The sequence below is a fragment of the Poecile atricapillus genome, chromosome 1, assembly GCF_030490865.1.
Source record: "Poecile atricapillus isolate bPoeAtr1 chromosome 1, bPoeAtr1.hap1, whole genome shotgun sequence".
In the NCBI taxonomy this organism is placed as follows: domain Eukaryota; kingdom Metazoa; phylum Chordata; class Aves; order Passeriformes; family Paridae; genus Poecile; species Poecile atricapillus.
The window spans coordinates 86,948,399-87,018,696 of record NC_081249.1 but is presented as its reverse complement, the minus strand read 5'-3'; the positions used below and the strand labels follow the sequence as shown (position 1 = coordinate 87,018,696).

Below are 70,298 nucleotides of genomic sequence, written 5' to 3'. Positions count from 1 at the left end.
AAGAAAACCATGAGAACTGGGACGTTTTTCCCCTCCTCAATTGCTGCTATTTTCTTCTTTTCACCCACATGCTCACCCATTCTGCCAGGCTTGCCAGCATTAAGCAAATCTGATATGGGTGATCTGCCATACTGGAAAGCACCTGGCACTTGCAAAAATAATCTCATCTTCCCTGCCACAAACATCAGGAGAACAGAGAAGAGCTGGCAATATTTTTACTTTTCTCACGTAAAATTGCGGTTTGGGGTTAACATACTTATGCACACAGTGACCATTATGTATTTGAACCTAATTACTATTTTTGTAGTGAGTTGAAGTGACCCGCTAAACAAGTCCCCAGCCCTTTGAGTCTACTCTGTGTGCGTGTGTATGGTGTAACACTGGAATTTAGCAAGCTTACCAAAAAGCAATCTTGCTTTTTCCTATCCAGTGTGCACTTTTTTTAGCCTCAGGAAAAAGGGGACCAAGTCACATGCATATTTTTTCCTGCTTTTATTTTTTTGTATAGACAGACTGAAAGCATACTTTTACTTCAGTTTATTTATTTGTATGTCACTTTGTAAATATTTATTTTTTTAATGGTGTACAAAAATGTACAGATAAAGAAATTGGAGAAGTTTAAGAGAAATAGCTAACAATAATTCTAACAAGATGCTGTAGACTTGAGGTGCAATAAGACTGTAAAGGAGAAATGTGGTACTAAAAAGGAGATTGAGCATTTTAAGTGGTATGTACAGCAGAGCCAATAATGCACATCACCTTGAAGTTATTTGTGCCCTCTGGACAGAAATTCAATGAGTTGTGAACTTGTGGGAAGAGGTATGTTTCTGCACTAAAATCTCTGTTATTAGGGATTTTTGGTGGCTATTTTAAATAATTGTTCTCAAGTGTTGATGAGAGTGTGATATTGCATCTTACAATGGCTGTTGTTGGATTATATTTTCAGACATGGTTGTGAGCATTCTGTGGATGATTGAGGGTGGTGATTGCAAACCAGAAGGTAATTTTTCCTGCTTTCTCTTAATTTTATTTCTTTTTGGCTTCTCTGTTCTAGTCTAGTACGTCATAAATTCTGAAATTTGCAGATTGTCACTTAAAGGAGTGCGAGGATAAAAATTATTTTTCAAAGCTGTATTTTCTTAGCAGTTGTTCCTATAAATATTACAGAGGCATGTAGCATGACCCTTCTGGACACAGGCATGGTCAGTTGTGGTACATGTAAGTTCATCTAGGTAGAGATGCAGGACTAGACACCAGAGCTACTGATGTTTAAACTTGCTAGTTTAGCAGTGCAAAAGGTCTGTAGTGCTCAGTCCCCTGCTTGGTTGAAGGCCAGATGGTTTTTTTTGCCCCGTATATCCTCTCTGGAAGGTCTGCATGATGTTGTGGTGCTCACCAGTGTGCTTTGTAGATGTGTACAGCTCTGTAACAGTGCCTCTGTTCAAAGGGATGTGGCAGGCAGTAATTGTTCATCAGTAAATGTCAGTCTTCTTGCTCGTCATTCCTCTGGGCCACTGAGTTTGTTTGTCCCCCACCCTTGCTGCCGAGCTAGCACAGCTCCGGTCAGGCAGGAAAAAAGTAGCGCGTAGGATACACTTGCAGCCAAGGAGGGGCAGCTTTACTTCACTGCAGCATTCTGTGACAGGCTCCAGGCCCGTGCCTGTCCAGACCTGCACAAAATATCTAAAGGTTGCACAGAGGTAGGTCCAGTTTAAATTCCTGCTCTTCTGAGATCAAGCTGCAGTTTTTGCACATGGTCAAACTCGGGTCGACCTGCTGGAATTCATTACTGAATATCCTAGAAGAGAGGCAGGCCCACAGCTTCCAAGGTGGCACAAGGAAGAAAGGCTTAGAAAGGCTGGAATTGACAGCAAGACTTTGGTAGCATGGATAGCCCGAGCTTTCTTGCCAACATAATGCTTCAGAGCAGGCTTGAGAAATTCCCATTGATGTATATTCTGGGGGGTCTGTCTGACATCTTCAGTGACTAGTGATGACATTTTTACCTTTCCTAATAAGAAACAGTTGCAAAGATCAGTTAAATTTGCTTCTGTTAAATGCTTCCTGTGAATTAATTTAAAATGCCCCAGCTTTGCACAATATAATCATACTACATCCACTTTTCCCTAGCTTTTTATCAGGCTTACATGCCAGATATTTATTCTTGGAAGGATTATATATGACTTCTCTCCCAATTTTGATATTTTGGCTCAGTTACATAGATTTCTGTGCCCTTCCTTTGACCCTCCAGCACATCCAAACATGATATTTCTATATGGGTATCTGTATGTTAGGAAATTCCCACCACAGCTGTGCATAAGAGCTTCCATATGTTGCATCAGATGTGTGTTGGCTTGGACCGAGATGTGTAGACCTTTCTCACATGGTATCTTTGTTATTTTTCTTTTTCTGTAATGGCATTGTGAATATTTCAGATGGATTTTATATGCTTAATAATGTGGTTGTTTCCTGGTTTTGAAATAAAAAAACATGAAATAAATATCTGATTTGGATTTTACCTTTATCCTGTAGGTTTTTTTATTCTTTTATAAGGGACTGCACCCTGAAATGTCACCACCTTCTCACCTGCAACCTTTTTGGGTAGCTAAGCACTCTGGATTTGCTGTTTTATCTTACTGTAAGTGGTTATTTCTCACAGCCTCTACACAAACCACCTATTATTCCCTTACTGTTATTATGTAGCAATTTTTAAATTAAAAGATGTGCTTCTCTGGTTCTTGTTTGCTCAAATCCTCTTTGTTTGAGTGCAAATACTTTCCCAGTATAACAGGAAGGGAGAGAAGTGGCTGGAGGTTATAAATCCTGCCCAGTGCTAAAGAACCTGAGACTTTTGCCCCTGTTCTGTTCCCAGTGCATTCTTCACCTTCTTTGCCAGGAAGGAGAAGGACCCATTTCTCCTCTAGCTGATGCTTTACACCCTCTGTTTGGGATGTTACCTTCATGTCCTCCTGTGAGATCCTGCCTATGCACACTCAGTAGTGGATAGTGGAGAGGAGCAGGGGGATGGAGAAAGAACCCCACTGCCCCAGCAGCTGATCCCATAGCTCAGGGACTGCAGCATTCCTTGGACCACTCTCAGGTCTCTGGGCTGCTTGCAAAAATATGTGAACAAAATATCCTTCAGTGACAGAGGATGGAATGAAATGAAAGGCAGGAAAAATGGCAGATGCCAGAGTACCTTAGCCATATTCCTGCTCTAATACAACTCCAGAGTCCACAGGCTGCTGGAAGCCTAAAACAAGGAAAGAGTAGGGAACAATGTAAAGCCTGAAAAAGCTCAGCAGATCAGCCATCCCATGAAGATTTTCTGAAAGCTGCTGTTACTGGCTGCTGTGTGTTCCTAGCTCAATCCTGTGTTTTGCTAAGCTTGGTATGCAACTAGCCTTGGAGCTGGGAAGTGCCCTGGGCTAATCTGTCTAGGATTGTTTTTCAATTCTAGCTCAACTATAAAAATAAAGCCCAGCCATCCAAACCCATAAGCATATCCAGCTCAAACTTAACTCTTAACATTTCAGTTTTCTTTGTCAAAAGTGGGAGCAGAGAATAAAATCATTTGAGGTCAGAGCATGTGATTCACTTCCCCCTAAATTAACCTTTTGTGCAGCTTTTGTGATAAACTTCAGATTAGGGAACAAGGCTTTGGTTTAGATCTGGTTACTTCTGAAAATTGTAAGGAAGCTTTGAAAAGGAAATCTGTTTGCAATTATCTAGTTTGAATGCAATTAAATAGTTTGAGGATGGGCTGTTTTCAGCTGAAAGTGTTCATCACATCCAAGGGAGCATGTAGGCAGTTCATGTGGCCACCACAGTACCTGACAGAAAGGAATCACTGGAGAGTTCTAGAATGGAACTGCTGCTGTGTGGACAGGAGAAAAACTCCAAGGGTCCCAAGTGGCACCAGGCACGTCAAAGGTTTTTGCCTTTTTTACAGGCTGGAGCATGATAGAGTGTCACAGCATCACTGCCAACATTTGTTGCTTTCTGCTCATGTTATTTCTGATGAATGTCTTTGCATGCCAGCCAAGAACAGCAGTTTATTTCTGTGAGAAGAACTGTGGGAAAAAAAACCTCCAGCAAACAACATTTTATTAGAGATAGATTTCCTTGCTGCATGTCCAGTGCAAAAATCTTTTTATTTGATTTTATGTTCTGAAAAGAGGACACATTTTAGACACCTCAGTAGCTGTGGAGATATGGGGTAGCTTCTCCTTTGGAAAGGTATGTGGGTGAGAGCACAGGCAGGAGACTGCACTTACCTCCAAGCAAAGTTACTAACCCCTTCTTTGAGGGTTACTCCAAGAAGAAATATTTGCTAGTTTGGTGGGGGACTGTGCCATCAGTGCTTCTATTGGACAGGAAAGCAGGTGTGGACACACTGCCAATGTTGTTGTGATGGGCCACGATGGAGCAGCATCAGGAGGTGACTCACCACAACCTTTTCTTCCACTATACACATAATGAGAAAGGCCCTGCCAGCAGGACCTAAATCTAATGAACATTTTGTTTTCAGAAAATTTATGTCTCTCTGGCTTTTTTCCAGACTTCCTGCAGATCAGACAAAGGACGCAATTCTAACATTTTCTTCACTTTTAGAAGGACTCTGAAGACATGTGAGATACTTGCTGGAAAACCTGAGGTCTGGTCTGTCACTTAGCCTGGCTCTGTTTTTACAATGTGAGTTACCAGACAAGAGACAGTTGTCTTCATAATATGCTGCTGGGAAAAGGCAGTACTTAGTCTGTCTTAGACAAGGAAAGAAATGGTTTTGTCTCCTAAAATATATATCGCAATGACAACTTAATTGGTGTTACTTGAAAGTATTCCATTTCTGGTGGAGGCAGGCTGTAACTTTTAAAACAATTCACTTGCTGTGATAAATCTTGTTTCTATGCTATACCTCACTAAATTATACAGTGTTTACAAGAACTGTCTCTTCCTTTTCTATAAGCTTCAGCAGGCCTGATAGACACATGACTGACCTGCTGAGTCTGTTTTCTGCTTGTGCAACCATTTTTTATTTAGCAAGAGGTCATATGGCTTTGTGTAAGACAGTCAAACTGGTGCACCAGTCACTCTGACATGCATTGTGGGACCACTGCAGATCCTGTTCTGAACCAGCAACTGGTTCACCCATGTAATGATCAACCTCATCAAACACTACCCTGTTCTTCCATCTCTGGTCTCTGTTTCTTAGTCTTCTCATCATGCCTTCCATTAACAAATTTGATTCTCCATTACAAACTCAGACGTTTACTGCTTCCTTTATATTCCTGTCACCAAGTGCCATTGTCACTCAGACTGCACATTATCTTGTTACATTAAATTCTTTGGCATCTGGACTAGTTTTATCTCCGCTTTGCTCTACTTATTTCTTGCAAAGTACTTTCTCTGGTATGGATGAAAACCCACAGTGACAGTCTTAAATCTAATAACTCTGAGTCCAGTATATGACTTAAAGACTCCTCAAGGCTTAGAGGAAAGCCACCAGAATAATTTTCCACTGAGGAAGGCACAAGGATGCAGAACCAGGAGAGGATGAAAGCCAGGAGCAGTGCTGAAGGTGTGGAGGGACAGGCATGCAGCAGTGCAGCAGGAGAACGAGGGAAGAGAAAAAACCAAAAAAAATAACCCAAGATCTGGAAGGAAGATAAGATGTTTATAAGTATGAAAAGGTGGAACAGGGTATAAAAGAGAGGAATATGAACTTTAAAAGAAACAGGTGAGAGATTGAGGAAGTGAAAGACCAAAGACAACCAAAATATGGGCCCTTGATCTGCGTGCAAAATAAAATGATGCCCAATAGGACTTCAGCTGCTTACGAATTACAGGCAAGAGGTTATCGATTCTTCAGGAAAAGAGAAATAGAGGTGTCACCTCCACCACATGTCCACAAGTATCTTTTTAGCTGAAACAAATAGCTATGTCAGAGTCACAGTGTTCCTTGCAGTGCCACCTCACCTCTTGGTCCACAAAGATTGGGTTCTGCTTGCTTAAAAAATGGCACTAAAAATGCCTCTTGAGAGCAACAGGCAGGTAAAACTGATGGACAATGCAAGATACAGCTAGCTCAGCTGGACTGAAGGTCTCACAGTCACGAATCAGAAGCAGCCTGGCCATAAACACAAAGCAGAGGTACCTTCCTACCTTTGTTAGGTAGTACAAGACAAGATTCAAACAGGACCGGTGAAGGCCAATGTCAGCAAAGCCCAAAACCACTGCTGAAACCTGCAGGGGCTTGTCCATCTCAGAAAACCTTATCTGCACAGAAATGTTGAGAGGAATACTTTTCAGCTTCCTTATTTCATGCCAGAGACAAAATTTTTGTGGAGTGATGGAGCAGCATCACACCACCTCCATGCTCTGACTTTTTCTGGTGCAAGACTGACATTCACATTTGTCATTTGTAGTTCATAGGTAATGGTGTTGTAATGCTTTGGGCACACACATATACGCAAAAAAGTTGAGAGCATTGTATTAGTGTAAGGTTTTCGTGTTTCCAAATATATACAAAAAAATAAAACCTAGCAAAACCAAAAAAAGAGGAAAACAGTAGAAGTGAAGGGAGAGAAACATTTTTCTTTGTGACTGGAAAGTCCACTTCCTGACTGGCTGTGTATGTGATAACAGAGCAGCCAAAGAAACAAACACCGGGGCTGACTAGAAATTAAGGCTTAGCAAAGATTTAGTGCACAATGTTGGCTCTTGAAAAGATACTTTCAGTTTTTTTCTTCGACTGGAACTTAACCTTTTTATTAACAGGTATTGTTCTGCTAAAGGCATGGCAAAACAAACTAGTGGCACCTTAAAAATAGAGACTGAGGAAATCTAAAGCTTACGGGAAGCCTTAAAGGAGTGAATTATGCAGAGAGGGTTGACAGGGAGGGAAGGATGGGACTCATGCCTGGAAATGCTGACAGCTTTTAGGAGCCAGAACCAGCCACTGCAATTTGAACTGGGCAGGCTGGACACACCTCAGTTCCCTGGCAACCCTCTCCAGACTGGAGGCCAAAAGGGACACGGGAATGGTCCTAAATGCACTCATTTGGCACCAGATACGCAGTCCCCAGGTGCCTTTGCCTGTGCTGGGCCCTGACACAAGGGACACTGAGGAGGCCTAGCATGGCTCATCAGCTCCTTATCCTGCCTGACTTGGAAGGGCAAGGTGAGGAAAGAGGGACACAAAGGAAAGGGCTGATCTCTCCCTGATACTAATGCAAAGGACTGCAGGACTGGAAGATCTAGTGCCAGGTGACTGGAAGATCTGGATGGATCCAAAGGCGTTATACTGCTGCTGCTCCTGGACTCTCTGAACCGGGTGCTCCCAGAAAGGTTTTTGGAGCACAGCCATGAAAAATGTGTTTGAAGTGGCTTCCCAGCAACACTGCAAACCCCAGCTGAGATTCATATTGGAGTCCAGGTCCTTCTTATGAGATAAAAACTTATCTGATGTGTGGTTTGTGGGTGCGAGCACTTTGGTTGCACAGATAGCGTTGCTTGCTCAAGGTAGTACAGTGTTAAAAGTGCAGTTGGGATAGAAGATATTTCTGTGATTAAGCTAGACTTCCTATCACTCCCATTTTATAAAACATCATCTGAAATTATATCCCCCATGTCTGCCCCCTTGATTTACACTGAAACCTTGACAGACAGATGTGAAACCCTCAGAACAGATTTTATTGCCTTTCTTACAGAACTCTGGAGTCTGAGTGGTGATGAGGGACTGAACATGAGTGCTTAACAGCTAGGCCTGTGCTTATTGTGAAGTGGTGTCTCTGTAAGGGAAGCTTACAAGGTGCAGGTGGTGGGGTTTTATGAGTGAATCATGAGGCGGTGTTGACACTGGAGAAGAGTTTGTCATGACCCTACTCCATTTCCTTCTCTCTATTTGCCTATTAAAAGGCAAATATTCCTCAAAAATAATCCTGCCACCTGGGGTTTCCCATTCTAGCTTGATCACCCTAGAACTGGAGGCCATAAGCTTCCTCCTTTCCATCTTTCTTGTCTGTGCCTGTAATGCCAGCTCCTCATTCCCAGTGGACTGGGAATGTGGCATTTCTCTGCAGTAAGGAGACAACAGTGCCTTGTTCTCTGAAGCACCCTATCACACAGGGCAGAAAATGGACCAGTAGCTCCTGTGGGGTCTCATCTCCAGCCACTCCAGATCCATATTAACCTGCAGACACTGGCATGCTGCACTTTGCCATTCTACCTCACAGTGTCTGACCCAGCTCTCCCAGTATCGCTCTAGCCAGTTCCACACCCCAGTGCACAGAAAAATGCTAGGCAACCTGCATGGCCTGCTCTCTTAGCCCTTTCCTTCAGCACTGAAGCATCCTGTTGGCTGTCCCAGCATGGCCAGAGCAGTGACCATGTGGGCCCAGCAGCGTCTGCCTAGACAGATGCACTGTTGGATAGTTTGTAAGGAATAGCTCATAACCACTATGCATAAGCTGAAACTAGTGTGAAGAATTTCTTTCTCACTCTGTCTCTCTGGTTATGAATTTTCCATTGACATCTCCTCCGGCCTCTTGAAGGTGCCAAATATTTCATGGGCAAATGCATTTCTACAAATTACATGTTCAAGTAAAGCAACATTCAGTGGATGTAGAACATCAGCAGAACATCAGAAGTGTGTGGTAGTAATAGATGGGGGATGCTTCTTTTGTTTCCAGATATTGCTCATGAAAAGGGTGGGGGAAATTTGCTAAAATTTGGTCAATTAATTATGACTTCGTATAGTCTGTCAAGCTTTTTCTCTGTCTCCAGAGCAACGTTCAGTGCTACAGAATGTTTTGTTGGAGGGCCAGTCTGTGTAGGTGCAACATTTACTCCTTCTGATGTGTTCTACCTTGTGTCAGGGTGTGAAGAGCATGAGGGTTGCTCAGGCAGTCTTTGGGCAATGTCACAGGACACCGGCCTGGAGTTTAGAGGAGCTGCTGATGGTGTCATTCACAATCACTGGGATATTTTGCATCTTCCCGGTTCCCAGTGTGCTGAGTAGTGGTTTGCTGCTATCCCTCCCCCTCCTTCCAGAGGAATACGCTGTGCCTACAGTGTAACTCCCATCAAATCTCATCACATCAGCCACTCTCCCCTAATCCATATCGCCAGTCCTTTCATTTCAAAAGGCAGTCAGCTTGTCCTTGGTAAACCAGCATCACCCTTTCCAGACCACATTCTTGTCTTTGGTGCTGGGTGCCAAGAGGACACAGCACTGAGGTAAGGATGGCTGGTCTGGGGTTCACTGACTCATCCTGGCTGGTCTGTGCAGCTGAGTGCAATATTAGCATTTTTCCAGCTGCCAGGGATGACACATGAAAGACTCTGGTCTCATAATCACATCAGGCAATTCTTTCAGCAGCTTCAGAAATGTCCTAGCACCCTTGAAGCATATTCTGTTCAATCTCATGCAATGTAATATATTCAACCTCCCTAAGTAGTATCAGCCTGCTGCTGCCCCACTCCTTGCTGTTCCTCTGTTCTAAAAACCATTATGATATGTTTGGAAATACGGGAGCAGGCTTTGCTTCTACAGACTACAGCAAGGAAAGCTTTGAGTGCTTCAGCCTCATCTAAGGCTGAGACATTCATCACGACTTTGTCTCCCCATTCCTCAGCAGACCTGTATTTTCCCTGGACTGGTTACTAGGATAGTTGCACAACTCATTTGTCACCCATCCTATTTCATGCAAGTTTCTCCCCTTGAAAGGCTCTAAAGCCTTTCTGATTTTGTCCTTCTGTACCCAAGCAATGCTTCCATCCTCCTTCTCCATGGCCTTTTTTTCCAGCTCTTGCACACCTGCTTTTTGCACTTGAATTCATTGTGAAGCTCCTTCTGTAGTTAGGATGGTTTCATGCAAAATTACCAGACTTGCTCCACAAAACAAACAAACAAACAAAGAAACAACCCCCCCAAAAAAAACTACAAAAATGTTTGAAGATGCTGTCTTGCACAGTGTTGGCCAGGGCAAACAGTTGTGTTGTGCCACTGTCTTTTTACAATGCTCCAGTGGTGCAAATCAGTGGAAGAGTGACTCATGGCACAACTGGAATTCTGGATTTCTGGCATGGAAATAGTTGCCTACCTTCCTTCTCTGGTGTTACATGAATTACATGAATTACTCTGATGTTACAAGGAAGGCTGTCCATGTGGAAGGCCACTGCATTCCCAGAGCCCAGAGAGAACTTTCTGCCATCTCAGAGCAGTCAGCATGGCACTGGTGGATCAGGGCAAGATTGATCTGAAGGTGATGTTTAGGGAACTGAACAAGAGGAACCCAAGGAAGGATGGAATGGGTGAAGCACTGAGAGATGAATACAGTAGAAGACGTGGCAGAGACAGTGAGTGACTCTGGAATGGAGTCGCAGAGCTGTGAGGAAATGGTCCCTGTGGTGAGGCAACCAGAAGGATTATCACATACCCAGAGCATTGGGTCTGGGCTGGCAGCATGTCTAGCAGTTAGAGCAGGAGACAGGAGGCAGCTGTGTGTGATGAGAAGCATGCAGTGAAGAGTAGTCAGATCTCTGAAGGCAAAGGTGGTGGAAAAGACATTTTATAGGAGAATCCTTGAAAGTGGTGTGGCTATGAGTGGAGCTGTTTGAAGTGAGGTGGAGTGGCCATCAAGGTAGTTTTAGCTAACTATTTAGGTGTCTTGGTGTGAGACCCCAGTTTTTAGTCCTGGCATCATGACTGCAAGGTGAGCTGGGAACAGGCAGCCATGAGACAGAGGAGGTAAATAAACCCTAGCCTATATCCACCAAGAATGTGCAGCTCAGCACTTGCTGTCACCCAGCAGCCTTTGTCTTTTTGTCACTATGCTCCCTCCAAAACAGCTCTTTCATGTCCATCCAAGAGTGTTCTGTGGGTACAGAGATGGCTGCCAAGCACACTGAGGTGGTGGGAATGAACAAAAAATGCTGACAGCTTTGGAATAAGTGGCATGCTGAGGGCTAATCTTGTTTCAGCAGCTAGAAACGGCACTTGGTGTGCTCTGGGCCTCTGTCCTGTGCAGAAAGCAGAGCTCAGTAGCCATTCATGAGAAGGCTGGGAAAACACCAGTGCACTTGCAAAAATTTTGGATATGCAAGTTAAAAGCAGACAGCAATACTGCAAGACACAGGACGTGTTTGGAGCATCTACTCACTTCTGACAGATCAGAGCTGAGAGGTAGGGAAAGACAGGAAAGGGAGTGGAATGGCAAGATAAGGAGAGGAACGGTGGCTGGACATTTTGGGTGCAGCAAGTTGTGCCAGTGTGCAATGTCTTCTCTGGGCTTTTGACCTGAGCAATCTTGCTGGAAGAAGGGACAATCAGGGTGAAAGTTGAGCAAACAGAACAGGGTAGATGACTTAGGTTTTATCACGGGGTGGTGCTTGGTAGGCGGGGTTCGAGCAGGAACTGCTGGCCGGGCTGTGTTTGCGCAAGAAGCGCCAGCTGCAGGCGGCAAAGCTGGCAGTGCCACCTCCTGGGCAGACCAGGGGCTTGGAGCAGCTCGCATCTCACTCTCCTGCTGACCGGCCGGGGGATCTTGGGCAAAACACTGCCCTGCCTTGCACCCGGATGTTTTCATTAGCAAAGGGATGGCCCCAGGGAAGGCGGTGAGCAAAGTTCATGCCCATCTTAGTGAGATGCTCACACTTCCAAATTAAAGTGCAGAGCTACACTCGGGTTGACAGTCACTGCTGGAGGAGAGCAGGAAGGACAAATGTTGCCTCAATTTTCTTACCGAGTTTCTACACCCACGTGTGACATATTTATTAATTGTGGGGTTTTTTCTTTTTTAGTAGGGACTTGTCCTGGTGCTATCTCCAGCTGCATCACAACAGTTTTTTCAGCCATGGAGTTGCATCATAATGACACAGAGATTGCACTTGATTTGGTAAATTCAGCACTGTCAAGTTGTAACAACCACAACGGGGGAGCTGGCTGTGGCGAAAGATAATGGGTGGCCTTTGAAAAGTTCAATTAAGCACACCACACAGGTATATTTTCTCTGGGTTATGAAAGCAACACGTTTAAATTTGTATCTTAGATTCATGTAGACCAGATTGCAACTGCCCCACAGGATGTGAGCAATCAGCATCTTCAGAAAGTTACTCACATCCTGCAAAACAGAAAATAGAATGCAGAATTGTCTGCAGAATGAGATTTTTCATATGAACCCAAAGAGAAACATGACCAAAACATGCATTTCACATAGACTATCAGCTGTTGGAATTTATTGTCAGCTGCCATTCAGGGCAACCTGCATAAAGGGCTCAGTGGGAACTGATAAAATGCACAGAACCTTTTAAGTGCCACAGGCAGGTAAAACCGATGGGCATGCAAGATACAGCTGGCTTAGCTGGACTGAAGGTCTCACAGTCACAAATCAGAAGCAGCCTGGCCATAAACACAAAGCAGAGGTACCTTCCTACCTGTGTTAGGTAGTGCAAGACAAGATCCAAACAGGACCGGCGAAGGCCAATGTCAGCAAAGCCCAAAACCACTGCTGAAACCTGCAGGGGCTTGTCCATCTCAGAAAAACTTATCCATGCAGAAACGTTGGGAGAAATACTTGCCAGTATATTTGCTTACCGCATGAAAGAGACAAAACTTTTGTGGAGCAGCATCACACCACCTTTTGTGCTCCTCCTTTTTCTCATTCTGATGCAATGGTGATATTCACACTGATCATATGTAGTTCATAGGTAGTGGTGGGTGTTGTAATGCTCTGGGCACACACACACAAAAAAGTTAGAAGTGTCATATTAGTGTAAAGTTTTAGTGTTTCCAAATGCATGGTTTAGAGCCATCTTTTTCTGTAAGCAAGGCTGATTTTTTTTTTCAAATGTAATTGGGAAAAAAAATGGAAAAGAAAAATGGGAAAGAAAAAGAGTAGAAGGGATGAGAAACATTTTATTTTGTGAATGGAAAATCCACTTCCTGACTGACTGCGTGTGTGAGGGCAGAGTAGCCAAAGCACAAACACCAGGGTTGACTAGAAATTAGGCTTTAGCAAAGATTTAGTGCACAGTGTTGGTTCTTGAAAAAATAGTTTCATTTTTTTTAAGTCCCCTTGACTGGGACTCAACCTTTTTATTAAGTAAACTGAGCTGAGAGACCATGCTTTGTCCTGCTGAAGGCAGGGTCAGGACACATTAGTGACACTTTAAAAACAGAGACCATGGAAATGTAAAGCTCCTGGGAAGCTGTGATGCACACTGGATGTGCAGAACACTGGGTGCCTTTGCTTGTGCAGTGCCCTGACATGAGGGACACTGCAGAGGCATCACACAGACTGCAGTTCCTCATCTCCTTATCATGCCTGACATGAAAGGGAAAGAAGGTGAAAGAGGGACCAAGGGGAAGGGGTTGTAGTCTCCCTGGCACAGTGCAAAGGACTGCAGGACTGAAGTGCTGGGAAGCCAAAGCAATTGTACTGCTCCCAGTCTCTCTGAATCGAGTGCTTCCAGGAAGGTTTTGGAGCATGGCCATGCTGAGCACATGTGTGATGTGTGAGCTGTGGGTGCGAGCACTCTGGTGGCACACACACTGCTTGATTCTTGCCAGTAATGTAATGAAAAGGTACAGAGTGTCCACACACCCAGCCTCATCTAGGGAGGCCTTCTGACAGCCTTGAACACAGCTTGCAGATCTGCAAATTCCTTTTTTCTGCACGGAAACCTAAAGGCAAAAGCTCTCAAAAGCTCTGATCATATGGCTATGCAACAGGCCCAGCTTCACAACAGACAGAGTCAAGTTTTTCACCCAGATCCCCTGAATGACCTAGTCCCTACACAAAACTCTCAGTGGTCTCTGGACACAAAATTCCTATGGAGCCTGTGGTTTGCCTCTGATGTACTTGGTGCCTTGCAGGAAGAGTGCAATGCAGCACTAAGGTCTCTTCCAGCAGTAGCCAGAGACCTGAGACTGAATGTTTGCATAAGGAAGCCTCTATTACTAGAGCTGAAAAGACTGAATGCTCCTTGCTCACTGTCTTTGGGTGATTTGTCTACACCAGTGGCCCAGCTATCACAAAAAAGGGGCCAAAATGCCACAGAAATGGGTTAGCTGAAAGTATAGATGAAGATGGGCTTGCATTACCCAGCCATCTCTGGGTTCTCTCTTATACCTAAACAGTTTTCTTGTGCCCCTGAACACACTTGGTCCTTACTTCTACTATGTGGTAGTTTCCCAAAAGAATATCATAATTTTATAAAAAAAAAATCTTTCCTGCTTTTCTTTTCATGCTGAGATTTTCACAGGCCACCAACCCCAACCTCCCCCGTGCTTCCCCCCTCATGTTGTCTTCCCAATGAGTTTAACATTACATCTCCACAAGCTGATTACCTTTGGGCCATGAATTTCTTCCTAGCTCCTGGGGTGCCTCATTCCTGCTACAGCACAGTGCCCTGGGGGAAACAAAAGCTACGGAGTGCAGCCTCACTGGGTTGTGACGATTCTGTGTTACCCACAGAATCTGTGTGCCTGGTTATGTGGCAATATGCTGGCAGCATGTGTTTCCCAGGTACCTCATAGCTGCAAAGAGGCTCTGGATGTGTGTGTATTTATATATATGGCTGATGTTCACTCCCACACCCACAATTCTTGCAAAGCTTAGATTCATCTGCAATGTAATTATCAGTAAACATCTTTTAGGGCAGCTGATAACTCATGGGGTAAATCGTGACATACCGAAGCACAGGGCACTCTGAAGTACGAGTACCATGCCACCACCCCACAAAACATGCATCTCCTTCCTTCCCACCCAAACCCCCAAACACCAAACCACAGCCCAAACCAGACTACAGCTCAGCAGCAATTGTGTGGCTCCTGGTGTGCACCTGAGCTACAGGCCTCAGAGATAAATGGTCTTTCTGCAGAGTCAATGGTCTGGCTCCTCTTTCCTCTGCAGAGCTAATCCAGTTTTGTGAGGGAAGCAGACCCATTGACAACAGTTTATTAAGATCCAGTAATGATATGACTAATGTCCCAGGAAAGCCTGCTGAAGGATCAGCTGACATAACCAACACTGATGAGGCAGAGGACCAGACCTAGCTTGGCCCTCCAGCTCATCTCTGTACAGGTGAGATGACTGAATAACTGGAGCTGAAGTGACACACAACCTCATCTACTTTCATCAGAGTTCCCAGAATTGTGCCTTCCAGTTCAGGTCTTTCCACCTGTCCTCACCTGCTTTGTAGAAGGTAGGGCAACTTGAGTGGAACAGGGAGTGGGAATGCCTTCAGACAAGACAGATCTCCCCCTGTGTGTAAACAGAGATTAGATCCACAGATTGCTGAGAAGCAGAGAGGCTGAGATGCTGCAGTTCTGGTTTGATACTTGCTTGGCAGAGAGAAGCTGGTTTATAACACTCCCGTGCCTGCTACTCTTCCCTGGGGCTTATTTCCTGCTCATCCCCACATTTTGCAGGGCATACAAAACAGAATGTGACCTTCTTTGTGTAATCTCACCGTAGTTGTGGGCAGTACTAATAGTGCCCTTTAGCTTTAAGTGCAAGTTTTCTGCAGTGACAAGCTGTTTCCGCTTAGCCAAGGAGCGGCCAGTGCTGTACAATTACAGGCCCTTTCCTGAGCCCAATGCAACCTCAGTCTGCCCATTCAAGAAAATAAGATTATAAGGATTTTTATCAAGTGCTTGAATGTCTGCAAAATAATATTCCTATTGTTTGAATTTGGTATACCTCAGCTGGCAAACGTGCATTTATTTTGCCTACCTTTTTTTTGTTGTTGTTTTTATTTCTTCCCATGCTGTGCTTTCTAGACATCTCCCTTTCAATACTTAACCTTTGGGATCCTTTCTCCTCAGGTGCATGACCAGCCCCCATTTTTTCTTCTTCCTCCCTGCCCAAGCAAGATAGGTTCCTTTTGCATCACTTCTTTGTTCTCTGTGGTATTTGCAACACCCTCCCAGCCTTGTATCACCTGTGAATTCCATTCCTCCTGGTTGTGTTTTCCCTGCCTTTTCAGCACCTAGAATGATGAAGCCTTTTGTGCTGCCGTTGCTGCAATTGAACCTGATACTTGAAAGGAGGAGAAAAGGTTGGAATAAACTGCTCTGATGATTCATCCCCGGGGCTGAAAGATTTGCTTCTTTGATATCAGTCCCTTGATCAGAGCTCTGCTATGTTATCTCTGTCTGGGGAGACTTAATTCCTGGCACATTTGGGCTGCTGGAATCCCAGATACCAGAGCCGGTGACTGGAAAAGGACTACATTCTTCTTCCAGCCTTAGATATGTCAAAGAATCTTCCAAGGTTTGATATTCCAAGGCCTATAACCCCCTTAAGGCAGCTTTTGTCTGCATTTAAGGCAATTGAGAAACCTCTAACTTTCTTCCCCCCTGCCAAAATCCATCCCCTGCTCTCTCTGTAACTTATACCCTTGCAGAGGTGTCCCAACAGTTTCTTTATGACTTGTTCTGTGGGCAGCTTTCCCTACCAGCTCACCCTCTACTTCTCTGCCACATCCTCACAAGATACTGAAGAGCCTTTCACCATTCCTTTATGAGACTGTGCACTGAGCCACTGGTCGTGGAGCAAGATGAGTGAAAACCATGGAAGGAGCATGGAAAACACATCTTGAGCCTAATCCAATTCAAATATCATGGTCAAAACTTAATATCAAAGTGCTCCCAGGTATTGACAACTGAGCTGGCAGAGGAGCCATGGGGACCTGCAGTTTTCTAAATTAGACTTAAGTGGGAATTATTTGGAAAATTTGCCTAGGACCAGGTTTGGGGAATGTCACACAGGGACCACATCTCTGTAGGACCAGATGAGTTTTCCAGTGGTGAGGGAGTGTTTTCTCCATATGCACATTTAGGTTAAAATGCTATGCATGACACAAAATGGTTAAACATTTGAGATTTCAAGACTTCAGACAGCTTGGTGCTGTGGCATCATCCACCATAAAAAATCCTTGTAGCTTTTGTTAAAGAGATGGGGAAACAGTTCAAGTACTAAAATAGAAGTAAGCATTAGAAAAAGCCTCCCCTCCTTTCTGGGAGAAAATATACCACAGATGACATTAACAGCAGTTAAGGATCTGTTATTGCAGGGGACTTAGACATGGTTGAGCTAGGGTGTAGCCTTGCTGTAATTTTATATGCAAACTTATTTCTTCAAATTGAAAACTAAAATAGGGAGAAAACTCCACCTTCCATTTCTGATGCTGGACTCTCACATCTCTTTCAGTTGGTGGCACATGCCTGGCACGGACAGACACTTTGGGAAGTGGGAAATGCACAGCAGCATCAGGCTGGACAAGAATTACTTGTATTTACCATACCTTGTAGCCATACAGCCAGAGAACTTGCTTTGGCTAGTAACCACAGGTGCCTTTTAAACCTGAAGACAAGAGACAGAAGATAGACTGGGCTTTGTGAGGGATGTGTGAGAGCAGAAGAGTCTACTACATTCCAAGAGGTGTTGCAATGAGACTAAAAGTCTAGATGTGGTAACATTGTCCAGGCCTTCTCTTCTGCCTACACTGATCACACCTTTTTTTGGCAAAATGGGAAGTAAAATCCTACAAGTGAGACCCAGGAGACTGTGGGACTGCTGGCAACACTGACAGATCATTTTTTTCCAGTTTCATCTTCCTCTTGGCTTAAGTGTCAAACTATAATTTTGAGGGCCTGACTTGTGAAGAACTCCAGGAAGGATGTATGAGCAGAAAAATCCGTCTCACAATAATGATCAACAGCTTGTCCTAAACTGCTTTGTTGGAAGCTAAGCCCATTCTTTTCTTGACTCTTAGATTTTTTTTCACTACACAGATAAAAAGAAAAAAGAAAAAAATAAATAAAGGGGAGGGGAGAGAGGAGGAGGATTTAAATGTATATGTATACATATATGTATGGGTGTTACACCAATTTTAATTTTTACCTTTCACTGATTTTGCTGAAAAATTTTGCACAGTAAAATAAGTTGGGCTTTTATTACTGTGAGTAAAATTTAAGAGAAGGGGCCCTCTGTTCCCTTCCTGCATGAACCAAAACTACTTAAACATGTGAAGTTATGTCCTAAATTACATTTACAGACGGAAAAATTGAAGGCAGCTAGGAAATACTTACGAATGTTATTTAAGGTTTGCAGGCTTTCTAGACCCTCCCCCGGTCTTTTTAGGTAGGTGTTACCATAGATGCCCCTACAACGTTCTGCCCTGAGGGGTCTTAACTTACTTTTTTTGTGGCTCTGGATGGCTGCTATGTACAACAAAGTACCAGTTCTGACCGGCCTTAGGCTGAGAACAGTGGAAAAAGAGAAAAGTAATATTTTCTTTGTTTTTTCTTTTTATGATCACCCAAATGAAGTTTGGCTATATTCCCTCGATGGGAAGTTATTTTGCCCCTTTCAGAATTTTTCAGCCCAGTATGACACACCTAAAACACCCCAAAAGTAGCAGCACAGTTATGATTTTTCAGAAGAAATTCTCCTTTCCTCTGCTTCCTGTCAGTTCAGCAAAGCCATGCAGGGAAAAAAACCCTTTTCTTGTGCAGACTCGTTAAACATATTTACAAGGAGTCTGAGGTCATTGTGACACCAGGCAAGCACATGGATCTAAGTAGATTACAGAACAGTCCCACAGAAAGCGAAGAAAAAATGTCGAAAATCATAAGTCACCAAAGTAAAAGTCTTCTGAGAAAAGCATGGTGCTTTAATAGAGCATCATACTTTTGAACAAATTCAAGTTACAATTTAAGAATTAACATGCTGAACATAGTTAAAAGGGGAACAGAGTGGTAATGTTGCAATGGTTTATCTACTTTCCTTCTTTAATCCTTCAAACTGCATTAGTTTTCCAGGTTTTTTTCTCTTAAAATGTCTTTTGATTAAGCCATTTGTATCAACAGTGATCACAACAACCTTACAAATGTTTAAACAAAGCAGGGCATTAGTTTGAGGCTTCAAAAAAAAAGCCTCAAACTTTTTTTTATAACAGAAATATTATAAAACAGTGCTATCAAAGCCTTTTTCTTAAAACAACTGTATTAACAATCTCTGAATAATTAACAAAAACCATATTCAGCATTGTCAGATAACAGGGAGTATTTGGGCCCAGTCTGGAACAAAACAGTACCAAACCCTTGGTTTGATGCCAAGCCACATCTGTGTCGTGTGTTTTGTGGGAGACATAAGCTGCTGCCTCAGAGGTGCTGCTCTGAAACCACAGGGAGCGAGGTCCCGATGTTCCCTCTGCCCCTCTGTCCCCCTCCTGCCCCCAGGGAGGTGACTCCCTCCCTGCTGCCCACTCACTGCTCCAGCCAGGGGTGACACCACCCTCCTCCCCAGCTGCTGCCCAGAGGGACTTTGTAGTGTAAGTGACTACCCTGGTTTATTATGGCCTCTGGGCACTTTGTAGGAAAGATCCCAGACACCTTCAGAAAGCAGCTGAAATCAATGAGATCATGTGTGAGGTGCTCAGCCAGTGAAACTCCCAGCACAGACAACCACTGCCACCCACACCAGCACCCACACTCTGTTTTCTCCTAGGTCTTCAGGTTCAACAATATCCTAAAAGAGACGCTGATACCTTCCAGGTCTGCTACCTTGGTTTCACATCCTAACTGCACCTGGGGCCATGAAAATTTGAACACCAGTATATGGTAACAGGCCAGGCATGAGTAAGAAGGAGAGCATAACATTCTCCTTGACTGGTGGCACCGGGGCTGCCCAGTGGGGTGCCAAGTTCTGTACAACTCATGTAACTGGTGCTTAATTAGCTAGGGCTTGAGGTCCGATGTGAGGGACAGTGATCTCAGCTCCTGTGGCACTGCAGCTCTGAAATGTATAATGATTCAGAAGGGAGACATGAACCAAAGCAAATTGTAGAGGCTGTTGCAGCATAATTGACATATTCAGGATGTTCTTGGGTTTCTATTGAGTTAGATGTGCTCAAAAGCCCTTTTTTTGCTTTAAGGTTTTGAAGTATATTTAACATAAAAACATGCTGTTCTTGAGAGAAATGTATCGATCCCTGCAGTTTGTAAAGTAAAAAAGTGTTTCATGCAAACAGAAAACATAAAACTCAGTGTCAGGTTAAAGAGACTCTAGCCAGATCCCTAGCTCCCTCCAGTTTGTACCTCATGGGAAAGTGCCTCTACAGACAGGGAAGCCAGGACTAGTGACCTGACGTGGGGCACAGATCAGCAGCACGAGTCCTGGTAGAAGTGGTGTTCTATATCCTTTTAAACAGATCTAAATGCCACTTCCTATTTCTGTATTTTCCCCCCACCTGTCTGTATCTTCTCCCTGCTGATACTTTTCACTCACAGCAAGCAAGTGCCCCTCTCTGTCCCCCTGCCAGGTACTGGGATGCTTGGGATAAGCACAGGCTTGGGATGAAAGCAGCAACAATCATTAGTGAAGTAATGAGGTACAGAGGGGTGAAAGGCTGAAATAATTTTACACTTCTGTGGATCAGCACCTTCAGCTCTGAGCTTCTGACAGAAGGCATGCACGTGTCCTGGTGCCAAAGCAAGGCTGGTTCTAAGAAGAAATGTTTTAATTAACTCTGAGTCTTCTATCTCTCTATTGAGAAATGGACATTAGTGAGAGACTCTCAATGTCTTTTGAAATTAAACTAATAAAATTTCCCTAAATTCTGTAGCTCACTCACCTTTAGTTATTTAATGAACAGCTCTGCAGGTGCCTGTCCCCCTTGGGTAGGCCATATGTCAGGAAATATCAGCTAACCCTGCCTTAAAGGAAACTCTTCATCTCCTTTATTCCAACCAACCTGCAGCAGCCTGGCAAAGGCCACAGCCAAAGCTACACATATAAAAGGATGTGCTTTTGAAAGGCAATGGGCAAGCAAATCTGTTAGCCCTTACATGCACTAGATCATTTTCTAGCTCCACAGTGAAAATATGGAGGGGAGACCAGCCAGCTGAGATTTCTGAGCCTGCTTTGCAAAGTGAGATGTGGTATTGGATGCAACTTGTCCCGTGTTTCTGAGTTTGCTCTGGCACAGTCTTCTTGAAGATGGGCCAAACACATTTTCAGCTGGCTTCCTCAAAGGCCTGGATGGAAGAAATTCCTCTTCAGTTAAAAAAAAAAAAAAAAAAAAAGAAAATAGAAAAAAAAGTATGTTAAGTATGTTCTGGTCCCCAGCTCAAATTCTTCCTCATTTCTCCATTTCCCCCCTTTCCCATATGTGACATCTGCACCAAGAGTACGGGAAGCGCTGCCAGGTCAGTAGGGGGTGTCTGTGGGTCTTGGGGCGCTGTCAGTGTGACACAAGCCACAAAGTCAAGGTCTCAGAACCCTCCCCGACTCTGCAGGGCAGGGTGTGGGTTTGGCCGGCACGGTGGGGAGCAGCTCAGCTCCAGATTTCCCTCCTGTCCACTGCCTGTGGTGGAGACTGGCCGGGATGCGTTCTCCCAGTGAACAGCTGCCTTGCTCAGGGGGTTTTGAACCGGGACAAGCTCAGCAGAGCCCAAAGAAGCAAGCAGGAGAAGTTGTCCTGAGGCTCAGACCCTGCTCAGGTGTGAGTGAGGAACCTGCAGAATGGGAAGAATTCAGAGGGGACATATTTCAGCCCTGATGCCATGTGCTGCTTTCCCTCCCCCCTGCTCCGTCCCCACCCCACCGATCGGCCTCTTTAACATGACAAAGAGCCCGGAGGAGCGGGCCACGGTGAATATTGCGGTGCCGGGCAGGGGATGGCCGGCTATAAAGGCCCGTCTGCGCCCCGGGGCTGCCTCAGCTCGGCGGCGAGGAGCTGTCCCCCGGCTGCAGGTGACATCTGCCGTGGGGCGGGCGGTCCGCAGCCATGTGCGCACAGCTGGCGCTGCCGCCGTGCCCCGCGTACCCCGGCGGTGCCATGGGCTACCTGGAGCTCTGCTGGAACGCGGCGGGACAGGCGGGACAGGCCCCCACAGCGGCGGGGCCCGCGGGCAGCGCCGCGGCCCGGCACTCTCCGGAGGCGGCGGGCAGGAGGCACACCGCAGGTAAGGCCTGGCAGCTAAACCCCGCAGCCGCTCCTCGGGATACCGCTGCTCCCAGGGCAGGCTGAATGACTTGGAGCGGATTTGTCTCTTTCCCTGCCTTGGTTTCCTAGCGTGTGACCTATCGGCAAATTGCGGTGTGGTAGGCAAGGAGGAGGGGTGACCTCGGCCGATCACGCCACTTTTCCCTGCTACTTTCCTTGGGTGACTGCCAAGCGGTTTCCTAAGCCTCAAAAGAGCCTGGAAGAGTGGAGGCACTGCCACGTCTGTGCTCCAGGCTGAAGGGCAATGTGACAGCTTGGTCTCATGGAAGTTCATGGTTCTTGGTACAGGAATGTCTGGGCCTCCTTTTAGTTAAGTGCTATCACGTGTGCTGTCGAAATCCTGGAGATACTTCTTGTGGCATCCCTCATCCTCTTACAAACCCCTTGCACCTTTTATGTGCTTATTCAACATGAGCCAAGGCCTGTTCTGAATCACTGGGTGCTGGGAGATCTGCGTCTTTAGCACTGTTCCTCACTGCTTCTTTCATTTTGCCATTTTCCTCTATTTCCCTCTTCCTTCTGTACTCTTGGTGCTTTGCATTTCCCTTTTTAACCTAGAAGTCCCAGTGCTCACACAGTGACATTTTCTGTTCCTGCCATTCCTCTCCCACTCCAGTGAGTGGCAATAGAACAGCTGGTAAGTGCAGGTTTTCAGCCATTCCCACATTATGGTCAGCAGGGCAACACTCTACTGAGGTAAATGGGTGGGAGGAGAGGCAGGTTTTGGGGTGCCACTTTCAAGCTGTCAGTTGCTATGGAAAGCTACAGGCTCAGGCACAGCCTATGGCTACTCGGCCTGTGGCTACCTGCCACGTAGTTTGGAGAAAGGCTTAGGTTCTCTGCATGCTGCCTGCCCCACAGCAGGCAGATGGACTCCTTTGTGCCCGCGTGGGGTTTGGTTTACAGACTTTAACCCCATCTTCAAACACTCTCCCCTCATACCTCTCTCAGAGAGAGCCCAGTTGTGGAAGTCAAGGCTTACAGATGTCAAGGGGTTGTGAGAGTGGGTCTGTCACAGGCTTTCATGCTCATATCTGTTGCACTGTGGTTTGTGTTTCTTGCTTCCTCTCTCCTTTATTCTCATGGGAGAGTGAGCACTTTTGTCCTGAGCTTGAGCTGCACATGATACATTTACTGGGGCTTTGGGCCGGTCAAGCAGCAACCTGGGGGAACTTTAGTTCTACACTGTCTCGCTGTGGTTCCTGTCTAACAGGGCACTTTCCTGTTTTCCAGGCCCACGTTCCCGGCATACTCATTTCCTCCCTATAAGGATTTTACTGCACAGCCTGCAGGAGCCAAGCTTCCTGAGATACCATACGAAGTTTTAGCTTCCCATGCAGCCAGGTCACTGATGTTCGGCTTCCTCAAGGCTCTGCAATCTAGCTCCATGCACATAACACCACAGGCCCTTGCACTTCTGCTGACAGCTTCTTCCTGCTTGTAGACGGAATCCCTTTGCAATCCTCACTGACCTGCTCCCCAGCGCTAGAAACCTGCCCCACTACACCCCTGGCTGTTCACCCAGCCCCTGCTTGGCTTGTGTCATCTTCTAGGGATAGAAAATGGTCCAGAGCAGGCAAGCCTTGAGTAGCAGGCACCACAGAGACAGGCATGCCTCTGTAACGAGAGTAACAAGGGGAACACTACCACAGATGTGGCCACCTTTCTGAGATCCAACAGTGCTCCAAGGCTTTTGAGTGATTGCTTAGTAGACTCTCAGCTTAGGACAGAAGAAGGACAGGTTTTGTAGGATGGGTGGGAAGCCCATTCCTCTGGGGAAGATCAGTACTTTGCTCTGGACATATGTTCTGAAGGTTGAGGACTGAATGACTTTGCATCTTGGCAGGTTTTGCCTTCACTAGGAGCCCAGATTGTTCAGGACGCTTTTCCTTCAGGTCTTTATTTCAACTTCAGACCAGGTCATCAACACAGACCGCTTGAGACATGTACCAGGACAAATGAGAAGAGGCTTGAATGCCTTCCTGTGCACTCTTGAATTTTTTCCCGTATGTCCCTGGTACAGGATTGCTGTTCCTTTCTTCTTTTTCACACATCTACCTTTCCTCTCCCTCTCCTCTTCCATGTGAAAGTTCTCTCCTTCATTCTTCTCTCACCAAAAGCCCCTCTCAAATAGGTCCTTCCACCTACAGTGTCTCCAGCAGTGGCACGGTCTGTGGTGGGAGACAAAGGCAAACAGGACTGAGCCATTATCCAGTATCTGATGCTCTCCACCTGCTGCCCTCACTGTGAGCACTGGCTGCTCTGCCCCACCATACACCCTGGTCAGAGGTTGTTTTGTCACTATTGAGTACCTTGGTATTGCTGGGCAGGCAGCTTCGTGGAGCCCAGCCAGCAAGCCAGAGCTATACTTGAGGTCATGACAAGGCCTTTTTACACCACAATCAGACTGAGATATTACTGAGGCCTTCTGGAGGAGGAGAGCTGACTGTGAGCTGATGTGCACCACACTTTTGCTTGCACCACTCCCTGTCCTGACTTTTCTGCCTGGCAAAAGGGAGCCAACCACAGGCATCCCAGAGGGGACTGAGCTGGGAAGCTGCTCGCTCTCAGTGTGCTTGTCTGTGCTCACAGATCCATGAAGAAAGGGGGGTCATACAAGCCTTTGCTTCAAGAAAGCTCCGGTCTGGTAGGCAAGCACGCTCATATCCTTACAGCTAAACATTTTGTCTCTTACACCTTTTTCTCGTTGTCTTTTTATTTATAGAAGTATCCCCAGCTTCATCCAGTTCTGGGAATTTCAGCCAATTCACACCAGATTCAGCCACCAGTCCACATTCATCATCCTCATCCCCACAGCCTACAGCTAAGTCTCAGAAGGGCAGAGAATATGGCGTGGAGGGGATGAGGAAGACCAAGAGCCGTACAGCTTTCTCCAAGGAGCAGCTGCAAACCCTGCACCAGCGCTTCCAGAGCCAGAAGTACCTCAGCCCCCAGCAGATCCGGGAGCTGGCTGTTGCCCTGGGGCTCACATACAAGCAGGTGAACACAGATTTTGACCCACAAAATCTATGAGTCTATTGATCTCACAGTGGCTGAGTGGTCACTTAAGGAAGTGCCTGGATGGAAAGATGAGTCCCCAGCAGGGACTGAGAGAAAGGTGCCAGCTAACAGTTGCTTCCCTGCTTATTCATGCCCAGAGATCAGAAGCACTTTTGCAGCTAAAGGGATCAGTGGCACCTCATTTGGGCCTCTACAAGTCAGGGTCAGTTAAGGGTTCTGTTGCCAGCACTTGTAGTAGAATTGCAAACCCAGTGATGAATATGTTGTTCATCACAGTCTCTACCCTGGGCTTGACAGCACTTTACAGATTTGTTCATGTGCTGTGAACTTCATAGAAACCCTGGCATGCGTCTGTACCCTGAGTCAAGGGGCTTCGACATGCTGACAGCTCTTGCTAGTGTCCTCCAGGTCTTGTTCAATATCTAATAGTGCTTTACACTCAGTACTGCCTGGCTGCTTGACATGTGCTCCCTCCTCCCCGTGGGTGCTGCTAGGTTCACATATCACTTCCCTTTAGGGTCTCTGGTGATCTCTAGGTAGGTTGTGTGCAGTGAAATGATGCGGCACACAAGGGAAGGGAGCTGGGCCACAAGAGCTTGCAGTTACAAATCCAAAATCTGCCTGAAATTTGGATCTCAGAGCTGGGCATGATGGGCTGGATGTCCTGGGACTGCAAAAAGTTACAGGTGCATTGGAGGTGCACACATACAGCACACACTGAACTGGTTCTGTCAGGAGCAAGACAAGTTCGACGGTCTGCTCTTTCCTTCAATCCACATCCTTGCAAAGGCTGCTTTCACAGCACAGACACAGCCCGGGGGGGAAATGGCCCTGGAATTCGCCTCAGCAAAGAGCTTTGAATTTGGGAACTGCTGGGTACAAGGAGCAAGTCTGTCCCTTCTCTGTTTGCAAATATGCAGAAACAGCATCTTAGAAGTTTGCCTGTAGTGCAGGGGGCTTGTAGAGGTGTCGGTGGATCTGATTTACACCAGTCATTCACCTCCATGATTGGAATGAGTCGATTTGTCACAACTATCACTGTTCTCTTGACACCGAGCCACCCCCTCCCCCATCACACAGTTGCACTAGCCACCTGCTGAGGCTGCTAGACAGACCTCTCCCCTTGGCAACATCCCCCCAGGAATTCTTAAAGGCTTTTATCTGCTGCTGCCCGTGTATCTCTGCCATCTGGTCACTCTCCCTCTGGTTCTTCCTGCTTGTGAACTTAGTAACATTTGTTCTTCCCTCTCTTTCGCTGACATTTTTTCTGTTTTCCCTTCCCCACACAGGTGAAGACTTGGTTCCAGAACCGGAGAATGAAGCTGAAAAGGTGCCAGAAGCACAGCCTGTGGAGCGAACGGGCTCAGTGCCTCACACAGGTAAGAGCACAGCACATGGCTCATCATGGCTCTTCTGTCTGGGCACATCAGTCCCGTATTTCCTCCATGGGGGGCAACTTAAGCATACAAGTGTGAGCATACCCGGCCTCCTGGTTTGCTCAGCACAGAGGCACAGACTTGGCACCACCCCGTGTACTGCAGGTAGCCCAGCAGTGGGCTGGCTATGCCACAAAAATGTTTTCAGGGAAAAGCTGTTTCCCTCCTATGTATATATGAATATATATATATATGATTGTGTATCCACCCCTGAACTATGGGAATGGACATGGTTTTTCTTGCCCTCCATGCCATTGCTGCTGGTCAGTAGACAATATGAAATGTGAAGGGACAGAACCCCAGTATGTGTCAGGCCTGTGGACACCAGTGGAGAAGCTATGTGTTCTGACTCTTTGCCTTCCCCTTTCAGAGTGGCTACCAGACTGGTACTTACCTGGATGTGCACCCCAAATTCCACCAGGGCTACCCCATCACCGCAGCTGGCAACATCCAAACCATGCATGCCCCCTGTCAGCACTATGGAGCAGGGCAGAACGCTTACACAATCGTGACCAGCGAGGATGGAGGAGTCTTTGGCAAAGGTGGGGGCACCTGCAGTGTCCAGCAGACAGTGGGCTTCATTGCTCAGCACAAAGTAGACTTTTACCACAGCTACCCTGGCAGTGTGGAATATCCAGGCTCAAAGACTGGTGATGGCTGTAATTTTCACCACTCAGCCACTATGGGGACTCCTTTCCCAACCACTGCCAGCCATCATCTTTATCATTCCTAAGCACTGTGGATGTGGGGTACTTGGGCAGACAGGAATCAAATCTTATTATCATCTCTCCCTTTGTTATTCACGTGCCATCCACCTCAGGGACACCTTGTAGCTAGAACCAGTTTTGGCATCCAGATGTGTGCCTGCAGACACGCAGCCGTGCAGAGACCCTCTTGCCCAGGTACACACGCACAGAGCCCTTCATTTCTGTGCCTGTACGCGTGTGCACACACACACATTCCTTCCTTGATTGTCACAGACCAACCAAGCTCCCTTACAGCAAAGCCCAGGATCTGGCTACCCAGCTTATGCCCTGGATCTTCTTAATTATGGATCTTGAAACTTGGCTAAGGGGAAGCACAGATTCCTTTTGGGATCTCATTTCTACGTATCACTGTACACTTGTGTGTACACAACACGTGAAGCCAGGGGCTGTATGGAGAGGTGCTGGCCTTGTACCTTTAAGTGAAGTTGGAGAAGTTATTGCCACCTGCCAGTTACCCATCTGAAGTGTAAACCATCAGTGTATCAGCCATGAGGTGAAGTGATGAAGTGCCTAATGAAGGGAAATGTGACAAGTAGCTTGCAGAAAGGCTGGTAAGATGATCTTATAAGCCCTTCCTTCTAGTCTGTATCTTGCTGTGCCTCCCCTTGAGAAAATCTAACTGCATTCAATTTGGCAAATAAAAAAGAGTATTTTTTAAGATGCATTATGTATTTTTATATATCTCTTTTTTCCCATTGCAATAGAGCACTGCAATATAAAAAACAGGTGGAACATAAATAGCCACAGCAACTGTATGCCATTGTTACTTGATGCTGAAACCATAAACAGAAATTTTTCTGTGTTATTAGTAGATCAGCTTCATGGTTCTTGGCAATGTCAGGTATCTCGAGTCAAAGAAACAGGTGAGTAACTATCACCCACCTTAAGAATTTTCCCTATCCAGCAATATTGAATATGGGGACTGCCATGGAGGTACTATAATTCCTAAACTTGATTATGTAAGTGTCTAAGTACCTAAACCAGATGCGTGTAGCAAAGTATATGTAATAACAGGCCTCCAGTTCCCCGAGTCACAGGTTTTCTATCACTTTTTCTATCACTCTTTGATGACGACAATGAATTTCTCTTAATGCAATGAAGTAGCTGCTGTGGTTAAAAAAAAAAAAAAGCATAAAATGAAGACAGTGATTTCTGTAACTGGACTAGTAAGAGGCATGGTCTTGGCAAAGCTGATTTATGTCCCTGTACCTTACAGCTGTTTGTTCCCTCTCTCACTCCCTCATGCAGACACTCTTTGACTCTACTGTAAACTCTATGGCGTGCTGACTTTGGCTGTGTTTGTTAATTTTCTTCAAAGTATCTGGGATGGGGCTGTGTTTTGGATTTGTGCTGAGAATGGAGTTGATAATACAGAGATGTTTTCATTACTGCTGAGCAGGGCTTGCACAATCTCAAGTCCTTTTCTGCTTCTCGTTATCTCCCTGGCAGCAAGAAGGCTGGGGGTGCACAAGGAGTTTGGAGGAGACACAGCTGGGACCGCTGACCCCAACTGACCAAAAGGATATTCCATACCATATGGCACTGGGGTCAGAAAGAAAGTTGGGGTGAGGGGGAAGAGGGGGATATCCAGACTCCTGGAGTTTGTCTTTCTATACAGGATGAGGCGCTGCTATCCTGGAGGTGACCTGCCTATGGGAAGGGGTGAATTAATTCCTTGTTTTGCTTTGTTTGTGTTTACGGCTTTTGCTTTACCTATTAAGATGTTTTTATCTCAATCCACGAGTTTTCTCACTCTTCTGATTCTCTCCTCCATCCCATTGGTGGGGAGTGATCAAGTTGAGTGGCTGCATGGTGCTTATTTGCTGCCTGGCATTGAACCACAACACCTGGCCAGTATGATTCGGGGAAAGATAAGGCCTTTTGGATGGTGAGTCATAATCTTGGCACAACCCCCACCCTTCTCCTCTTACAACCAGCGCTGTAGCTAAGAAAGGACAAGACTGTTCTTGAGACCATTAGAGGGGTGGGGAACAATTAAGTCAACTGAAAAGGTGCCGGCTAACATCGGAAGGTGGACAATAGCGGCAATTATCAGGGCTCTCACACCAGAACTAAGATATTTTTCAGTTCCTCTCAAGTCAAGTTCTGTTAACTTACCTGAATATAAGCTAAAACCTTTCCCTGCCAACCCATCAAAAGCTGCTGTAGGTGAAAAAAACTGAGCTTGCAGCTGGTCCTCACTAATAATAACTCCTGGAAAAGGAGGCACATGACATGCCCTGCTCCTTCTGAGATGCTTTAGGACAGGCAGGATTTTGCTGTGGAGGCTCTGGGACTGGCTTGCAGAAAGCTGCTGTCTGCAAGAGCAACAGCTGTGATCTCCCTGCTATTTGACCTTCAGCAAAGCAGTGCTAACAAACACTAGCGAATACTTTTTTGTGTCTGAGGGTTTCCTCAGACACAATTTTTCAGAGGTCATCATTCAAAGACAGACCTTACTGCCACAGGCGATTATGGAGTTAAAAAGCCTGCAGCAATTCCAACAGGCAAGTAAGCAGCTTCCGGGAAGGGAGATTACTGATGTATGCTGTATCAGGAGCTGCATTCCCAACGTCCTGTGTAAAAACAGCAGGAATGCAGCTTCTGTTGGAGGCCCTCAGCCCCAGCTAGCCAGAGGGACACAGGGGACTTTGGTTTCTTTTGTGGTCTTTCTCTAGTATCTAAGCAGTGACTTAGCTGGATCTTGGGGCTCACCCACAGCAGAAGTTCCAGTGCTGTAATTTGAAAAAAAAATAATGGTTTAGACACTCTGCAGCTGCTAGACAGCAGATGGACTTTTGTCAAATGTGAGAAATTAATTTTAATCTTTGGACATCATGAAGATAACTCGGTAGGAAAAGACTTGGGAGTGTTGTTTCTTGGGTTTTTTGTTTTGGTTTTTTTGGATTGTTGTTGTTGGGTTTTTTTTTTAAGTTTCTTTTTCCTTTTATTTCAATGATAAAATGTAAAGATTTAGAGTCATTCACGCCACATGACTATTCAGTATCAGCAAATATGCTGCTGCCCTCTGATGACGGGCCAGGCAAGAGACATGTGGCAGTGCTTGACTGAAAATTTCCAAAACCCTGTTAGCTCAGCCTTCAAGTCACGCGGTGTAGTTAGATAACCAAATATGTTTACCTCTGCCTGTAGGGAAGAGCCTATTAAAGCAAAGATCATTACTTTTATCTGCACTGGAGGGACAACTGGGGCTGTGAGCCCTTGCTCATGGATCACTCAGAAGAAACACGTAGCTTGTAAAACCCCTGCAGGTCACATTGGCATGGAAAGGAAGGAATGAGGTTGCTTGCACCGCTCTATCTGCTTGGTATTTTTGCTGTGGGACAGCTGGAACCCAGTGAGCTACAGAATAAAATCCTGGTCTACATAATCTGTACTGGACCAATGTCTTCTGTTTAGGTGGGATTCTCAGCATCACTGGGACTTCATCTGCAGCTTTTTCATCACTGCAGATATTGTAAAGGAGTGTATTCCCACTTATGAAGAGCTCCAAATCATCTTACAGCTTGATCCTGAAAAGATACGCTGGCAAGGCAAAGCATGTTTGCGGTGGGCAGAAGTTACTGTTACACAGCCCAGTCACAAAAAGCAGCAGTCCTAATAGAGGTGTATTTAATCTCAGTGTAGCAGAAAGAACTTTACCTGTGCAGTTGTTTCACACGGTGATGCGATTCAGGCATGTGAAGGTAACAGAAGAGATCATCAGCTCTGTGGAAAGGCAGAGTCCTGGTTTTTAATTCCAAAGGCTCTAGAAACACTTCCTGAGCAACTAGAAGTCCTTTCCAGCCCATCTTCCATAACTTGAGCAACTCCACATGTTCCCTCCAGCTACATGTGCTTGCCAAACCTGCACACATGTTTGCACACAACCCGGGCTGAGCAACCAGGGGAATAACACAGCCATGAGGGAACACTCAAATTTTCACAGAACACTCCCCTAGTACATGGAGTAACACTAACCACAACATGAGAGCAATCATTCTCAGCTCCAGGGCTGTTTCAGCAACAATATCTGTTTCTGCAGAAGGACATCTGCCAGCACGAGTTCTGGCTATCTCCTCACCCTTACAGCAGAGACATAGAAACAAAATATAGCAAGTAGCACAGGTAAACTGCAGCAGGCTTCCTCTGCAATTGTTCTGCAGACCTGTATACCTTACTTCTTAAAGACTGCATCTTAAAAGAACCCCAAAAACTCAGGCTGCTAAGTTTAAAGCTGAAAGACAAGGCATAGTATGTATGGCTTCTATAGGTGATTTCTATAGTTCAGCTTTGTTTTTTCAAGGCAATTTTTGAAATTAATACTATTGCTAGAGAGATACTCAGAATTCACACACACTGCTATTGGGATACAAATCTCCCATCCAGGTGAGAAAGGATCTCTTGTTCTGTAATAACAGAACAGAAAAGCACATGAATTTGGCATTTCCCACTCTTTCAGGCCAGATCTGCCTTTTTCTGCTCTTTTAAGGTTGGCAGCCCACCTTATTATGTGACTCATTTTGTCCTCTCTCCTTCCTGTACCTATTGTACATTGCCTCAAGAGCAGAAGGTTGCAGAGGTGCAAATGGAAAGAGGGGGAGAAGCTTTGCATCCACATGAGCAGGTTCTGGTCAGCAAAAGACCTGTAGCAGTTTGAGCCTGAGCAGTCTGCTGCCAGTTTAGCTAATTGTGCCCAGTGGGAGTACCCCTTGAATTAGCCCTTTTGGAGAGATGAAGGGCTTGGGTGGTGTAGTGTACTTACTTGGTTCTGGTTTTGTTTCAGTGCTGGAGGCAGGAGATGCAGTTACCCATTCGCAGACCTCTGTTGCCGTTTGGGGCCAGCACAAGAATCCCAACAGAGCTGCATATTTAATTATGTGGGATTCCTGACCTCCAGTTGTGACCTGCTGGAGCACCAGGAGGCCACACAATCTCTAGGACACTTTCTTTTGCTCCATCCTTCTTCTTCAATACCTTTTTTAAAGCACTATTTAAGGGCTAACATAAGCACGTTACAGGGCTGCACCTCACTTCAACCCAACAGCTTGTCCAGTTGCCTAGCCCTGGATCTTCCCTCACCCTCCTTGCACTAGGCTACAGACCTGCATAATAAAACCAGGCAGATAAAATAACCACTCATAGCCGGTTGTTCAAATGCGAGCTGGTGACATAGTCACAACATTTAAATAAGAGTAATTTATTTTCAATGCAAACAACTTTGTAAGAACATTTAACATTAAGAACACTGAACATTAACCAGAAAAAGCAATAAAACGCAACATGGACCTAACATGAAACATGCTTCTTAACACTGCAAAAAACAAACTTTATGAAACATTGTTCTGCAACAAGTATTCACCTCCTTTGCAGTGGAAGCTGTGCTGCAAGACACACCGGGCAAGGATCAGAGACCACCTGCTAGAGAAGCAGCAAAGAAGGTGAAACTTGTACAACAAACAGACCTTAACAACCTCTGCTGCTCACAGCTGCAACATTGCACACTGGCCTCAATGAATGAGGTTCAATCTCTTTAATACCCTAAGCATCTTTGCCAAGGGTTAGCTATGAACAGACAGGGACATTTAAACAGTTAACAAACCCCAGGCAGCAGGGCGCTGAGTCCTTCTACTAGTTAAAACAGCAATAGTGGAGGAGGGACGAGAAAAACGAACAAAACGTATCCAAGTCAAAACCCTGGAAATCCCATGCATGGACACAAGAGACAGGAGAAAAAAATACTCAGACCTGAGACTCATACCCACTCTGAGTCGCCATGGGATGCCAAGGTAACTGGCATTGATTCTGTGTAAAGCTTGAAAATGGTGTGACAGTGTCAGAGGTGCTCTGGAAGTTGAAGGTGTCTTCTGCATCCACACTGACATCTGTATTGTCAAAGTAGCTGTGATACAAGTTCATTTGCTGGCTTAATAAACCCATGGCTTGCTGGCTATTGCAGCTTGACCCACCTTTTCCACAGAGCCCCTCATCCTCCACAGACACAAATGAGTACAGGTTCTGCCCATTCCCGTAAGTCTGTCCGCTGCTGTAAGCGTGGTGCACGTTGGGCACAGCCTGAAAATTCCCGCCGGCGCCGACAGGGAAGACCTGGTGAAACGCAGGTGCTACATCCAGGTATGCAGCCTGGTGAACCCCATTCTAGGAGACAAAGAAAGTCGTTCAGCAGTGCGGAACCACACCAACAGCCCATTTTTTTTGGATGGGTCCTCCTTTTTCCCCCCAGCCCCTCCTCCAAGCCGAGCAATAGCGCCTTTTTCATGCCCATTGTCCTCCCAATAGAACAGCAATAGCAGAGATGAGCTGCTCTTCGGTTAGTGATCTCCAGCTCAGAGAGTCCAGGAACACCACGCTGCGGGGAAAACCAACTTAAAGAGATACCACTGAAAGCCAAATTTCTCTGTATTACAAGAAATACATTGGCTTGGTAATACCAAGTCCTGTGCATTGCTTGAATTAGTAGGTTGGACATGATACACTCCTCCCCACAGACTGGGGGAGCCGTGACTGGTGGTGATGGGGAATTTTACACACCTGTGGCAGATACATCCCGTTATCCACCCACTGGCTCTCCTTCTGGCAGCGCTTAAATTTCATCCGTTGATTCTGAAACCATGTTTTCACCTAAAAGTGATGCAGAAAAGACATAAGAAATAAGAAATTAATTTTTAAGAGCTTACTACACATCCTTATTTCTGCTACAATCCGGTTTCTGATTGACTTCTAATAGTGTAAACTATTTCAGCAACTAAGAATGCGCAGCAGATGCAGGTGGCTGAGAAATCGCAGAGCTGAGACACGAAAACGAGCATTCCTACTCCTCAGATCACCACCCGATCTTTCCTGACTTCAAAATCTCTACCTAAAACACCGGCCAAGGCAACTGCAGAAATCAGGTTGTATGGTACCATCTCTCTGCTGTGCCAAGGTCGCGGCTCAGGACCCCAGGAATGAGTCATTCCTTTAGTCAGACACAAGAAGCTGGTAGAACAAGCACCCTCTAGTGAGAGACCAGGGTGCCACTCCGACTAGGAAGGAAAGGCCACTTGCATAGCAGTGCGGGTATCTTTCTACATTCTGAGACAACACAGGTCTATACGGAACAGTAACCTGACTCTGCATAGCCCTGCTTTGCTGCTCTCGCAGGCCCTGTCAAACACCTGCAGGGAGTGGGTGGATAGTGCTGGAACCAAGCATAAGAAGATTGAATCAGAAATTTTCACACCCTTTGGTCTCTCACGTAAGCAGCAGCACTTCCAAGATAATGAAAGAAACTTATCTCTGGGGTCCAAGAAAAAATGAAAACCACAAAAAAAGACCCCAACTCAGCTGCTGCTCAGAGCAAGATGCTCACCTGCTTGTAGGTGAGCTCAAGGGCAGCAGCCAGCTCCCGGATCTGCTGGGGGCTGAGGTACTTCTGGCTCTGGAAGCGCTGGTGTAGGGCTTTCAGCTGCTCCTGCGAGAAGGCTGTGCGGCTCTTGCCCGTCTTCACCACACCCTTGCCGTGCGCCTTGATCTTCTGCAGAGAGGAGTGGGGAGACGTGGTCCCTGCTGCAGTGGGGCTAGTGGCAGAGTCGGGGGTGTAGTACTGGATGAGCGTCCCAGAGGTGGAAGAAGCTGGGGAGTCCACTGGGCAAAAAAGAGAAGCGCGGTGAGCAAAATAAGGCAGGGAAGACTCAAAAACCTGTAAAATCCGGCCTCTCGGGAGAATTTAAGATTGCGGGTTCCCTGAGGACTCGCAGGGGCTCCACAGCCGTGGGCAGCGCAGCGCGGGGAGGTGGGCCGAGGCCGCTTTGTGGCCGCAGAACCGAGGCGCGTCTGTTCGCCCCTTTGGGCCGTCCCGTCTGGGCAGAGCGGCCACGCCGGCTCCCTCAGCCCCTGCCCGCCCGCGGAGCCGCGGCCACCGCAGCCCCGCCGGGGCCCCCCGCAGCATCGGGCATCTCCTCCCAGCCCCCCGGGGCCACCCCCCGCTCCGGGCAGCCCGATCGCTCGCATACCTGAGGGACTGGGCGTCTTAGCCGCGGGCAGGGGCAGCGCGTCCGGCGCCGGAGCCTCCTCGGTGGGCACGCTGTCCGTGCTGCCTGCGGAGAACCAGTAGTAGTCCCCATACCTGGCCGAGCCGGGGTACGGCACGTAGGGCAGTGTGGCCAGGTGGGCGCTCACAGCCGGGCCGGGTCCCCCAGCTCCCAGCATGATGCGATGTTGCCGTCGAAACTCCTGGCGGCCTGCGGGCAGGCACCCAATATAAGTCCTCCCCAGCTTGGCCTTGACTGGAGGGTATTGTCATGGCCATTGTCATGTTAAAAGTTGGTTGATTGGGGTGGGGGGAATGGACTTCTAGGGTATGCAGGGACTGGGGGAGGGCTGGGCCACCGGGCTGCGCTCGCCAACTTGGCTCGTAGCTGCCACTGTGAGGATGAGTACATCCCTCTGTGCTGGGGCGTGCGAGGGAGGTCCTTGCTCACCCCTCGGGGCATCAGGCCTGAGCAGAGTCCCCCGGTGAGCTGGACTGAGCTTGGCAGACACCCCCCACCCCCACATTTCACACACTCCTTTCTTTCCTCCTCGCAGGTCCCCACCCAAACAGAAAGAATGGCCGCGGAGCCCACCGCGGGGCATGCGGAGACTTTGTGCGTCTGCATTGCAGATCGCAGCCATCACTGCAAACAGATAAACCCCCCACTTCCCTGCCAGTGAATCCGGACTGCGGACAGGGGGGATGGCCCTACACAGCAGTGTCTGTGTGGCGGGGAAGAGGGCTAAAGCCAGGCTTCTTCTCCCGGAGGTTGGCCCAAGGCTGAGTCAGGCAGTCCTGTCCTGCATATTTTCCAAGCTTTTCCCCCCCCACCGTTTAAGACTTTTAAAAAAAGTGGTCTCTTAAAACAAAAATTTAAAAAAAATTATTTTGTTACACAGCAGGGAGGGATAGGAATCATCGGGTCGGATTCAAAATGAGACAAGAGCACTGCAGCTGTAAAAGAGCCTTACAGATCTTAAGAATTTGAAGTTAGGGCCTAGAGGCTTCTTGGGGAGAATAAACAGTTTCCCTTGCCACCCTGCCAGCTATTATTAAATTAAAAACTTGTCGGGAGGATTTCACAGCCCGGGAGTTACAAAATCTGGAAAACCGCCTTGAAAAACGCACAAATGAGGGCATGTGATGCATCAAACAAATTCCCCCACCTCCTCCAGTACAAGGAAACAGGACACAGGCAGGAGTGTAGCTACTAACCTGCTGTACTGTTAAACGTCTTTAGGACCTGACGGAGAAAAGCCTCCCTTGATTTCAATTTATCTCCACCTCCCATCTTGAATCATAATGAGAAATGAGCCCCAGCTGGTCCCCTGAGCCAGCAAGGAAGGGTCCTTGCCGGGCTTACTTTTGATCACCTCCTAATTAATGATTTCGTTTCTCAGAATCCTGACAAGATCTAGTCAGGACTATTAGTAATGTGGGAGGAAGAGATTATAATCGGGTGTGAGGGACGAGAAAACCGAGCTAGAGCCAGAGCCTGGTTCTGGCCCCAAAGCGAGCAGAGGCAGCCGGGCTGTGCGTTTCGGGCAGGTCACTCGCTCGGCGCTCGCAGAGCAGATGCACGAACGGAAAAGGATTTTCTCGGACGCGAAGCTGTCCTGCTGCCCTTTGCGGGGCAGAGGGCCGCCTGTCCCCGTGTCCCCTGCTGGCAGGGTTGCCCCGGGACACGCGTGGTCCCCGTGGGGGTTCTCCGAGCTGGCCAAAACCAGCGCCTTGCAGAGAGGGAAAAGCCCGCAGGGTTGTTCCAAGGCACAGCCCTGGTGCTGCGGGAACCCCCGAGTCGTCCGAGGACACGCGGCTGGGGAGGATCAACCGCGGCAGAGGGATTAGAGTTTTACAGACGGAGTAACACCGCCTCTGCCAGCAGCGAAATCCTCCCTCGGAGAGCTGTGTGTGTGTGTGTGCTTGGAAAGGCAGCAGGACTGCTCACAGTTTGCAATTTTCATACATAGATCAGTTCTTGCGTGTGTATCAGCTTCTCTCCGAGCTAATATCCAAGTGATGTTCAGAGTCAGACCTGCTTTGGAGTGAGCACGCAGCTGATTTAATTCCCCCCCACCACTTTTTTTATTCCTCTTTGTTCATATTTTTGTTTTCTTATCGCATTTGTCCTCCATTCCCTTTGTTTTATGCTTTAACCACCAAATTTCTTTTCCACATAACCCCTTCCAGTGAGGATAGTTTGCTCCCTCACCCCAACAATACCTCTAATCAGGTCACCAAACCATATATTTTTTAATGTGAGAGAAATAAGACTTGTGTAAGTGTATAAAACCGTAGCATCTAAACTCAGAATTCATTTAGGAAAAGAAATACAGTTATTTTTCCCCAGATAAATGATACACATAGAAACATATTGCAAAGCTAAATCCAGAAGTCATACAGACACAGGGAATGCTGTGGGAAACATGATGTGGACATTTGGAAAGCTCACAGGGTGATCAGGTCTGGAACATCTGCCTGTGGCACTATCAGCCTTCAGACTGGATATACTGCCTACGACTCTCTAGAGCTGATGTGCTTTTTAAAAATACCTGCTGGGAATGACTCACAGAGCAGATGCAAGTATCCACTCATGTTTCCTTTGGAACTGTTTTCAGCTGAAACAGCAACACAGGTCAGATCTAGTCTAATCCTGGTTTTCCCAACAGGGATAATAGCAGGAACAATTTGATTTTTGACCCTGGGTTGTGTCCCCCTCTCCCTTCATTCTGCGGCTACCCCCTTCTTTTTCAGTTCTTGGCTCATTATGTACTCATTATGTACTGTGGAGCATTAGTCAGGTGAGTAATAAGCTGGCTTATTCTTGACACCCATACCCTCACCCATGAAGTTGTAAAGACGTTAGCTCACGTCTTTCTTATCAAGTATATGGGACTCAATACAGCTACTCACTGGGCTGTAGCATGCTCTAACAAACCCTTTCTGTAGTGCTTCAGCAGAAGAGACAAAAACTCAGGTCCAAAAGCAGTCTTGGCTTCTTTGTCTATGCACAGTGAGATAGGACTGTGGCTGGAAGGTGTTTCATCCAGGAAATTCCCCCTACAAGGATCTCCCATTGTTCTCAGTAGGGTCCTACCTTCAGAGGGCTGGAGCTCAAGCTTTCTCTGAAGTGATGCAAAAACACCAGTTTACACAGATGGAGGCTGGGGAAGCACCAGATGGCTAACGCTGTAAAGCCAGCTCTGGAGCTCACACCACTGGGTCGGAAATGCTGGGGGTTTCCTACCTCAGAGCACTGATAAACTCATTTTGATCAACGGGATAATGTTATAGTGGTGGAGATTGTCTTAGATTTTACATAGATTAGGTGCGCTCCCGCCTTAGCCGGCTGTAATGGGGCTCACCTGTGTTTTGGTAAAGGATGTGAAATGCCACTGCGTGTCGCTGTGCCATTCTGCTCATGTTGGTGGTGCTGGGCGAGGCAGCAGGGTGCTGGCTCGGTATTTGTGAGCAGGGAACCATGCCTAGAGCCTCACTGCCCCTCGGAGGTTTTCCTGGGAACCACCATCCTCTGACAGCGATGCGTGTTGCTTGGGGAAGGCAAAAAAATAAATCTTTACCTTGTGCTCTGTCGAGCTTGTCTGATCTTTTGTCCAAAACAGGCACCTTTAATTTTATTATTTTGTTTTTGTTGTAAGTGAATACTCCCCCCAAGTTAGGCGTATGAAAACACTCCTGCCCTGCAGACCTCAGTACTTGCCCAGCTCTTGGCTCTGGACAGCCTGTCCCCTGTAGTACGATCTAGCCTGCAGTCTGGATCCAAGATGACAGACTGCAGAAGGAAGGGAATCAAGCAAGAATAACAAAAATTAGGCCCTCATTCATATTGAAATACAGTTTTCCTTTCTCTTGACTCTTTAGGGGAGCAGGTAGAGAAAAGGACAAATCTTCTCCCTCCCCCTGACAGTCCAGTCTCTCAATGCCCTGAGAATTACTGGCGGATGTGGTCCTTTGTTAGCAGGGCAGGGGCAGACTGGCACAAGGCATCCATGGCACAAAGCCAAGTGCCTCCCTGAGAAGGCAAGAAATCTGCCTGTCAAAAAGCAGGGAAGCAGGCTAGTGAGAACGGGAATTTCTAGGGTTTGATAGGTCTGTTCTTTCTTCACCAATCCTTCACCCATGCCTGCCATGCACATGATGCCAGAGTGCTGTAGCTGTAAGCTCTCATCTCAAGAAGCGTCCCCTACCAGTGCCCGTCAGCTGGAATATGGAGCAGTCTTGCAAGCAGCTTGGAGCCAGGGTTATGTGAAGTCCTGGGGAACACGGAGAGATGTGCATATCGGGCAAAAACCTTCCAAGCATCCTCTCTGCTCAAATCCTCCCCTCTCCCTGCTATCCCTGGTGTGGTTGTTCCCACAGGCTCACTTAGTAGGCCTCTTACTAAAAGCAAACAGCACGGACAGAGCTGTCTTCACATGCTTTCTGCTGTTTCCACCTTGAGGGGGGAATGACAAATCCTGTGTTTTGCACTGTGCCAAGGCCCTGTGCATGGCATGAGCCACCTTCACCAGTCTCCTCAAAAGGCTGCTCTACATCAAGCACTTTTCTGTGTTTCGGTCTCCAAATGAACTTTGAAATTACACAAAAGGGTTTTTCCCCCTCCCCTGAGAATTCTTTGTCTTCCTTGTTCTCATAGGGATATTTTCCTACAAAATCCAGTGCTGCCAGAGCCTTCGGTTCGAGTGGGACACCGAAGGGGTGGCTAAATCTCGTGCTCTCTCGAGTTCACTGCAGATTGTGGCACCTGCTTTCCCCTGTATCTCTCATCTGAGGATGATCCCATGTAGTCCCCATTGTAAATTAATATCAAGACAGAACTAATGAGGATTATGTGCCAAGTGGGTGGCTGTAATCACACTCTTGCAGGCCATAAGTGGGCACACAGTCTGGAAGTGCTTCTAACACACCCTACAACTAAGTTCTTTCAAGTTAGCACATACTTTTCAGGCAGCTCACTGTGCCAAATCTGTGCCATCTGGGCTTTTTTATAAGTTCCAGGAAGTCCCCAAAGGAGCAGATCATCTGTGATGTGTCTAACTACAGCGAAGGCTAGGAATAGGAAAAACGGGTGCTCAGTTTTCAAATTGGGGTTGAGACAGGGCTCCCCCCATTACCTGGCCCTTGCTCCCACCTATACACCCTCTGCTTTTCTCCAAGACGGGCTCTTGCACATGCATGCATGAGCGATTAGCAAGTGTTAGAGCCTGAGGCTCCCTGGCTGGCACCCGCTCTACATCTGAATGGCAGAGCCGGGTAAGCCCAGGGCTGTGGAATGGGATCTGCAAGTGGATGTTGTCTGCGCCGCCTGACGGAAGAAAAAGATTTACCTGCTTTTGTCTGACAATATTTAGATGGACAACTTGGCTGAGGTGGAAAGAGAAAGAGACAAAGAAGAGACGAACAGTGAGAGGCTGGAGTTTTTTTAACTGGGTGTAATTTGTCTAGGCATTAAATGCAGTGAACGCTGGAAAGTGCATAAGGGAACATAGCGCTGCCATCAGTTATCGGTGTAAAGGTTAAAATTACCTTCATCTTCTTTAAATTCCATGGAGCTCAAATTAGTCTGTGAAAGCACATCTTGTGGGGGCAGCAACAAAATGCCAAGAGACCGTAGTATGGACTGCGTCTCTCCCCATGTGAAAGGTCAAAAGCCACAGAATCATCCAGTGAAAGATCTCCAGACCCCCAGACTACTGTGAGAAAATAAACATGCTTCTCCAGCAGAGCTTAGTCATGACAGAGCCATGGCTATCTGTATCGAGAAAAACATTCAGCTAAAATTTCCTTGTTTAACCTCAGTTGTGTCTTTCATGCAAACTCTGGGGTTAAGACAGGCCTGAGAACACCTTCTCTTAACCCCACTCACGACTATATTGCTTTACTGTAACTATAAACAGCCTAATAATACTGTCAAAAGTGCTTGCAGGCGCAAAGTAACCTTGCAGAATATTTCATGGCTTTGGTGCAGAGATGCAGGTGTCGAGCCGTGATCCAGCAGGGCCCTCTGATGTGGTAGTACCTCAGATGTCTCTCTTCACTCCCTGCACCCATCAAACACAATTCTCCAGCAGAAATGGTTGAGTTGGGTATAGTTCATCTCTCCTCAGCCACTGCAGTTCACAGCATGTTGATGCCATCCACTGAAGATTTTAGTTTCTATCAGTATCCACCTGCTCTGTGAACTAATGTGCTGGCACTCTTTTTCTGTGATTTGATCTCCAGAGAATTCATGCACACCGCTCACAGAATCCAGCGTTGTCTTCTTCATGTCCTGACCTTCTTGTTTCTTGAGAGAGCTGCTTGGAGCACCAGGACCTGTCCTCAAGGTCCTGAATGATGCAGTCGTGGAAGTGCCAGGGGCTGCTGGCAGCCAGCAATCTGCTGTGGCACCAGGGAGAAGGAGCAAAAGCAAATTCTCAGAATCAGGCTGTTCTATGTAACATCCTCTTTGTAGCTTTAAAACTTCCCTTATGGTGAAGCACATGAACATCTTGTTTCAGTCTCCCGAAGTCAAGGCCAGAGGGGAGGGATTTAGTCCTGTGGGACAGGTGCTGATTTCTGTTCCCTCTCTGTAACCAGGAGCAGGGAGGGACTCTTGTCCCATGACAGTCAAAGACACTCATGGACTTGGGTAGCACGGAAGCTTGAGATTTTTTCTGTGTTTGTAACAGTGCACCTGAGCACACACTCTGACCCTTTATTTACATGTGGCAATACATGCATTCCAGGACAAAGAAATAAAGCTAGACACAGTAAGAAAAAGCTGAGCCCCAATAAGTAGAGGGGAGGTAAGAGAAAAAGAGAACAGAAAACCATTTTATTAGGTCCAGGTTCCTAGATTGCCTTCATCGTTACGGTGTCTGAGCATTTTCCGGTGGAGTATTCAGTGGCCTGACTCAGATCTGCCACATGTGGTTTTTTGTCTCTTTCTCATCCTCTCCACAGGGAGACAGCTGCACATGTTGTGGAAGATTTAACTTTGGCTAAGCAGGCTTGGGTTTGGGGCTTGTTCATAACATGCTCGCAGCCGTCTGTATTTGAGGCGTGTGTTGGAAACGTGCACCTTTTACTCGAAAGCGAAGTGGTGAGACCAGGGCATGCTGTAGCATGGGCTTGTTATGACCCCAAGACACCTCTGCTTCCTGCTCAGACTAGATTTTCACAGGGTTAGAGAGCTCCCTGCTATCAGTACAGTGGAACTGCTGAGACCAGTAGATGTCAGCTGTCAACTTCAGAGCTGGAAAGGAGCCTCTACATACTGGTCTAAGGCCACTGGGTGCATCAAGATGCTGAACTTGGTAAGTAGGGGCCAGCCTCAGTTAGAAAACACAGCTCAGATAAAGGAAAAAACAGGTCAACAGGGATGGGTGAAACACTCCCCAGTCCTGTCCTTGTGCTCTCCAAAGTCTACTGACTTAGGAGTTTGCCTACACTGTTTGCCAGCTGTTGTTGGGAGGGGAGGAGAGTTTCCCTTTATATGAGTTGTCAGCAGGAGTGGCCAGCTGGTCTGGTCCAGGGTTTCAGGATGTAGAGTACTTAGCATACGGTAGATGTCCAGGCTAAGTGAGGGAAGTCTGCTGTTGCACTGTGCTGGCTCCATCACAAACCCAAGTTCACCAGCAGACAGCTCCAGGCAACTTTCCAGACAAAGACCATACTTTACCACAGGGACCACTGTTCTAGGGTACATCTCCAAGCCAGCTCTTAACTCTGTGGTTTGGTTATGGATAATGATGAAATTTGGACAGTTTGAAGCTAAAAAATACCAGCTGAGATGCTGGTTAAACACTCTGGCAGTGATCTGAAAGAGTCAAAACTGCAAGAAAATGCCATTTGATGACATTGGGTAGTTCTGTGGCAAAATGATCTACCCATGGCCTGGTCTGGTGTGAACTAAATTGTCAAATTATCAGGTATGGGGAAGGATTGAAAGTAACATATCAACTCTTCCATATCACTGACAAAAGAAAAATACAGCCTTAATGAATTACTTCCCAGAAAGTCTATCTACTGCCTACCTCCCCACCCTCAGCAGTGCACATAGCAGGGTGTAATTGCAATTACTTTTGTTTGTCTTCTCCCCCACCCACATGCCAGGAAACTGAGGCACAAGGCTGTGTGGTGGCCCAGCACTCCTGCCAGGCCAGGAGCAAGCATCAGGCGATTCACAAGTCTCTGACAGCTTGCACTCTTAGGCTGAGCAGAAGTGAAGATCCATGTTCTGTTAAAGTGAGGATTTGCCATGGCATCGCTCCCTGCCCAGAGTGCGGTTTGTATTTAGGGAAGGAGTGTCCAGGCTTGTGACAGCACTGCTTTCTGTGCCCCAGCCCTGGGCACTGCACAGAGGAAGCTGGTTGGGTTTGTCACAAAGTCGCTATGACAAGTGTGAAAAACGAGGTTCACTCTCTTGGTAAAATTTAAAAGTTTAATAAAGGACAATAGGAGACAAAGACAATAACGCAAAGTTTAGTGGCTGAGTGCTTGGCATTCAGCCAAGAGCACACCTGCTATTCCGGAGACACCCTTTACATACCTTTTCCATTGCATCAGCCTATTGCATATTCATAAACAATTATGCATATTTAAACTTTTCCCCAAACTATTTTAAACGTTCCAAAAACTGCTTAGCATGGCCCCTCCTCAAGTCTGCCTTTTTAGAGCATGTGCATTTCTTGGCTGTGGTTTTAGTCCGATTTTATTATCACCTCCAGCTTGGGTTTTAGTCCATACTTTCTACAGACGGTAGTGCTGATAGTTGGCATATCATAACTAGCAGGGGTCTTCATTACATGTTCATTGGATGTTATCCAATCATGTTATCAACCAATCAGGCAATTCAATTACCACAAGCTGTATCAGTCATTTCACTACTATGTCTAAGTTTAGTTAATAGAAATAAAAACTATATCTTTATAACAAAGTTACTTTAACATTGTACGTATAGCATCCATTTTAATACTTGTGAAAAACCAATAATATAATATATGTATTTATAACAACAGCATCTCCCACAGACCCTTGCTGGGACAGATATGCCCTGCCAGGAGGGCAGTGTGGCAGCTGGCTACTTCGTATCCCAAAACACAGCGGCAAGGAGTTGTGGAGCTTCCATTGTGTGCTCCTGCCTTGTGCTGCTGCCCAGGGAGGGGGGCCATCCTGGCGCTTACCCTCCAATCCCTCCAAGCCTCGGAGGGAACGCCATTTCAGGCAGAGAATGAGTCACTTCACATCAGTCCCAGCAAGCGCGGTGACCCGAGTAGGCAGCTCCTCAGGGGGTTCTGCGTTATGCAATCAGCTCCATCCCACACCCGAAAACGAGAAGAAAGGGTACCCCTGTCCGCATCCCAACCCCGCGGCGGGAACCCCATCCAGGCTGGGCGGGAGTGACCCTGGCGTGAGGGAGAGCCGGTCCTGGGACACAGCAACAGGTGGAGAAGGATCCCTGAAGGAGCTCAGCCTTTCACAGACGGGTCGCTTCTGGGAAACCTGAGCGTCCCCCGGCACGGCACGGCCGCTTTCTGGGACAGGTGGGGAGAAGGCTGAACAGAAGGGCCGGGGGTCATCCCCCCACCGCGGCCCTGCCGTGCTTCACCGTGCGGCGGCCACCGAGCGGCAGCAGACAGCCGTGCCGGGAGTGCCGGGAGGCTCCCGCATCCTGCATCCCACATTCCGGCTCCCGCATCCCGGCTACCCCATCCCGGCTCCCCTATCCCGGCTCCCGCATCCTGCATCCCGCATCCCTGCTCCCGGCTCCCACATCCCGTATCCCGCATCCTGCATCCCAGCTCCCGCATCCCGGCTCCCGCCCCTCCGGCGCCGCGGGCCAGCGGAGCACAAGCGGTGCCCGCCCGCCGCGCCGCCCCGCGGGCCCCGAGGACGTGTCACTCGACATGCAGGGCGCGTGGTGAGCCCCACCATGATGTGATATCAGCCACAACAGCACCCGAATCCAGGAATTTGCGTTTACACAAAACACGGCTTCTCCCCCATCACAGCCTTTCTTGTGCCTTTCTGCCCTTTTCCTTGACTTCCCTTCTGTAGGCTCACAGCTTGCCCCTGGGCTTTGGACATGATTTCCTGTTGCTGGCAGCAAAGCCCAGATGCAGCCTCTGTAAATCGACGTTTGAACCGGCACCAATATAACTGGCTGCAAGCTGGCCCAGCTTAATTGCTGCAAAATGCACATCTTTGCCTGTTTACACAGAGGGAGGGACCAGCATCCTTTCGAGCATGACATGCCAGACTCCAACTGCCTTCTCGCACAGGAAATACAGAATATGACACTGGGAATCTTGTAGAGGTGTTGTCTTGGCTGTTCTGTTCTCGCTGGCAGCAGAGACTCACTCCTCTTGTGTTTCTTTCAGTATGATGCCATTACCAGCTCCTGGCTTTGCCTCAGGCCGTTCAAATTCTCAGTGGGTGCTTTTTTTTTTTTTTTTGCTACCTGTGCTGCAGGCAAGTGACTCATGCGCTAGAGTTTCCATTGGACAGATACCCATACAGTAAAGGCCCCAATTGTGAGAAATTTCCTGTGCAAATAAGCACTTAATCTAGAATAGTTTCAGAAGATGTTAATCTGTAGGGTATAAACCCTGGGGGGTATGTGGTCTGAGGTCCTGGAGGGCTCATTAGCTTGAGAATCAAGCAGCCTAAATGAAAGCTGGCTGAACTTCCCCTCCTTTAGGATGATGTTGCTAACATTTCCCAGCAGGACTGCAGCATATGCCAGAATTCAGTCTGGCAAAGATTAAGGGCTTCAGTCACACTAGGAGAAGGATTTCTTTTCCTTTCACCAGCTGTCACCATCTTCTGGCCTGTCTCCCCTGTGCATGGACTGAGTAGTGTGGACTATCCAGCATTTTCTTCCCCTTGCACAGTCAGAATGGAAGTGTGGCTGTCTCTGGTCCACCACTGATATTCCCTCAGGAATTTCCACTTATTTTTGTTCTCTCTCTTATTTGCTTTCACTTCTCTCCTGCATTTTTTCCCGTTCATTTTCTCCAGGTGGCCTGTCATTTAAAGTCCTCATCTCCCTGTATTTTTTTCCTTCATGACTGTATCTCCTTGTTGTATTTCCTTGATGCTGTATGATGCCACTAACCAAAGCAAGCTTCATTTGAAGACAATCTCTGAAAGAGCTGATTTGGAAGCACCAGTTGCTTGCACCTGCAACTGTAGTTGCCATCACCTGTAAGGATGCAGGCTCCATTTTTATTTTTATTTTTTTTCATGGAGGACAATTGTCATCGTTTTATTGTCCTCCTTCACTGTTATCCATTTATATTTTGGGAATAGTTAGATGCTCTCAGCATGCATGGTGCTGGCTCCAATAAGGACATCAGTGCTGAGAACTTTCCACCACCCATGCTGCTGTGACAGCCTCTCTGGCATGGTGACAATCTGTCCAATCAAACCAGGGAATGGTATCGACCTGGCAGCTTCATCTGCTTTCCAACTCTGCCTCCTAGATCACTGTCAGACTGCATCAGGCTTCTTTGTGTGCTCACAGGAGCCAAATTAACAATATGTTTTTTTCATCTTCAACGTTCAGCTGTTTCTATGCTCTCCTGTGTGCTGATCCTTTTTTTTTTTTGGTGTCAGAATATGTTGTGTCTTAGAAGAAAGCCTCATAGGTAGTCCTTTCCTGCCTAACAGTAAGGATGACAGGATCCCTGGAAGGTTCTGCGGCTGTAGCACAGTGAAATTTAAGAGTTCATAGTCAGGGGGTAGGAGGACTTTCCCACCCTATGATGTTTAATATCCGTACTATTTTCAATGTATTGTGGACACTAACCAGCTCAGCAGTCCCTTTGGCTATGACAGTGCTCACTTCTTATTTAAAACTCAGAGACTTCCCTTGGGGAACTGTCCTGCCCCAGTGGCAGTAACAGACAGGTGTGGGGACAGCAGAAGAAAAGGTGTGAGCTGTACTTGCTGCAGAATCAATGTCTGTATGTTTATGATAAGCCTCAGCTTTCTGATGGAGCTGTCAAAATGTAAATTCCATCCAGGTGTGCTTAGTCCCAGCTTTTGTTCTTCTCAGATAAAGGCAATCTGTTTCTGCAGGCCTTTGAGTTGGTTTCTATCCTGGAGACACTGTGTCGGAATGATAGCTGAGCTGGCCAGGATCGTTTGGCTTTCACAGGGAAAAGTTGCTTGGACAGAACCAAAAGGTTTCTGTGGAAAAGAAGAGATTAGCTGCGTAGTCTATCCTGTGTGAGACTTGGGTTCATATCTCCTTTTAAACCTGGCTCTGTGGCATCCCTGCTGCATGCCACAGGCTATCGGATGTTTTATAGGACAACACAGGGTGTGGGGCAGAAGCCAGTGAGAGTGGGAGGGAAGGAGGGACCCTGTTTGTGCTGTGAGTCAGAATAAAATTATCTCATTAGAGTGAGGCTTTTCAGGAAACAGAGCTGTTGATTTATGGCCAACTGTCCTTGAGCTTGGCTGAAGTGAGCCAGGGAAGGTATTTCTGGGAAAATGGAACTTCCCAGGTGTGTGATACCATGTTTCATATCACATTTTGGTTTGCTTGCATTGCCAGGTTGTTTTTTGCCAAAACCCATCTGTTACTTTGCAGAGCTGCTCTCCAGCCTATTTTACCACCTTCTGTAGAACTGACTGGATTAGAATTAAATGTTATAAAAACCTATGGAGGAGACCATTTACCCTGTCCCTCCTGGTAACAGAACTGCAAGGGTGGCAACTGGCACCAGAACAGCAGCAACAAATAGCCAGGGATAGTCCTGCTGTGGTCCTGTGAATAATTTGTGTGATAGTATGTGGAACTATCCTGCTTCAAAACATCTGCAAAGATATGATGCAAGCCTAATAACTTGGACTGTTGTTTTGGGATTTGGACTTGAGCCCGTTTCACAGCTCACCCTGTTCCTTCTTCTTTAGGTACTGCTACAGAATCCCTGTACAGACAGACTGTTGCTTGAAGTCAAGATAGAGCGGTACTGGCTCATCTATCTTTCTAAGGCTAAAGACCAGGGTGAACTGGGGCCAGAGAGAAGAAAATGAAGTTTCCTTATTCCTTGTCTTACAGAAGTCTTCATCTGAATTGGGTTTTTTTTTTTTCCTTGCCTCGTGCTTTTGCCCAAACCCTTTGCCCTACCGTCTCCTGCACAGCCACTATGCCCTTAGAGAAACTCTTTATCCCTGAGTCTCCTTTCACTCACCACTACCCACTGCTGCAGCTCGGGCTTTCCCTTTGGAGTTGCACAGATTCAAGAGAGGAGATGACACAGGGTGACTTGGGGACAGAGATCAGAGACGAATTCCACTGCCTAGATAAATTGCCTCTGCAATGCTCGTGCTCATGCATTTGTACTTGCAGAGAAGCCTGCACTCATTAGGCTCTGACCACAGGGCAGGCAGGGGTTTCCCCAGAGCTGTTGGTGCTGCTGCTGGAAGGAGATGGGGCATTTTCAGGCTGGCAAGAGGAGCAGCGGTGGCTGCAGCCCCCGGAGACAAGCGTCCCACTGCCTGTGCCTGCTGTGGGCTGTGCCCAAGGCAACAAGAGGGGCCAGCCCTGCCCAAGCCTCCCCAGCTCTGCCGGCTCATTCCTCCCACTGCTGAGGATGTGTAGGCCTCTGGGGCAGCATGGGATCTAGGTAGTGCTGAGAGGTGGCCTGACTTCTGCTACCACTCCAAGAAATTCCTCTAGTTGTGGAAGGGCCCTGCAAATGGACAAGTAGAGCTGCATGGAGGTGTGTTGTATCCCAGCCTGGCTTTCTTTGCCTGTCTCACTCATGTTCCCTCCTTAGGGGAAGAGTTTCCTTGATCAGCTGGAGCAACCAAGGGGAAGTATCACCTTTTAGGACAATCTCTTGGCAGTGAGAAGTGTCTGGGTAGCACAGGAATGATGCAGAAAAGAGAGACCTCCTTTAAAGAGAGAGGGGAAATACTTTACACTATTGTACTGCTCAGGCAGACTTTCCCAATCTTTCTTTTTTTCAAACACCAGCTTTCAAAACAGAAGCTATTTCACTGTCTTTCCCCATCATCAAAACCTTTTGAAAGTCACTAGGGAAGCATATGCTTCATAAAAGGATAAAACAAGCTTAAAAACAGGGATCAGTAATTTTTTTCTGGGATATTTATTTGCCTTTTGTTTTTTGAGCTCTGAACTGTCCTTCCTGTTCTTTGTCCCACAGGCCTGAACAAATATTTAATGTCAGATGAGCGGCTGTGACGCAGGCCTAAAGCTAGAGGGGCTGAGATGTAGGAAAAGCCTTCAGAATCTGACAGCAAAGGTCAACAACATCCAAGAGGCTACAGAGACATGTTCTGGGGAGTGCTGTAGTTTTTTGATACACTGATTTTGGTGACAATTGTCTTCAAAGCTCCTGGCTTGTACAGATTCTCCTGTACTATCCAACTCTGTGAGGTGATAAAGCCTCCTTAACAGGATTTATAATAGATGTGGGGTCAGAAAAGTTTAGCTGTTGGGGGCCAACATCTAATATGTGTATAGGAAATATTTCCTGATACTCTGCAAATTTTTAAAAGAGGAAAATAAATTACAAAATTGCAGTTATGTTTTGATTTTTATTTCATTGAGTAATAAAGAGCAGCATATTGAATGTTATAAATGGAACTAAAACATTATGACTCATATGTCCCATCACTAAATTGTCAGAACAAGATGTTTTGTATTTCTGGTTGAGTTATCTACATGCTGATGATGTCACATGATTTTTTTCACTGCCATATTCAAGCTTTCAGTGAAATAACAAATATGACCAGAGCGCCTAAGAGGAAAACAGCTGAGGGCACACTGATCACTCATCAGTTTTCATCATTTCTCTGTTGGCTGTCAACAAATCTACTTATCTAACCTCCTTTATTTATAGCCTTATCAGATCCCTGTAACTAATAATGCTTTTTGTTTACCCAGCAGACTCCTGAGCTGGACCTCCTTAATGCCAGACCCCTGCAGTGCTGTTGGTCCCTGGTACGTGCTGGGGATTTCTTCTAGTTCAGGTGTGACCCACCGCCACATTCTGACAGGGTGCTGCTGACTCCTCCCAGCTGAGATTTTGTGCTAGCACATTTTTGTGCCATGCCTTGCATGTGAGGAGCTGGTGTTCCAGGTGCCACTGAGCGTGGCTCATGATGTGCGTTGCAATGATCCACTCCTGCTGCATATAGCAGGTGTCTGGGCAGCTTCCCAGGGAGGGACTGGCTCTTTCTGAGGGCAGCCACCATCCCATGACAGAACCTTAAGTAAAGACATCCCATTCCATGGTGGGAGGGTTAAATGTTATCTCAACAGTCCAGCGTGTGATTTTCATCCAGTCTTAGGACACTACAGCAGCAGGAGGAGGCAGTTCCAGCCCCAGGTGTTTGGAAACTGAAAGCCCTCAGCATCCAGCCTTTTGCTGCCAGCTCACTCCGAGAATCTTGGCCTGTAGCTTGACAATATGACATGAAGCTGTCACAGAACAGCAAAAGCATCCCCTTCCCTAAGATGTGGGAAATCCAGGTCAGCATGTCATGCTGCTGTTGCAGTACACAGGAGATGATGCAGTCTGAAAGACTGAAAGAGAACCTGACCTAGGACGTGATATGTTCTTGCATCTCAAGCTGTGTTAATTTTACACCCTTGTGTCATTTGCTGATGTTGTTTGCATGATGGAGAGCATGTGAGTGAGAATCAATCAGGTAAATTTACTAATCTAAGAAATTACAGATGTTGTACATTGTATCATCACCAAATGGGATGAAAGAAACTTATCCAACACCAGTTTGATGTGAATAAGCAGACACTTCTTTATTCAGGCACCAGGAATATGGGGAATAGCTCCACTGTAAACATGTTCCACTTAACCAACCAAACCCATCCATTTTATATACTTTTTCTGCTGAATCATCAGTACATGGCTTATTTTACATACTATGTGTACTATGCATGTTCTTAAAGATAACATTTGCATTGGTTGGTTTCAGTTGTTAATAACTTCACCAATATTCTTAGGCTAAAACAATCACTGGTCGTCTCTCCTGAGGGCTACTGGTTGGAATCCTTAATGTTAAAATCAAGGTGGGAAGTTGGAGTGTGTTTCTAAGCAGCATAACTGGTGAGCATGATGGTCTCCATAGCTTCTTGACTGAAACATAAGGGTCCAGTAACTTCTTGGTGAGGTTTTTAAGGTTACATATTCCAAAGACAAGACTCGTGATATTTCTATACTTTACACTTTGCAATTTTCTACTTATAATCATAGCTAACCCTATAATATAATTTAATAGATTATTTGATCAAAATAATTTGAAAATTTTGAAAATTATTTCAATTATTTAATCCAAATCTTATTCACTACACAATGGTGGGAGATTTGGAAGTGATTCCTTTGCATCTGGTTGTCTAGCTACTGCTAGGATAATCATCCAATTCCCTACAGTCTTCTTGTTAATTTGCTTCTTTAAAAAATAGTAGATCAACATAATTGCTGTGAAGACTATGTGTTAATCAGTGATTTTACCCGTGAACTTATATTCCACCCTAATCCACTAAAAATTTTATCTATCCAATTGTCTTATGTAGAAGCTCATGAATATTTTCTTCTACATTTTCTAATAAGTCCAGGTCATGCTCTACATCTAGTGTCACATTCAGAATGTGTATGCAGCAGGGATCCATTCTGTCTTTAAAGTATCCACAAACCCCATGTTCTTTGAGCAGAAGCATATCTAAAGCCATTCCATTTTACAAAGCCATCCTGGAGGTTGCTTATAACAGCATGTTTAAATCCATAAATCCTTTCCTGGTTGCATTTCCCAGCCTTTCTGTGTGTCCTGTGAGTTGATATCCATTCTTTATTCCTGTATATTACTAAAGGAGTCAGTAAGCACTCTGAGGCCCAACTAACTTTCACTCCAGATGAAGGTTCATTCCATCTTTCATCCATTTTTGACTTTCTCACCTGTTCCAACTGCAGGTTTTCTACTGTTCCCCTAAAAGGAGCTTTCTTCCCAATGGGACATAAAGTTGGCATACCTAATGAAATTTGCTATACTTTACCATCTCAAGGTAAAGGAGTTGTCCAAGTCACATCACTCATTGCCCACACTAAATGCCCAAGGTTCCTAACTTTAGCTCTACTGCAGCTAAATAAGATTCCCCTCCTATCAGTCAATTAGAGATTATTTCTGAGGCCTCAGAACATACATACTTAAAGCAGCAGTTAAAGAAGGAATAGCCTATATTAATTACCTTATCAACAGGACTACAATTATATATCCTCTCACATTTCCACCATGACACTGGCTTTTGCTTCACATGATATCAGGATCCCCTTTCTTGCATAAATGGCCAGTTTGCAAAAACTGAGCCATCCCAAGTAAAATGCCAAGGGGCCTTTGTCATATACTGAAATTGCAAAAATAATGCCATAGACCAAATGGAATCCCAGTATGCCTCCTTTTCTTTTGTTTGATTAGTTTTGCCACATGTCCATTCCATAAACATTTGGCTCACATTTTTCTTTATTTGTTCATCATAAGAACATATCCTACTGTCTGAAATCTACCTATTTTGGTGAACATGTAATTTGGAAATTTCTCAAATCATCTCTGTTCCTGGGAGACTTCCATTGTTTCCTAATTTTCTCTACCTGCTCCTTCCATCCAATTACAGGTTTCTGTTTACAATGTGTGGTTTCATTTTTATGTTCTTCAATAGTCAAATTCATGGTTAAAATTCCCCATGGAATGGGCTCACCTATTGCTCTTGGTACTGGTAAACAAGCGGTAAGCTGTGATACTTTCTGCAAATTGGCAAACTCCTTGATTAATCCGAACATCAAATTCTCCTCTGCAGTTTTTCTCAGAAAGAGGATTAATTGCTCTATTTTTGTTTGACTTTTAATTCTCATTTTGCCTTTCTTCATGATCTGGGTGAGTGCACTTCTTTCCAGATTACTGAGTTGGCAAATCAAATTTCCTTGGTCTCTTTCCAAGTCAACAACATTCCTTGCTTTAAAGTTTGGTATTCCCTGCAAACCAGTTCTTGTTTTGGACTTTGTAACGCTATGTCAAATCTTGGGCCTCTTTGTTCCTTGTTTTCAATGGGCTGGCAACGAAAATCACCTTCACTCAACAAGTTACTGACTGCCATCCTTCAGGATGATAAGGTGTGCCAATGTGCCATTTATCTATGCATTTAATTTTAAGAACAATTCTTTTATATCTCTTTTTCTCAACTCACTTTCAATTTACCAGGATTAAAGTTTGGAATCAGAATAAAATCGTGCTTCAATTTCAGTGGATCTCCATCTCTTATTGATACTTCCTGTTGCTCAGTTTTTACCTTGCCCCAGGCTCCCACTAACATTAGTTTCCAAATTTTTGTTAAACTGATGAATAAAGCCCCACAAAACTGGATTTTCTGCAGATATTTTCATTGGCAAAATATTATAGAAGTTACATTCTATAACCTGCCAAATTTTTGCACTATCTTTAAAACCACATCCCCCTTCCCAAAAGTTAAAAACATTGCTTCTATTATTATTATTATAAATATGCAATTATTTATCATCTTCATCTAAATCGAATAAATAGTATCCCCCTAGAAAATAATATTCCATACCTAAAACAATAGGATTTATATATATATATATATATAAACTCCATGTCTTGTCAAGAGTCAGTCTTGTCTCTGCTGAATTTAATGTGTGGCTGCTGGTTTTACCAGTGTGTGATGAACCCAATGCTCAATTCCTTCCACCTTGAGTGCAGCGTGGGTTACCAGGAGAACTTGATCTGGTCCCTTCCACTTCTCATGGATTGGTCCAAAATTCCAGGTTCTGATGCACACCAAATCTCCTGCTCGGAAAAGATGTACAGGCAAGTCTAGTCCTACTGATCCTACTGATCCTACTACATCTGTGATGTATCTTTTAAGACTTGAAAAAATTAGTTTCAGTGCTATTAAATATTAATTTCAGCAAAACCTTTGAGACTTCTCCTGTCTTGTTGGTGTGACATGGGGAAGTTTCTAGCCATCCAAAAAAAGTATCAACCAATACCAAAAATATACCAGTCCCCATTTTGCCTGGGCAATTCTACAAAATGAATTTGCCAATAATCTGCATGTAAATTCCTGTGTTTTACTAGCCCTGGAGGTGGCCTTCCTCCCTCCTTGGGATTATTTTACAAAACAAATCACTAGTTTTTCAACAACTGATCTATTAATTTCTGCCATCTTTGTGCTTACTATATTCCTTTATAAAGTAGTTACCATATTCTCTCTTTCCTAATGTGTTTCCTCATATTTTAGTTCTGTTATCTATCTTATACATTAATTGTGGAGGTACAGCTACCTGCCCACATAAGTTTACCAATCATTTGCTGAGATTTTTTGTAGCTTCTTATGATAGGGCTAATTTGCTATCCTGATTGCTATAATTTGGTTTTTGTTCCCAGACATTCAACTTTTTGCTAGGTATTAGTGCAAAGATACCCTTTTCAGCAACCTCTTTAGCTATTTTGTCAGTGAATTGACACCCTGTATTAACTGGGGAGTCTCCAAACAGATGAGCTTTACAAGGGCATCACGGCCACTTCTTTCAGCTTTTGCACACTCTGCAGCAGTGGACTAATTTATTCTCTGTATTTAATAGGAGCCCCCTATGCCAATAACAGTTCCCTTTTTTCCATGTGGTTTCACAGTGTATTACTCCAAACCCATATTTTAAATCAGTCCATATGTTTACCCTTTTTCCTTTGGTGATTTCTAGCACTCAGTGTAAGGTCACTAATTCTGCTTTTTGTGCTGATGTGTTAAAAGGTACAGCCTGGGCTTCTATTACCTGAGTCAAGGTTCCTACTGCATAAGCAGCTGCCTGTTTTCTGTTTTGTACCACGCTGCTCCCACTGGAGTGCAGGTCCAGTTCTGGGTCCGGGATGGGATCACTCTTGAGATCAGGTCTGCCAAAACACACTTGTTCAGTGGTTACCAGTGTTAGGAAAATTAATTCAAGATGCCAGAGGTTTATGTCCAAAAAGGAGACAGAGGAGTCCTGTAACTTTATTCAAATAATACTAAGGACCGTGGAACATTTCCCACGGGGTCTCTCAAATTGCTAGAGGGCACAGCCTCCTTGTTATCCTAATTTCCCAGTCTCATTTCCCACTTTCCCTCTCTATTTCCTCTTTGGCTGAGGTACTTGAGAGGTACAGACCCACTTCTAATGCGTACAACCCCCCCCCCCCCCCCCGCCCCCCCCCCCGTATCTCCGTTCCTTTTCTCTCAGTTCAGGAATTTAGCACGACCTTGAGTCAGCAACAGTCTCTGTCAATTAGTGGAATTCCTCTGGAATTTATGCTTCCTCCCATTGCTTCTTTTACCTATCAGTATCTGGCTTTATCTACAAGCAGGCCCACAATTCGTTTGCAAAAACACCTCCCTCTCATTCCTTTCAGTAGGCAGTCATGATCCAAAGCTCTCTGGGCTTTTTTTTTTAAAGCCTGGAGAAACATAGCTGGGTTTAAAACAGTGTTTACCTTAAGCTCAACATTATCCAGCTCCAATAGAGCAACCTCGTATTGCAACATCCTGCTGGCAACATCCAGTGTCCTCCTTTCTGTTCCAAGACAGCTGTGCCCATGTGGGGCACACAGGAGCTTTTGTGCTTCTCTGCAGCTGCCACCTCTCTCAGGTATCCATCTTCACTTCCACTGTCCAATTGTTTGGACAGGATACTTTCATGACCCAAATGCTGCACCAGTATCCCTGGTGCCAGGTGCATCCTTTCCTGCACAAATAACTCAAATGGTTTGGTTTAAGTGTGCGAGGCCCAATGCAGGGCTTGGCATTAAGGTCCCTTTAGGGCTTCAAAGACCCCTTCAAAGACTCTCAGGAGTTTATACCAAGTATTTTTGGTGGAGGGTGGTGCAAGGGTTTTGCCAATACCCCATAACTGGCAATCCATAACCGATAGCATCTGGCTGTACCTAAGAAGGCTTGTATTCCTTGGCTCTGGAGTCTGGCAAGTGGCTTCTTTTCAGCTGCTTCCCAAGCTTCTTTTTTCCTGCGAGATCTCAAAACTAAAATATATTACTGCTTCTTTGTCTATTTGTGCCATTTTCTTTTACACTCTGTATCCAAATACCCCCAAGAAATTTAGTAGACTTACACTAGCACTGAGGCACTTACTTTCAGTCTTGATTGCTGGTAAAATATCATCCACACATTGTAGTAGAGTTCTGTTCAGAATTTGTTTTTCCAGCTTTCCAATTTTTTTTTTTTAAATTTTTTTTTTAACTGTGAGCACAGTCCACATCACCTGCACCTTCCACCTGGTGTTTGGACTTCCCCACTCAAAAGCAAACAATTTATAACTATCTGTGTCAAGAGGTATTGCAGAGAAAACCTCCTGAAGATTGAGCATCATAAACCATTTATATTCCCCTTCCAGTGCTGTCAAGAGTGTGTACAGGCTAGCTACTGCTAGATAAATATCAGGTACTTTTTATTAATAGCCCTTAAACCTTGCACCAATCTATAACTAGTAATACCAGAATGTTATATTCTAATTTACACTCTTTCAATACCCATATTCTAGCATTTTTTCAATATGTTTTTCCACCTCTTTAGTTGCCTCCCACATAAAAGGATATTTTTGCTTTACCAATTTGGCTTCAGGTGTGAAAGTAATCCTTTCTGGTTTGGCCACCTTTGATCATTCAGGCATCTCAGTCGTATGTAACAATGGCCTTAATTTTCTACCTCTTATGGGATTTCTTCCAGCTCTTTTTTTATTCCTGTAACATAAAAACCTTTGCCTCAACATCTTTTAATTCTGATATTTGAATTTATATTTCTTCATCACAGAAAGTTATTTAAGCGTCCAATTTTCCCAATAAATCTCTTTCCAGCAAGGGCATTGTTAATTCAGGCACATATACACCAGTGTGTCTCCCACTGTTTTCATAACTTAAATAGTAATGCTTGTAAAAAAAAAAAAAATAACAAGAAACAACCTGTTCTCTTCCCTCCCTTTTGCACCCACAATGTTTACAGGTTCCAAACTAAGTTTTTCTCTACACTTACTCAATACCAAATAAGTTGCTCCTGTACTGATTAAAATTAACCTTTTCATTAGCATAACTGGTGAGCATGATGTCCTCCATAGCTTCTTGACCAAAACATAAGGGCCCAGTATCTTCTTGGTGAGGTTTGTGAGATTAAACATTCCAAACATAGACTAGTGATATTTCTATACCTTATACTATGCAATTTTCTACTTGTAATCATAGCTAACCCTTTATTTTGATATAATCAATTATTTGATCAAAATATTCGTAACAATATGAGAGTGTGTGTGTCTGAACTTGCGGAGGTCACAGACAAAAGCCATATGGTTTGTGGAGCTAGAGGGGATGAATGGGAAATGGCTTCTGGAGAAGAGATACAGGCATTAGTGTCAGCCCATCGCATACTGCATAGATCATTGGAGAAAGCTGTTGACAGGCACATTGTAGGGAACAGAGCTTTTGCAGTTTAGGAAAATACTTATCCCATGTTTTGACTTCATCCCATGTCATAAACTTCAAGTCTATTGCTGTCAGAGCAGAGTCACTGGAATGGATCATGCAAATGTCCTGGTTTTTTACAAATCTCAAAATAGATGGATTTTTCCCCTTTTCACTCTTGTTCATATATTCATCAGCAGAACAGAATATTCTGAGTTGATGGGGACACACAAGGATCAAATCAAAATCCAATTCCAAGATGTGTGCATCTTAGAGGCCTGGCCAGACAAGACAGGAGTTAAAGAACACCAGTTTTAATAAAATACAATAGGAAGAGGAGTATAGACAACAAGTAAATCTAAGACCCCTGTTATAAATGAAATTTGACAGCTAGGTGTATTGAATTAACAGCAGTTTAATTGAAAATTAATACAATTTAGTGAATTGAATAGCAATTTGGTATAAAAGAATACAATTTAATAAAAGAATGCAATTTATGTATGTAATTTGACAGTAATTAAATATTATTAAAACATAAGCAAAACTGACTGGGGTATGGAGAGGGCTTCTCACCCTACCTCACGTACAAATCAAAGCAATTCAAACTAAATTTATATACTATATGCTTATACATATTAATTTATGTTTCCTGTAAGTTTCCTCCCACTTTCAATTCTTAAATTCTATGTCCCTATACTTCATGGCGCATGCTTCACTTGTTGCTAGGGGGTCTTCAGTCTTCTTTTGGTGGTCTTTGGGTGAAGGCTTACGCTCATCCTTGTTGTCCTCTGGATAACCTTACAGGTTGCATGTGTGTATTAAGCATTGTGTTATGCAACTAAGCATTATATTCCACTAATTAGTCTTACATTTTATAATTTCAGGCCCTATGCTTGAATTCGTTCCAGCTTTGTCCATTTCAAGGTCGATTTTCTCTTGAGACATTACTTATCTTAAAACTGCATCCTGTATCCTATTTTTAACATGTAACATCTGTAAAGGGGTTCATCTGCCTTATAACACTAATTCCCTCTCCTGCTTTATAATACTAACTTTCCAAACAGTTACAATTTAGTTAGCACGAATCATTCCCATTTATCATAACCCCCCTCAGATGCTGGGCACCCTGTGTTCAGGCAGCATTGTTCAAGACCAGAGGGGAAATCCTGCTGGGTTTGGTAGGGAAGGTGATGAAGCTTTGCTGACGCTTTGTGAGTGAAGTCTCTCACGTTGTGTTTTGTGTCTGTGAGCACTTCATCTTTGACAAAGTCGTGACAAGCGTGGAAAGACGCGGCGACACACAAGGCAGAGCCACCACGCTTTGCACCGAGCTGAGCTTCAGGTGCTTCAGGGAAGGTCTGTACACCACAGAGAACAGCTGCGACCCTGCGAAGAATCATCACGTTTTTCTGCTAAGGGAGCATTATCATCCCTTTGAAACTTAGCAGCTTCGGAGAGATGGTTCAATTAATAAGCTTTTTAACTGGAAACGTGTGTCAGCCCCCGGCAGCTCAGATAAGGCGAGAGGAAAGAGGAGAGAGCCCAGCTGGGGGCAGGCATGTTTGGACACGTCATTAAGAGGCACCGACTGTGGTCAGGCCAAGTTTTCCTGTTCCGTCTTTCATCGCCCTGTGCCAGCGGAGCCTGGGGGTGTGCTGCCGTCTGGGCGAGCGTGGAGCCCCGGCTGCAGGGACAGGGAGCAGGACAGCACCAGGAGCGTCCACCGGGAAAGGAGAAGTCATGCCCAGGAGAGGTTTTAGAGGGTAAAAAAAAAAAGCACCCCAGCTTCAGCTCTGTGTTGTTGCTGCTGCTCCAACGCCAGGGCATCCCTCGCTTTGCAGCCCCGGGGGTGGTGGGGGGGCTCTCTGTGGGTGCAGGGTCTCGGCCTTGCTCGGGGAAGGGCGATGCTGGTGGGAGCCCGAGTGGGACCTTTGTCCCCAGTGTCACTGCACTGCAGCCTGAGCCTCTTGGGGAAGTTCCCACTGGTTTAGAAGCTCTCCCGGGAGCCAAAAACCATCGAGGGACATGGTAAAAGCACAGGAAAGATGGTGGGTGTTGGGAAGGGCTGAGGCGGGAACTGGCTGGCAAGAGGAGCTGAAAATGCCTCTTCCTTGCTCGGCAGTTTCGAGGTCTTGAGACAGCTGTTATCACCCAAAATAAAGTGTCTCAGACCATAGTTCTCATCAGTGGAGAATAAAGTGTCTCAGACCATAGTTCTCTTCAGTGGAGAATAAAGTGTCTCAGACCATTGTTCCTTTCAGTGGGCTGGGGAGGGAGGAGGAAGTTTTAAAGCAAAGTTCAGTAAAGAAGTGCCTTGGTTGTGTGAAGCATTAGCAAGGGACAAAAAATGCGGATTGAAGAAGTTTTGACAAATCTACGCTCACGTATTTTTAGACATTATCATTATTACTATTATTATCTTGCAATGAGAAGAGTTTTAAATAGTTTCTAATAAAAAGTGTTAGAGGAAGGTAAATTATTAAATGCCTGTGATGATGCAGTTTATTACACAGTTTTAGTGAGAGATTTTCGTATTAGGAGGTGTTCTTGTAAAATTGGTACATTTTAAAATCATCTCATTGCATTCCTGTTCAGGTTGTGGATGATGGGACCATACAGTAGGAAATACATAAATAACACATTTTAAAATGTATTTTGTAATCAGTCAATACATCTTCAAGGTTTAATGCAGGTTTACGTAGCAGCTGCATATTAATAAAAAATAAAATAAAGCCTAGGAGACAGGCTTGGTTACGTTGGCTGTCATCCCTCTGCCTTTTCTGCCCAAATACCTCTAAACATTTTGGGGTACAATCCACCTTTCAAATTATTTGTCACACTTTACAAAATTTCTCTGCAGCTCTCAGATTCTGAAAGGATTACAAGTATGAGATTGATGAACCAAATTTGGATAGAAAAATAATATTTTTTTTTCATTATATCTTTAATTATTTGCTAACTATGAATATTTGTATAAACAGCTGTTATGTGATTAATTTTTTTTTTTTATTAGGCTCTGTGTGCATACATGTACCATGCCTAACAATGCTGAACAGGAAGGATGGTGATAACTATAAAAATTTTAAAAAATAGTTGAGTTGATTGCATGGATTTGGGTAATGTGTCTGTAAACTCACAATTTACTTGAAGTATTGTCTTACCTGACTTGGGGAGAAAAATGAACACTGCCTTTCTGTATATATTCTATAGTGTGTGAATGTTTTATCAGTTTTAAAATTTCTCATTTGTCCTTCTAGTAGTGTTTAAATTTTCATTAATTTACTATTTAAAAATAGCAAGTTACAGCTGTAGCAAATATTAATAAGAATACAGAATTTTGGTCATATTGCATTAAGTTGATTACACTGTAAATTTCACTCGGCTTAGCACATCCCTAAGGTGTCTATATCTTGAAGATCAGTGTATTTCAAGATTGTTCTAAAGAAATAGATTTATGTCCCTGAAAATATGCACAGGACACCCATTGCAATGGCTTGTCCAGAGTGCAATATTTTATGGTTAAAACACAGGCAAGAGGGTGCTTAAAACCTGTTCAAGCAGGACTTTGAAGTTTTAACTTGTGTGTTATGATCAGATGGGAATATCTACAGATACCTTTGAACCAATCATATCTCTGTAATCTGTTGTGACATTGCTTTCCAAAACCTTAAAGGTGCCTTCTGTAAAAATTAGGTGAACTGACTTGGCTTGAATATTGGGAGTTTAATGAATTTTCTTTGGTGAACTTCAACCAGTCACATATTTTATATATTTATTTTATATATTTATTTATAGGTGTATATATATATATGTATTTTGTATATTTATTGTGAACATATTATTTTAATGTATTATTATATATATGTTCCCTAAAAATTGAGTTTTACAGAAATTTAAGCTAATAGACAACTTCCAAATAGCTTAGTATAAATAGAAAATGTGCACCTCTTTTAACACCTCAAATGAGAAAGCATAAAAATTGATTCTGTGCTTCAATTTTGTCTCTCTTAGTGTTTTTTTTTTTACAACCTACTAAAAGAATTATGTATAATAGTTATTCCTGTACCAGAATTAAACTAGAATTAAATTAGGTGACATTAACATTTGTTATTACAGTTACATAAATTTAATAGAAGGTCTGATAAATCTGCATGGTTTATATAAGTGGAGTTTATACGGGGAAGATAAAGAGAGACACACTCTGTGGTTTATAAACTGGTTTGTGTGCGTATGTATTTTAGTATGTAGGAGGCTGGGATGAGGAAGGAGACAGGGTAAGAAGACAAAGCCTTCTGACTGACTCAGATAAATCAGATGCTTTTTTACATAGGTGATAAGTCCTGCACATAGAGAATATGTTACTTTTTCTGCGAGATTTCATTTGCCCCTGATCGAGAGTGGGGGGGTTTTGTGACTTTTTTTTTTGGTTTATTTGTGGTTTTTGTTGTGCTTTTTGTTTGTTGGTTTGGTTTGGGGTTTTGTTTGTTGGTTTGTTTTTTATTACTAATGAGTACTAATCTATAAAACAATTCAGAGGCTTATTGCTTCTCTCTTCAGAATCTGATCAGTTGTCTACTAGATTTACTCTGAATTATTCTAATGGGGAAAAACATATATCTGAAGTGCATTCTCATATAAATCACTATATAAGGCAATTGTACTAAGGCCACAAAGTGCCTCTGGAGACTTCATTATTTATGCATTATGGATAATTACTGAGTATAAAAGATATATTCAAGACTACCAGCAGTCTTTGTGTAGATCCTTAACTGACAATATTTAGAGGTCCTTTCTGAAGTCAGAAAATATCCATCCTGGGAGTTGCATCTTTTTCTATAGAGCTCCTCTTTCTCCTACTCTCATGTAGGATGGTGCTGACTGTGCTAATCCTTACGAAAGTACAAACAGCAAGAGAATCCAATAAGGAAATTACTCAGCTTCATTGTGTGTCAGTGCATTTATTTTCATTCTTTTTTTTTTTTTTGTATTAGTTTTTACAAAATTTACAGCAGCTCTCCCTACATTAAAAAAAGGGCTACATAGGAAAACTACGTTGTAAAAATGTCTGACACATGAAAAAATATAGAGAGCTTTTAGAAATACTCCCACTGATGGGGAAGAGAACAAGCATAGGGAGGGGGGAGGCAGTGAAAGTTCTACATGCAGCTGTAGATAAGGGGAGGATTAGCAGTTCAGGTTTGGTTCCTTTAGTTGCTTTATCCTGCCTGGTGCCTGCCTCTCCGTTTTCCTTGTGCTGCTGTCTCGTGCTTTGCCCTTCTCAGTTCTCCTCTGATTTCCTCCGCCCTCCCCCTTTTTAATGTGCTGGAGTACTAGAGAAAACAAAGTTGGAACCAGTGATTCCTTGAAGTTTTTCTTTTGTTTCAGCATGTATATATCTAGGTGGGCATTAAGAGAACACTTTGATCCCCGCATTTATTCACGGGAGACGTACCTACTATGTGAGCTGGAGTGGGGTAGGAGCAGCAACTTTTGGCAGCATTGGGTCAGAAATGACAACGATAACGATTGCCATGCAGAAGAGTACTTCCTGGAGAAAATCTTCGAGCCAAGAAACAACAATTTTTGTAACATCACCTGGTACCTGTCCTGGAGCCCCTGCCCAGAGTGCTGCCAGGTAATACAGGATTTCCTGGAGATGCATCGCAATGTGAACATAGACATCCGAGTAGCACGGCTCTACTACTCAGACACTGCAAGGAACCGCCAAGGCCTGAGGGAACTTCACAGCTCGCAGGGAGTAACCATTGATGTCATGAAAGAAGAAGGCAAGGTTTCTCATGCTTTGTGGGACTGGGGAGGGGTGAGCTGGTGAACTTTGTGCCTGGGTGAATTGGGCATAGGCTTGCCTCTGTGGTGCCCTGTGTCCCACTCAGCTTCTTTGGGGGCACAGCCGACACCATGCAGTGAATGCGAGTCACATCCAGAAAAACGATGTTTATATAGCACAGGAGAAGAGCGGCAGGACCCTTAGCAACCAGATTTGTATGAAAGTTCTCCCTTGTTTAGATATACCATCCTTATGGCACTCCTGAGGGAATGGAAGATATTGTCCTTCTCCCTTGTCCTAAGGGAATAAATGCAGTTGCTGGGATAAGGCTGGCTGAAGAGCTCCTCTGCAGTTGAGGGAGGGAAAAAAATTGCTCAGAGTGGATGGCATTGGTTGCAAATATGGAGCAGACAGCATCCATCAGCTGATCTGTCCATGGCCAAGATATCTCTGTGATATGGACACAAGGAAGAGCTTAAAAAGTCTTGTTCCTTGAGCTTCTTTGGTATCTGAATAAACTCAGGTTAATTATCTTCTGTTTGTCCAGACTATGAATACTGCTGGGAGACCTTTATAGCAGGCGATGTCAGTTATGATTTCACACCCGTGGACTACCAACTGGAGATCTGGAGGAATCGTTTAAGGCTCAGAACTATCCTTACGGTCAGTGCAGTCTGAGAGACAGAGGGAATCACATTGAAGTATTTGCAGTCTAGGGCAACTGAGCCGTAAAGAGTGGGAAAGAAGCCCTTGTTCACATGTAGCTCTAGTTGGACTTTAAAGAGTACTGCAGCAGGCTTTTGGAAAAAATAATGTGCTAAAATCACGGGAACTATCCTGTCCCACTGGAAGAGAAGAACTGTGGGTATTTTTCTATCACATTGATGCTGTTTTGGTTTTTGCCTTTTCTTCTTCTATATGTTCTCTGTATTCTTCGCACATATATTTGGGGCTCTGTAGCCTATTATTATATTCTAGATATTTTTCTCAGTACTTTTCTGTGCCCTTTCCCTGGGCAGGAAGACAAAACAAATTCCAGAGCTCCAAGCCCCAGGTTACAAGGCCCCTATCCTATCTTGGTTCTTCCTGGGAACCACGGTTGAGAACAAGGTCTTTGAGACACATTTTCATAAAGAAATACAAATACAGCTAATACCAAGGGGGGGCTCCAGAGGAGCTTGACTTTGGGGGGGGGGGGTTGCATTACCACTTGTCGTCCTAATTGGTGCTTTTTATCAATTATGCTAATTTCCTAAATCAAATCAAAACTATATTCACCCCGTGTGGGGGGGCTTTTGTGAACATTCTCCATAACTGCCCCTGGAGGCCTCCAAATAAAAATCCATTTTTATATTACCTCCTATACTAAAATAATCTCAGTTTTCATTTCTAGGTTGAAAAAGGTGACAATATTATGAAGGAAAAGCTATGAGTGCAGTTTTTCTCCTTTGGGTTCCAGGGTGGGAAATTCCTTGATTTTTACCTTGAACTCCAGTCTCATCTCTGGTGGAAACCGTCCACCAGATTCCTTTTTAACCTGGATTTGAGCATGAGTTTCAGTTTGCCAAATGATGCTACTCAGCCCCTTTCTCTCAACATCTGCAGTGGTCTTAGACCCCCCAGTCACTGTGCCCCTGCATATATCACTAAAGTCTCTTCTAGATTCCATTCAGTAACTTCTGTGACTGGTTGGGAGGGTGCAGTTTTTGTGAGATGAGAAAAGCTGTTCGAAACAGAATGTCTGTACCCTGGGAAAATTCAGCCTTTGCTTTTGTTTTTGTTTTGTGCCAGACCTCCTGAAAGGCAGGAGATAGAAGAGTGTGTTTAACAACAGTGCTGAAAGCTTTTGTCCCTAGAACCAAGAGACTTTGCTTGGATGAATAGGTCCACGTCCTTGGCTGGGAAGGATTGTATTAAAAAAAAATATCTATCAAAACTAATATAAGTGCTTCAGCATTTGATTTCAATGTATTAGAATTTTCTGACAAATGGTATTTCTAGTAAATGAGAGTGTGAAAGAAATCTATGGCTGTGTGGGTTATTGGTAATTTGGGAAATCCATTTTATATGGCATATGTGGAAAAGTAACATCTTGGGCTACTACAACTAATAGACTGCTTCTGCCATGTCTGTTTCAAATCACAGCAGGATCAAAGTGCAATTGGAGGATCTAAATGTCATACTTCTATTTCCATTTCAGGATCTTCATTACTAGAACCAAAGAATCACAGAATATCTCAAGTTGAAAGACATCCAAAATGATCATCAAGTCTAACTCCCTTCTACTCACTCTACCTAAAACTGAGCAACATGGCTAAAAGCATCATCCATGTTATAAACAGTTGTAGTAGTTGGCTTTTGCTATAATTTGTTTGTTTTAATTGTAAAATTGTAACTGTTTGTAGATAGAGTAAGTCTTATATTGCTTTTAAGTATGGTAAATTTTTAAATTACTTTTAGACAACGTAAAAAGGGGAATAAAGGCTTTCACAAGGTGTGTTTCACAAGGCTTGCAAAAGGTGTGTTTTAAGATATGCTTGCTATTACAAAATGTATATCCAAGGTAGCATAAGTGAAGAGCAGAAGACCATAAAGGAAGAAACCAAGCTTAAAATGGCATCAGAAGACCATCAGAAGACCACCCTAGACTGCTGACATCTCCAGCTATTGAATTGTGCAAACGCTGCAAAAATCTGAAGCAAGATTGTAGTCAACAAGCCCAAAATTTTTCTAATGTCCAAGCTGAACATCCACAAATGCAGTTTCATTCCATTTACACTAGTCCTATCACTGGTCAGCGGTTCCAGGACTACATAAATTTCAGGATTGCCCAAATTTCAGGATTACCCGGTCCCAACTGGAGAATCCAGCACTTGCTCTTGTAATATTTCATGCAGTTGGTGGCTGCTCAGCTCTTCAGTGTCCATATCTCTCTGCTGGGCCTCTATACCCTCAAGGGAATCCACACATCCTCCTAGTTTAGTCTTGTTGGGGAAGATGAAACAGGGAAACCTTATGAATATGATTGCTTAGCAAAATATTCTGAAAATATGAAACCTAGAATTGAAATAGAAATTAAAACTGGCTTTGAGCTATAGGATACTGACTGTTAATTACTATATAACCAAAGAACAATAGCCTAGCCAGCTGAAGGAGAATCCCTGTTGATTGAACAATACCCTAATTAGTGAATCCAAAGGTCAAAGTAGCAAGAGAAGAATTTGAAGACTAGCTTTTAAAATGTAACACTATGGTAATGTAGTAGTTCTTATAGGCTGTATGTAAATTCTATAGAACGTGTGCCATGTACTGGTTGGTTACTGTGAATTAGAATATTCACTATAGAAAAATATATAATGCATTGTAATAAGAACTTCACTCTCTTAAGTACTTTTACTTCTTACTCTCTTACTTTCTTCTCTTTACCTCCTTAACCTCTTACTCTCTTAAGCTCCCTCTTAACCTCTCTTAACTTATGAGTTTTTTACCTCTTAGGCTCTTACCCTCTTACGTTCTCTTGCCCCTCTCTCTCTACCCCCTTAATTACTTTCTGCCCTCATGCTCTCAGCCTCCTCTTTCCTCTCTCTTTCTCCCTCTTTGAGCATGTTTATGCTGTGGCTGGCAGCATAAAAGGATCTCTTCCACCCTCTACCTAAATAATAAACTGCTTATCCCAAGAGCAGCCTGGCTTAGAGAAGTCTCCCACTGCAAGCCTGTTTTACTCCTACAAGTCTCATTGGCAAGATTCCTTAATTTTGGTTCCTACATCTGATTCCTCCATACAGATGATTTATAAGAAGGTTGAAGATCGCTGGCTGTAAAAATGAGCCCCAAGGAACCCCAGTGGTGACTGGTCACCAGCCTGATGTAAACCCATTGACTGTAACTTCTTGAGCCATCAGACAACTGCTCACCCAGAGCCCTATGGATTTCTCTAGCTGTGTGCTGGACATTTTATCCTGAAGGTGAAGTACAGAGGCGTGAACAACAGGCCCTGACTGAGGCCATGAGCCAAAGTTGACCTCTAGATGAACCTTCCAACCAAAGTTTGTATTTCCATCTGCTCATAACAAAGTGTTATTAGCAAATGATACATGCATCTTTTCCTTGGCAAGAGATGTATTTACCTTTCTGTATTTAGAAACTGGACAAGACCAAGTCTTTTTTGCTCTACCTCCATTTTTCTCTTTCTTTCTTCCTTTCTCCCTCTTCTTAAAAGTTTAACTTACTGCTCTAGCAGGCTGCTCAAAGATCACTGTTGCCACATGTTGTTCAGAAAGGTTTAATCTGGAATCTGTTCAGAAATGTATCAACTGTTGCTGCTACAGGCTGCTGAATCTATCATATGGCGTAAATTGCTGTGGCCTATATAAATAAAACTTTCTAATTGATCGCTTGGTGTTGTTTTGCCTTAATTTAGCCCGAGGTTATCCCAGATGTTGGCTTCCTCAGAGAAGGTGGTCCAGGATATCCCTCTCAGGACCTGATAATTGTCTCTGAGAATAACCTTCTCCATAACTTTACCAGGCACTGAAGAGAGACCGGCAGGCCTGTAATTACCAGGGTTTTCCTTCTTACCATTTTTGAAACATTGGAACAACATTGTCACCTTCCACTTGACCTGAAACCTTTCAAGACTCCCAAGACCATTGAAAAATAATGCCAGGTCCTGTGATGATACTGGTCAGCTCTTTCAGTACCTTGGGATGAATCCCATCAGGCCCCATAGATTTGTGTGCATCCACCTGGAGCAGCCTGGGGTTGTCTCTGGATTTATCATCCTCTCAGTTTTGGTCTTCCAGCACAGGGCTCCTGGGGTCCCAGGGCCCATCATCTGGAGAGAGATGGTCAGGATGCCAAAAGGAACATCTCTGGAGACTTGCTGTCCTCTCAGATAGTCTTGTTTCCTACCTCATGATTCAAGAGGAACAGAAGTGAACTTAAAACCACAGAAAATGCTCCCTCAGGGCAGAAAGCATAGTCCAGACACTGTATCTAGCAGTGACAGAGGGGTTGTTTTTTACAGAGAGCAGACAATCCTGGCCACTAGTTTTGGTTTGTCATGATCCTGTCCTACTACCTCAATACTGTTATAAATGCAAAGGCAATTTTGGTATAAAATCAAAGAGAAATTTATTAATAAACAACATAGAAAAAAAAACAGAGAGAAAAAACCACAATAAAAATGATCAGCGCAGCGCTGGGTGGACAGGACCTACACCCGAGGTGTAGGTTTCCCAAGTCCACGTTTGAGCGCTCTCAGGCCTGGGGTTTTATAGGATTTTTAAGTCCTCAGGCTAAAATTCCGAGCAGGCTCCATTCACCGAGTATTCGTGATTGTTCGGTGAATAGATTTCCTGGCTTGGAAGAATAGACCTGACTTGAGTCCGGGCAGAGTCTCCTCATATGCAAAGAGACTCTGTATGTATTTTAATTCTGAGTTATCAATGTGATCCAGGGTTGGTGCTGATGGAAATCTCGACGGAGCCTTCCCCTTTGTGTTCCAATGATTGCTTTTCAACACTGGTCTGACAGGTGGGCGATTCAGGACTAGCAGTGGATACTTTTCTGGGGCTTGTCTTTGTCGACTTTGTTTCACAACTGAGGTCTGCAGAGACGTTGGTCAGGTCCGGAGTTGGGTTCCTCCTCCGAGCTAGTCCTTTTGTTATTCTTGATGGCTCCCATCCTGTCTATTTTCCGAGTTAATGTTTCTTATCTGGGTGTTGGCTACAATCCTTTTTCTTTCGGAGAAGAGCTCCCAGCCAGGTTTGGGAGGAAGGTTTCTTTCTTTTTACATACACATCTTTGGTTTTTATTATTTTAACATATACATCTTATTTATATATCTTTACGAATTTTTATTTACACATAATTTATTACAATACCTACAATGACTTCATTTGGGAGCCCTGCATCTCCCTTCTACTGTCTGTTGTCTTGGTTTGAAAAGACAGTTGTCTGCTACAGAAGGCAGAAAACTCCCTTGAAATGGAAAAATGTAAACCACCCCCTCCCCCCAAATTATTATAATCTTGAAATCAAGGGGCTCTCAGGCAAAGATACGGGAATATACAGTTCTTTACTAGGAAAATGAAAATAAAAATAAAAATGCAGTAGTACCAAAGAAACAAAAAAAACCACCCACAGCCCAGTGACATAATCAGAATATAATCTGACACCCTGTTCCTGTTGGTCAGAGTGTTGGCAACAGTCCAATTAAATGGTGGCTGCACTCCTCCTGGACTGACAGATGTGGTTCTGTTGAAGTAATGATCCCATAGAAGGGTGTAGGTTTCCTCTGAAGATCTGGTGGTGTAGATGGGTCTGGTCTCTCTCCTCTGGGAATTCAGTGGAGCAAGGTTGCTGTGGTGTTCCAAGCTGCTAAAGATATACAGGTTTAGATGCTTGGCTCCTCCCCCTGGATGGAGCATCTCACAATGGGATGATGTAATTTTATCAGCCATGCAGTGGCACTCAATGGCCCATTAACAGAAGATATCCTCCAGTTATGAGGGATGGGTCATGAAAGAGATAAAGAAAACTGCCCCACCTGGTTTCAACAGATAGAATATGTACTTTTAGTTTCATCTTCCCTTGCAACCCAAGACGTCTGTATATGGACCTCGTTTCACCTTGTCCTGCTATCTGTGTCCACGGTTTACTGGAGCAGAAAATTCCAGAAGCTTATAGTTAGTCATGTAAATAAGCACTTGTCTCTGTTT

At 44.9% G+C, this 70,298-nt stretch overlaps 4 protein-coding genes across 4 annotated transcripts in view; 3 read left to right on the top strand and 1 right to left on the bottom strand.

Annotated features, from left to right (window-relative positions):
* Positions 1 to 2,524, top strand: part of LOC131586575 (solute carrier family 2, facilitated glucose transporter member 3) — an 11,000-nt gene extending 8,476 nt beyond the window's left edge. The window contains exon 10 of the mRNA XM_058853558.1: positions 1 to 2,524. This exon is cut by the window's left edge and continues 272 nt beyond it. The gene's annotated coding sequence lies outside the window, so the exon portion shown is untranslated.
* Positions 2,525 to 21,801: 19,277 nt separating this feature from the next.
* Positions 21,802 to 27,227, top strand: LOC131591013 (homeobox protein NANOG-like). The gene is made up of 4 exons (XM_058861435.1): positions 21,802 to 21,979; positions 24,746 to 25,020; positions 26,331 to 26,420; positions 26,848 to 27,227. The coding sequence occupies exons 1-4, from the start codon at positions 21,802 to 21,804 to the stop codon at positions 27,208 to 27,210; spliced, it is 906 nt and encodes a 301-aa protein (XP_058717418.1). The 3' UTR covers positions 27,211 to 27,227.
* A 5,759-nt stretch (positions 27,228 to 32,986) lies between these two features.
* LOC131578605 (homeobox protein NANOG-like) lies at positions 32,987 to 44,982 on the bottom strand. Its single transcript, XM_058837563.1, has 7 exons — positions 44,883 to 44,982; positions 44,609 to 44,818; positions 39,488 to 39,553; positions 35,260 to 35,487; positions 34,617 to 34,891; positions 33,797 to 33,886; positions 32,987 to 33,403 (listed from the first exon to the last, which is right to left on the bottom strand). Exons 1-7 carry the CDS (start codon positions 44,980 to 44,982, stop codon positions 32,987 to 32,989), a joined length of 1,386 nt encoding a protein of 461 aa, XP_058693546.1.
* Positions 44,983 to 59,319: 14,337 nt separating this feature from the next.
* LOC131574598 (DNA dC->dU-editing enzyme APOBEC-3F-like) lies at positions 59,320 to 67,954 on the top strand. Its single transcript, XM_058829153.1, has 4 exons — positions 59,320 to 59,551; positions 63,174 to 63,574; positions 64,124 to 64,239; positions 65,777 to 67,954. The coding sequence occupies exons 1-4, from the start codon at positions 59,529 to 59,531 to the stop codon at positions 65,789 to 65,791; spliced, it is 555 nt and encodes a 184-aa protein (XP_058685136.1). The 5' UTR covers positions 59,320 to 59,528; the 3' UTR covers positions 65,792 to 67,954.
* Positions 67,955 to 70,298: the final 2,344 nt, after the last annotated feature.

What these genes read in the sequence shown, in the direction of transcription:
- LOC131591013 (XM_058861435.1), top strand. Translation starts at nt 21,802, where the DNA reads ATGTGCGCACAGCTGGCGCTGCCGCCGTGCCCCGCGTACCCCGGCGGT. An exon ending in GGGCAGGAGGCACACCGCAG is followed by an intron (nt 21,980 to 24,745) that starts GTAAGGCCTGGC and finishes TTTTATTTATAG; the next exon opens with AAGTATCCCCAGCTTCATCC. An exon ending in GGGCTCAGTGCCTCACACAG is followed by an intron (nt 26,421 to 26,847) that starts GTAAGAGCACAG and finishes TTCCCCTTTCAG; the next exon opens with AGTGGCTACCAGACTGGTAC.
- LOC131578605 (XM_058837563.1), bottom strand. Translation starts at nt 44,982, where the DNA reads ATGCGGGAGCCGGAATGTGGGATGCAGGATGCGGGAGCCTCCCGGCAC. An exon ending in TAAGACGCCCAGTCCCTCAG is followed by an intron (nt 34,892 to 35,259) that starts GTATGCGAGCGA and finishes TTTTTTGCCCAG; the next exon opens with TGGACTCCCCAGCTTCTTCC. An exon ending in ACGGGATGTATCTGCCACAG is followed by an intron (nt 33,404 to 33,796) that starts GTGTGTAAAATT and finishes TTTGTCTCCTAG; the next exon opens with AATGGGGTTCACCAGGCTGC.
- LOC131574598 (XM_058829153.1), top strand. Translation starts at nt 59,529, where the DNA reads ATGCCCAGGAGAGGTTTTAGAGG. An exon ending in CCCAGGAGAGGTTTTAGAGG is followed by an intron (nt 59,552 to 63,173) that starts GTAAAAAAAAAA and finishes CTTTTGTTTCAG; the next exon opens with CATGTATATATCTAGGTGGG. An exon ending in TGATGTCATGAAAGAAGAAG is followed by an intron (nt 63,575 to 64,123) that starts GCAAGGTTTCTC and finishes CTGTTTGTCCAG; the next exon opens with ACTATGAATACTGCTGGGAG.